Raw genomic sequence first — 72089 nt, 5'->3', positions numbered from 1 at the left:
CCGGAACAGATCAAGAAGGGCCTCCAGTCTCCAGTGTGGAGAGTGGGCTTCATTAGATGTGAAAGAGAGAGGCGACTCAAACGGTTGTGCCAGCATAAACAAGGCCTGTGCAAGCTCAAGCCACATGAAAGTCCCAGCACAGAGGGGAAGATGGGCATGAAGTCCCGCCCCCAGCACCGGAGCTATTAACAACGGAAAGCTAAAGCTGCTAGAAAAGAGAGCTTTTTAAAGGGTGTGGTTGGTCCCTGGCAGGTGAGCCATGATCCAGTGGATGGCCATACACCCAACACAAATGGGACTCCATGGATTTGAAAAGAAAGCAGGGATACAATGTTTCGAAGTTATGAAAGTAAGGGTGTGGGTTTGGGAAAGGGAGTGAATATGAGCAGTATACAATGTATGAAATTCTCAGGGCTGGAGAGATGGCTCAGCAATTAAGAGCGCCACCAGCTGCTCTTCCAGAAGCCTGAGGTTCAATTCCCAGCACCCACATGACAGCTCATAACCTTTGCATGTGCAATTTGATCTGAAATATCACCCAAAGGATAATGCTTTTATAGACTTGGTGGCCAGCCTTTGCTGCTGTTGCAACTTTTAACAAATAAGATCTACTTAAAGAAAGCTAAGTCATTATGGGGGTGTCCTTCTAGAAGAGATATTGGGGTCATGATCCTTCTACCCCTTTCTCCTTTTCTCTCTGTTTTCCTCACCCCATGCTGGTTGCTGTGAAGGAAACAGTCTTCATTTGATGAGTACAAGAAACAAGGGGCATATGACCGTCTATGAGGAGAGATTCAGTCAACTGAAACCAATCAGAGTGGTACATTGCTACACTGAACAACGGTAATACGAATCATAGCACGAAAGGGACATCTTCCCCAAGCCATTGTGGAAAGTGACGTGACCTGCTGTGTGTGGCATTTCTCTTGTCTTCCCATCCGTGCTTTTATGCACTTCAGCACCCAGGTTTTGTTCTCAGAGATGATTTTCCGTCACACAGAATCTGGTTGTCTTAAGGGGCTAACAGTTTGTCAAAGAACTCCTCGTCTGTCTGGCACATCCTATTATTTGCAAAAAAAAAAAAAAAAAAAAAAAAAAAAAGTCGAATGCAATACTGAAAAGAAAACAACCCTGATAAAAGAAGTTTCCACTGGACCTCCTGTGTGTGACAAGGTGACAGTGTGACCTTCAGAAAATAGCAATACCCTCTGGGTGTGATGGCACACGCCTGTAGACACAACACTTGAGAGGCAGACGCAGGCAGAACTCCGTGTGTTTCAGGCCAGCCTGGGTTACATACCGACTTCCAGGCCAGCCAGGGCTACATATTGAGGCACTGTCCCAAACAGACAAACAAAACAACAACAAACAAAACAACAAAACAACACCAGCTTTAGGTGCTGTTAGTAGAAACAGAAGTTGGTTGTAGGAAACCGGTAGTTATTTTGAACTAGTTGATCATGTATAGTCATGACTCTATAAATATAACCAGAGGAAAAGCATTTAAAATGGAAAAAGTCAGCCAGAATAAGAAGGAAAAGTTAATATAGTAGTAAATGATTAATTTTTTATTGATTTTTAAAATAAGAATTTATCATACATGAGTATTATCTCACAAACCACAGATGTTTGCTTTACATTGTGTAAGTAGAAAAGAATGAGCAGGGTGGTGGTGATCCACGCCTCTAATCCCAGCACTCAGGAGGCAGAGACAAGTGGATCTCTGAATTCAAGGCCAGCCTGGTCTACAAAGTAAGTTCCAGGGTAGCCAGGGCTACACAGAGAAACCCTCTCAAAAAACCAAACAAATACCAACAAAAACAAATGAGAGAAAGGGGGGAGGGAGGGGAGAAAGGATAGAGGGAGGGGAGAAAGAAGGGAGGGGGAGGAGAGGAGGGAGGGGAGAAAGGAGGGAGGGAGGGGGGGAGGGAGAGGAGGGAGGGAGGGGGGAGGAGAGGAGGGAGGGGGAGGAGAGGAGGGAGGGGAGAAAGGAGGGAGGGAGGAAGGGGGGAGGAGAGGAGGGAGGGGAGAAGGGAGGGAGGGGGAGGAGAGGAGGGAGGGGGGAAAGGAGGGAGGGGGAGAAAGGAGGGAGGGAGGGGGAGGAGAGGAGGGAGGGGGGAAAGGAGGGAGGGGGAGGAGAGGAGGGAGGGGGGAAGGGAGGGAGGGGGAGGAGAGGAGGGAGGGGGGAAAGGAGGGAGGGGAGAAAGGAGGGAGGGGGAGAAAGGAGGGAGGGGAGAAAGGAGGGAGGGGGAGAAAGGAGGGAGGGGGGAAGGGAGGGAGGGGAGAAAGGAGGGAGGGGAGAAAGGAGAGGAGGGAGGGGGAGGAGAGGAGGGAGGGGAGAAAGGAGGGAGGGGGAGGGGGGAGGAGAGGACGTGGAGAAAGACACGGACTGGACTAAACTGTCCAGAAGCACAGGCGTTCCACTAGGAAACAAGGCCAAACCAAACTTAGAAGAGCTAGAAGGAAGACAGAGAGTCTGTCTGGAGCCATTCAGGGCCTGAGTCACCTGTAGTGACCAGAGTAAAAAGCCTCCTAGCCAAGCCACTCATTCCCCAACCACAGAGCTCCTCTGGAAGGCCCACCCAACTGGACACTTTCAGAGGCACTGGGAGCCTCTGAGGGAATGAATGCCCAGCAGAAGGACGGAGGCTGCCACTCACTGAACTCACCAAAAATATAACTCCAGGGAGATTAGAGAATGAAATTAAGAGGGAGAGAAAACCGGGCAGGGAAGATGCCTCAGTTGGTAAAGTGCCTGCTGTATGAGCCAGATACTACAGCGTGGGTGTTGGGCATGTCTGCAACCCCAGGACTAATGCAGCAGAGACAGGCTGATCTCTGGAGCAGTCAGCCTAATCCATAGATGAACTTCGGTTTCCCGAGAGACCCTGTCTCAAAAAATAGGCATGGAGGAAGACACCTGAGATCCAGCATCAACTTATAGTCTCCATACATGAATACATGTGCACACATACAACATTCACACATGTGCATGCCCAAATGAACACATGCACTCATCTCTCTCTCTCTCTCTCTCTCACACACACACACACACACACACACAATTTTAGCACCTGCCACTTCCTGCCCTCAGACCTACATCAAGTAGTCCTTCAATGGACTCTGGGATGGGTTCCAGGCTCACACTCCATCCCCAAGGGTCACAAGTTCCTCCTGTGAGATGACATCTTCTCATAAAACCTCCCATAGTACCTTGCATACTGCAAATCACCTCTTCTACTTATTTCTCTATTTTATTGTATGAATGTTTGTTCACATATATGTCTGTGTATCATGTACATCCTGCAACTAGACTCCTGGATGGTTGTGAACTACTGTGTGGGTGTTAGGAATTGAACCAGCATCCTCTGGCAAGAATAAGTGCTCATAACCAGCACTAACCCATGGTTTCCGCATGCCTGTTTACTTCTGATACAGTGTAAGCACAATGTAAATAGTGGTTAGACTGTGCTGCGTAGGAGCAAACAATGACAGTCTCCTAAGACGTCTGTACATGTGTGATGCAGATACAGCCATCCTAGGCCTACCTATCTAGTTGCACAGAGAACAAAGCCCAAACCAGGCGTGCTGAGAGAGACTGGGGGTCTGGAGACTGCAGCAGGTAAGACTCTGCTCTCCTGGATGCACAACGGTGCTTGGTGTATTCCTTTTTAGAACTTTCTGGAAAACGCTTTTAGCTTTTTTGTTTGTTTGTTTTGTTTTTATTTTTTCTTTTTTAAATTAGAAACAATCTTAAAGATAATCAATCCCAGTTCCCTCTCCCACCCATCCTCCCAGGCCCCCCACCTACACCCCTGGAAAATGCTTTTCTAATCTTGGGGGGGGGGGCATGAGGTTGTTTTGTGGTTCTGGCTTTTGTTTGTTTTATAAGAGCATTTCACTTTGTAACCAAAGCTGGTCTCAAACCTGTTGTGCAGCCCAGGCTAGCTTCAAATGCATGGCTTCCTGTGTTTGAGCCTTCAGAGTGTAGGAATTACAGGCGTGCCTCCCTAGACCTACTAAGTTTCTGGAGTTTTGTTTTACAAATTTCACTCCGCATTGTTTGAATCCAAGGATGCAGAACCATGGACACAAAATAGGAAGGGCTAATCCCCTTTGTACTCACATACCTGTGTATGTACTCACCTACCTATCCATGTATGAGCTTGTCTCCTCACTAGCTTGTCAGCTAGACCAGCATGTGTGTTCAAGTCCCAGCTCCCACCCTAGGCAGCACACAGAGCCCTGGGGGAAAGAAGGGTGGATGGATACATGAATGAGAAATTACAGAAAGATTTTAGTCATGAGCATTTATAGTCATGTTTACACTTTGGTAAGGCGTTTACACTTTGGTAAGGCGCTTACACTTTGGTAAGGCGTTTACACTTTGGTAAGGCGCTTACACTTTGGTAAGGCGTTTACACTTTGGTAAGGCGCTTACACTTTGGTAAGGCACTTACACTTTGGTAAGGCACTTACACTTTGGTAAGGCCTCTGCCAAGAAAACTGAGACAGAAGCCAGCAGTGAGACCCCAGGGCCTCGATAAAAAGAGCTAGATTCCAGAGATACTTATGGCCAGGGCAGATCAAGGGTATTAACCGACTAACCGGTTAGAGTTTGAAATAGAGAGTAAATTCAAATTAACCCAGCAAGTAAATTCAAATTAACCCAGCAAGTAAATTCAAATTAACCCAGCAAGTGTTCAGTAGGCAAGGCATCATGGGACAAAAGGAAGAAAGCATGGACCAGATCATACCCCAAGACATCATGGAAGAAAGGGATGAAGGCATGGACCAGGTCACACCCCAAGACATCATGGGAGAAAGGGAAGAAACCATAGACCAGGTCACATCCACAACATCATGGGAGAAAGGGCTGAAGGCATGGACCAGGTCACACCCCAAGACATCATGGGAGAAAGGGATGAAACCATAGGGCAGACCGTACCCCAAGGTTGTTATGGTGGAATGAGTAGAGGCTGAAGGAAATTTTGGTGTCTGGAAGAGCAGGGGAGAAAAACACCTGATTCTGTCAGTGTGTGAAATTGGAGAAGGCATCACAGAGGGAATTTAAGCTGGGTTTTGAAAATTGGGTGCAATGTCAAAGGCAGAGAGTGGTGTGTGATGTTAGGTTTTCTATTTGGTTGTTTTTTGTTTTTTTTTTTTTTTCATTGCAGGGGTGCCCTTTGCTTTTTATTTTGTTTTTTGAGACAATGTAGCCCTGTTTGGCCCTGAACTCACAAAGATCAGACTGACCCCTGAGTGTTGGTATTAAAGGCATGCACCACCACTCCTGGCATAATAGATTTTTACATCCTCTCCAACCATTTTCAATGAATTTAAAAATAACAGATTTATTTCAGTTTTAACTATGTGTACATCTGTGTGTGGGTGGAGGCCAGAGGCCCGGAAGTTCTCCTCAACCAGGAGTTACAGTTGTGAGTATCCCAGTCCAGACACTGGGACCAAACTCGGGTCCTCGCCAATGGCCGTGAGGGCTCTTCTCTCCCAACCACCTTACACATTTAAAACTTTTTATTTTATTATTTATTCATGCACACTTTGTGTGCCTGAGTGGATGTATGTACATTGCACGCATGCAGGTGCCTGGAGAGTCAAGAGGAAGGTGTCAGAGCCTCTGGAACTGGAATTACAGGTACTTGTGAGCCTTCCTACACAGGTTCTGGGAACCAAACCGGGTCCTTTGCAAAAGCCGTGAGTGGGTGCCATCTCTTTACACAGTTGTTGATGGAATTGCTGATGGTTTGAAAAATAGGCTTGGATTCATTTATTCATTTGTTTTATTTTTGAGCCAGAACCTTTGGTACACCAGGCTGACCTTGAAACTTGCCAGGTAGCCAGAGGCTGGCCTTGAACTCCTAAGCTTCATGCCTCCACTTCCCAAGGGCTGGGTCTGCAGGTATGCGCCACCACACCAGTCAGAAATAATTCTTTTTGTACTCCATGAAATGAAATAAAATTCTACAGGGAGGAGAAAGGAAGGGTAATAGCACTCATCCCTCAGCTGAATATTTCGGGTCCCAGAGGATACGCCGCACCAACAAGATTCTATGAAAAAATAAGAAGAAATCAGTTCCTCGTTCAGAGGTGTCATAAGCGGAATCCTCCAGGCTAAGCTGTGCTGACTCCCAGGCTTCACCCTGGGGGAGCAGAGTTGTTTACCGGGCGTTTACCAGGCAGTTAGGAAAGAGCCTTGATAAGCAAGGTTCCAACATGAGGGCTGACACTCTCGTTGCTTTGCTGAGCTTGCCTACAATTTTAAGAAAACTGTCATACTAAGCCATGCTTGGCTGCACTGTGGTTATTAATACAAATTCTTACCTGTCAATTAGTTAACAGGCTAGTGAAAAGAACCCGGCTTAAGAGATTGTTGCTAATGAATATAATACTTTGTGCTCTGGCAAAACATATGCTTGGGTTATATAATTAGAAGACGGCCCCCTTCCTTTCTCCCCACGGGTAGGACATGTGCAGCTGAATAAAGGGGCTATTATACCTGCGGAGGGTCAAAGTCTGTGGGGTCTGTGGCTTATGGTGTTATGACAGATTACAAAATCACTCCGTTGTGTTAGTCGATCTGTTTCCAAGCACCTAGCAGGGAGCTCGCTGGGCAGCATAAGCTGATGGGACAGGAGCCCCATTGGCAGGGGCTGTTGGCATCAGGCAGCTCACATCCGACAGGGCTTTTCTGCCTGACTTCTGTCTCTCCTCTGGCCACAGCCGGGAGCGGTGGTTCCGTCCTGTGACCCCAGTTTCTGACAGGTAGAAACGGGAAGATTGCTTCAGTCTGGGCTACATAGTCAGACCCTGTACAAACAAGCAAACAAACAAATCGGAAACCCTTGTGGTCCCATCAATGCGCTACTAAAACAGAAAAGAAATTTTTAAAAAGTTGCAGTTCCGTGCAGACGAATCCTCATCTGTCTCTTTTTTTCATCCCCTTTGGGGACAGATTTCTTATAAAACACATTTAGGAAGACAGGAGATGCCTATCCCCCCCCCCCCAAAAAAAAAAAACAAAAAAAAAACAAAAAAAAAAAACCTTTTATGTCGAAGTCGGTAGTCATCATCGGAAACCAGGGAGGTGGGAAGTCGCGTGACTGATCGGAGAGTCAGCTTCATTTCCCCAATGCTCTTTGGGGTAGTCCTCTCTTCCGGTCTGCTTTCCTAACAACACCTGCCATTGGCAGAGGCTCCATTTGGGAAGGGAGGGGGTGGTTGTCCACATGCCTGCAGCCTCTCTAGCTCGTTCGTTAGCCTCCCCGAACAGCCATGGGTTATGAAGAGGAAACCCACTGGGGAATGGGACGATTAAACCATGCTCATTAAATGTAATGAGTAAGAATAAAACCACATTTTCCAAGAGCTGCAGAAATATATAGGAGAAAATGTGAGAAACCCCTATCCACAGGGACTTGGAGAGAGAGGCTGTCCCCAGGAGGAAGCCCAAGTATTTACAAAGTTACTCTTCTTGGAAAACACAGCCATTTCCCATCTATGACTTTGTAAGGACCCTTTAGGGGCTTAAAGCACCTATGGTAAGGCAAGAAATGAAAGGAGCCTGGGAAGACCTGGCACAGACAGACCAGTCCCTGAGCCGACATTATCTTTTCCTGTGTCTTCTTTGTATTCTCATAGCGTTTTAATAGCCCCATCAGACAACTTGCCTTTGAACTCTACTCTTCTGATTAAGAAATGTTAGCATGCCTGAAGATGCTGTCTACATGATGGTCTCCAAGGCGAACAGAGAAGAGGCAGATTAACCGTGGGCAGAAAACGAAGAAGCTGGAAGGTGTGAACTCTGTTACCACACACACCTGGACCTTATTTGTTGCTTTCCCCAACTAGCTGTGCAGTTTCAGACAAGATACTGAACTATCCTAAGTCTTGGTTTCTTCAGTGCAAAACTGAGTAATATAATTAGGATGGAAAACCAAAACCATCCGAAAGACCATTCACCGGAAGAAGGTTGGTAGCTGCCAGGGAAATGCTTGCCTCACAAACATGAGGACCTGATCTGATTCCTAGAACCCACACAGCAAGCCAGGTGTGGGGGTGTCCCGCCCCATGGGGTCAATCCTCAGGGACCCTGAAGGAGACAGGGAGAATGAGGGGACAGGAGACTCGAGAGATGGAGACAAGACAGTATTCTGGTCAAGTCTCCTTTAATGAATATAACCACAGGGTTCAAGCAGTGAAGAAATGAGGGAATGGGCCAAAGGGAGGATGTGAGGGAGGCAGAATGTCCTTCCAAGCGGATGCAGGTGTTCTGCTATAAGGTAAGTTGCTGTATGATAAGCCTGCAGCTGGGACTCTTTCAGGGTCAGGTTGCATCATGTGCTTAATAGAACAGTCATAGGAGAATGGAAAATTACCATTATGTTGGTATGTAAGAGAGTAGTAGGAAAGATGGCTCTTAAGATGCTAACTTTGCTCTGGGGTTCCCCACATTGGGGGGGGGGTGCTCCTGGAATTCTGGAAGGCTCCTGGCACACATCGGGAGATCTGTAAGAGGTAGCTTTTATCACTGGACTCAGCCACAAGAGTGGTGGCTTCTGTGTTTTAACATCCCTGGCACACACCACGAATGGCCTTTAAAGCTCAGAGCTGCTTGGGCATTCTCTCATTGAGAGACCCAGGGTAGTGCAACACAGAGCCCTAAGGATGTCGACTAACAGGACTTCATTCCTGGTAGACAATTCTGACTCCAGTTGACACTGTAATGACACAGCCCGCTGTTATGTGAACAACAATCCACAAGCATATAGTTTATTTTATTTGTTAATTCAGCAAATAGTTATCAAGCATCTATCACATGCCCGGTGGTATCTAAGCTGCCAAGGATATATATATACATGGTGGACAAGTGTTATTTTTTTCTTCAATTTTTTAAAATTAAAATATAATTATATCATCTTTCTTCTTTCCTCCAACCCCTTCCATATCCTCCCCAACCCTTTTCCTCTCAAATTCACGGCCTATTTTTCTTTAGTCATTGTACACACACACACACATACACACACACACACACACACACACACACTGCTCAGTTCATTTAGTGTTACTTGAATGTATATGATTTCAGGGATGACCAAATGACATTGGACAACCAATTAGGGGCTCATCCCTAGAGAAGACTATTTCTCCAACTGTCAACATTCCTTAGTGGCCTGTGGCAGCTCTTTGTTTAGGGGTGGGCCGTCATGAGTGTCCCCCTTCAGAGGGGGCATGTCTATCGGTGCTGTTCTTGATCAAGTCTTATTTAGGCAGCCGTACTGTTGAGGTTATCGCAAGTGAAGGTTCATCATTTCTAGAAGACATAATTGCGCAGATTTCCTGTTCCTCGAGATTCTACAGTCTTTCTGTCCCTTCTTCTGTGATGTCCCAATCCCCGCTGTATATCCCCTGTGTCCGGCCACTCCCCTCTCTGCACCCACCCCATGGTCCCTTTTTACTTTCCCGGGCCCTGTGGTTACTCCAGGGACAGACAAAGTCTTGTAGGAAGAAACAGGCAAAGAGAGATACAACCAGTTACCCAAATGAATAGTAGTTATTTCACATGGGTGCAGCAAGGGAACGAGAGAGTAATGGGGTCTGAGTATGGGTGACAGCTGTGCTGTTTCCTCAACCCTATTTCAGTTTTTGAGACAAAACACAACACCAGATGCCACGGCTCAGCATGTCAACTCTCTTGCCTCTCAAGCTTGACAAACTGAGTTGAGTCTCCGGAGCCCATGGAGGGAGGGAACACACGCTCTCACAACACACACTCCACACACAGCAATAGTAAATAATCTTAAAACAGGCTCACCTCATGCTGTGTGATCCAAGCTCTTTCCAGTCTTCTCCTCTGCACCTGAGCTGGGATGCTCCCCTTGTGGGAATGGCTCCTTGCCCTGAGGGAACTCTTGGGGGAGGGGGAGGTTCTACCTGAAGAAGGATGGTGTCACCTATACTCAGACCCCATTACTCTCTTAACCCTTTTGCATTAAAAGTTTTACCAACAAAACAAATTAAGCCATGGTGGTGTATGCCTTTAATCTTAGCATTCAAGAGCTAGAAGCAGGTGGATCTCCGTGAGTTCAAGCCCAGCCTGGTCTATATAGCAAGTTCTAGGTCAACCATGGCTATGTAGAAAAACCTTGTTTAAAAAAATAAGAACAGAAAAGAAAGAAAGAAAGGAAGGAAGAAAGGAAGAAAGAAAGAAAAAAGACATTTCAACAACAGATGGTTGCCCTGGAGACACTTTGGAAACTGAAACTTAGAAGAGTTGCTTGGCTATGAACCAAGTCTGTTGTTCACACAGGTTTGGATTCACTTCAGGACAAGTTATCTTTAAACATACATCTGGAATTATCATCAGTGTCTAGAAGTCAGACCTACGGAAAGAATTCACATCATCCTGTTCCAGCAGAGACTTAGAAAAGTAGTGTTGAGCAGGCACATGAGCAGCAATTCCAGCAGTTGGCAATAGGTGGTGGTATAGGGGCTGAGCATGCTCATGGGAAGACCGAATGGGTCAATGAAGAAGCTTTGAAGGATGCTGGTGGTAGATAAACGCTAGGCTAGAAGACGGAGAAGTCCATACATGTTAGAGGTGAAACCTGACAGGTAGCCTGCATAAGACACAGGCATGGTGTGGAAAACAGCCTCCTGGTCATTGATATCTGTTGAATGAGGTGCAAACTGGGAATTCAGTTTGGCTCATGCTGTGAGTTCTATCTCCTCCTGGGGAATATGCACTTTAAAAAGAAAAACTGTCAAGAATCAACAAGGGTAAAATTAGAGTCATGGATGGGCAGATCTTTAGCCCTCACTCTGGATGAGGTTAATTGGGGATTAGGAAATATTTGGGGAGAAGATCTTTGCAGTAGCTGCCTCTCCCTCCTCCTCTCTGTTTATAGCCTTTCTCACCTCCTGATGGTTGCTGTTCTGGAGCAGAGGACTGTCCGGTATTTTATTTATTTACTCTTTTGGCTTGGGGAGGGGGGGTGCCGCCACCCAGCTCCCAAGTAAATACAACAGAGATGTATTATTACTTATGAATGCCTGGCCTCCGCTTGGCTTATTTCTAGCCAGCTTTTCTTAAATTATCCCGTCTACCTTTGCCTTTGGGCTTTCATCTTTCTCTGTTCTGCACACCTTTCTTTCCTTCTTACTCCATGGCTTACTGTGTAGCTGGCTGGCTGCCCCCGATATCCGCCTCCTTTTCTCTCTCTTCAACCCCTCTCCCAGATTTCTCTTCCTATTTATTCTCTCTGCCTGCCAGCCCCGCCCACCCTTGCTCCTGCCTTGCTGTTGGCCAGTCAGCTCCTGATTAGACCAATCAGGTGTTTTAGACAGGCAGAGTAACAAAGCTTCACAGAGTTAAACAAATCCAGCATAAAAGAATACAATATATCTTTGCATCCTTAAACAAATATTCCACAGCATAAATAAATGTAACACATCTTCAACTGGAATTCTACAGCAGAGGACCTGAGGTTTTGTGCAGGATTTTCCCTCTGTGGTTTCTGATTACGTCTTGACTCAAAAGGCTGGGTAAACCTGCCTCTCCCTGCAGCCCTGCTAGCCCATTCCCTGAGCACTGGGCACCGTTACAGTCTCAAGCTGCCAGACTCTTCCTTGAGAGAGGTTAGTTAGTTTGTGGCAGTACCAGAGCGGGGAAGAAGGGAACTGGGCAGAATTGGATGGTCACAAGAGGAAGAGAGACTTTGTCGGCCTGACATGTCTTGTGAGCTCTCCGACTTGGAAACATTACCTTTCAAGTAGTCCAGGCCCAGGATCAGCTCTCAAAGCCCAGTGAGGAGCAGTGTGAAAAGCTGCCCACACTCAGTTCAAAAGAAGCCATACCAAGCTGTTCATAACAAACCCAACTTCTCTCCAGAGGAACACTTCCATTCACCCGGCCTCTGGAAAGTTGGGAGCTCTACCAGCCTACGGAGATTTCTCCATTTGCCACCTTTTTACAGCAATTGTACTATGTGGCCACCAAGGAAACTAGGGTATATTATCTGCAGGATTGGCTAACCTGGAGTGAAACTTTTACACTTTTGTAGTCAACCTGGTTTTTCATGGAATATTGAAATCCTTTATATACATATGTACACACACACACACACACACACACACACACCAGCCAAAGAAAAATAACCACTCTATTTAAAGGAATATGGAATTCAATAAAATGTAATTGCCTACATGTGATTAAGTTCCATGCTGATCAGTTGTAACTGGTTATCGATTTTTAGCCTGGGTCCTACCTGAGTGCTTATCTGGGTTCCTGTGCTGTCATTATCACTAGATCAAAGATCTGTGAGGTCACCGGTCAGGGCACACTGCTGCAGCCCCAAGGCCGGCACACTGCCTGTCTTATCTTAGGGGACAAATGATATTTCTTCAGTAAGCAAATGAGAGGACATTATCCAGCACCAGGGCTTTGGCATGATCTCAACTGGGTAGGATTATTTCTGGCGTGGCTGAAAGAGATGGATTTTAAGGGATAAATTAAAATCAAACAGCAAGAGGAAGAGAACACCACAGGAGTATCAAATGTGTTGTTTTAGTTCTCTCCCCTGCAGGGATTTCTGTAAAGCCAAAATCAGAGAAAAGGAGAAAGTTCAGGAGGGGGAGGGAGGTCGTGAACTTCTCGAGAACTTGTGGAATGTACAGGAGAGACAAGTGGAGGGCTAAAAGAGGGGAGAGAGGGTCTTGCCATCTCTCTAGCCCCATGATGTACAGGGAGGCTGCCTAGCTTAAAGGTTTGGCTGTGGTGCTTGGCCTCTCTGAAGCCAGATTCCTTCCTGGGGTAACTTAAAAATGTCAAAGCAACCCCAAACTACAAGTCTTAACAGTGAAGCTCACCACCGTTCAGAGAACTCAGGTACAGAGAACTCACGTTCCCTGAACTGTGCTTTTAATTTTTCCGTTAATGATTTTCATCGGAAATTAGCAGGGTTTGGGGGAAGGAAAAAAATGGAAGTGTCAGCAGGCTCCCTTTCTCTCAAAGGCTATGCCTATTTTCCCTACATGTGTATGAGTGTTTATGCTGGTGCCCACGGAGGCCAGAAGAGGACATCAGATCCCCTGGGCCTGGAAGGAGGTACAGTAATTGCTCTTAACCACTGAGGTCTCTCTCAAATCCAGGAGGGCTTTTTTTTTTTTTTTTTTTTTTTTTTTTAACACAAAGTCTCACTTTGTAGCCTGGGCTGTCCTGGGACTAGCAGAGATCTGCCTGCCCTTGCCTGCTCAGTGCTGAGACTAACAGCATGCCCTGCCTCCTAGAGAACCTTTAAATTTTTAAAATTACATTTATTTATGTATGTGTGCATGTGTATATGTCTGTGCATGTGTATTATGTGTGTACATGTGTATGTTCATACATGTCTGTGAGTGTGTGTAATCATGTATGTGTGTGCATGCCTGTGTGTGTATGTGCATGTCTGTATTTGTATGTGTGTGTGTGTGCATGTCTGTGTATGTGTGTGCATGTCTGTGAGTATGTCTGTGTGTGCGCATGTGTGTGACTGTGTGTGTATGTGTGTGTGTACAGTGTGTGTGTGTGAGTGAATGTGTGTGTGTGTGTGTGTGTGTGTGTGTGTGTGTGTGTGTGAATGGAGGTCAACAGCTTTCAGGAATCAGTTTTCTCCTTCTACCACAAGAGTTCCAGGGATCAGGAACTTTCTGTACAGCATAACAAAACCCAAAATGAACATTTAACACTTTACAAATAAGATATTTTTTTTTTTTTTTGCTTTTGGCTATCTATTGAAGAGCTAGAACTTTTCTATTCTTTCTGTTTGGTTGTTTGGTTGAGTGGGTTTTGTTTGTTGAGACAAGGGCTCATTATGTAGCACAAGCTGACCTTGAACTCATCATGTAGCTGAGACAGGCTTTTTTGATCCTTCTGCCTCAGCTTCCAAAATGGTAAGATTACAATTTATCCAACATACCCAGTATTTTTAAATTAATTACAAATGCACACACACAGATACACACACCACACATACCCACACCACACATACATACAAACACACACACATACACACTACACACACTCACACACACATATGCACACACCACGCACACTACACATACAAACACACACACACACAGTACATACTTTCCTTTACTGACCATTAGAAAAATACACCAAATTGATTTCTAAAGGAGTATAAAGTTAGAAAAATAGCCTTACTAAACTAGAACCTGTGTGTGTGTGTATGTGTGTGTATACATACACACACATATATAAATAATGTTTAGCCACACAGGTTTGAGACATGGCTCAGTGGTTAAGAACACTTGTTGCACTTGCAGAGAACCTGGGCTCAGTTCCTAGCACCGACATCAGATGGTTCACAACAACCTGTCTGGCTCTAGAGGAGAAAAACCAGTGACCACAAATTACAGCCAAAGCAAAGCAAGCTTTATTCTGTACAGAGCAGAGCTGGACCAGCACTGTCTCCACCTGAGGTAGGGTTTAGAGATCAGCCCTGAGCCAATTTCTCAAGCCTCTTTTAGAGGATAAAACCTGGAGTATTTGTTACGGAATATTCTATGGTTACAGGAGTGAGGCACAGCCCAATTTCAAAAAAACAAAAACTGAATTTTACAGTAAGCAGAAACCTAACTGAACTAGACTATCTAAATGACTGTTGATTACAAAATGAACTTGGGCTCGTTTCTCATTCCCCCCCTGACTTATATGTCCCTGTCAAATCCTTGATAGGGAATTTAGATTTCTAGTTGCCGAAGGGGCTGATAGTGCATCTTGTCCACTGACCCAGCTAAAGAGACAGGAGCCAATCATATTAGCGGGACTGGTTCACATCAGCTTCCAGCAAGTCCAAGGCTTGAAGCTGGGGCTACATGGTGCAGGTTGCCTTAGGAGTCCTCAGCTGATTCCTGGATGGCATCTGTCAGCCAAGTAGCAATGTGCCAGGACAGATACAGACCAGGGACAGAGGTTAAAAGTTATGGAACTTAACAAGCCAAGGCTTACATGAATGTTAAGTTACAAGAGGGAGCAGTGAACTGCTTGAGTAGACTGAGCCTTTGAGTCACAGAAACATTAACACTTTCTCTTTGTTCAAAGGGCTGGATATTGTAGCACGAATAATAAAAACCCAGAGACAGATACTGGGGTTCAAGCTGTAGATCAGAGAAGCAAAGCAGCCAGATACTAGAGAGTTCTGACCTCTACCAATGCTTACACTAAAAGGGGGATCTACTGGACCTCAGACTACATCTCCAGACTGCACTGCTCTCCACCAAGCCTCAGAATCCTAGACTGCTCCTGAGACCACTGAGCTCCTTATATTCTCTCTAGTGCTGGGATTAAAGGTGTGTATCACCACTGCCCAGCCTCTATGGCTTGTGGATGGCTTTGCATTCTGATCCTTCAGGAAAGCTTTATTAAATCATTAACAGGATATATATATATATGTGTGTGTGTGTGTGTGTGTACATATATGTGTGTGTGCATAATTATGTATATAACAATATTGCAATATATTATATTGTGTTAACATATTAATTAACATATTACAATACATTATATGTATTTTATATACATTACATCTATGTGTGTATGCATATACATAGGACGGAGATGTTTTCAGCATGATGAGAAGCATTTTTAAGTATAAGGACTCCATTGATTAATATGTTAAAACTTTGAATTTTGAAGTCTTGACATCATGTATTATTTTTAAGTTCTATTTTTTAATTCAATAATTTATAATGAAATACAAGTGGCTGATTACTAAGAGCAGTCATAAATGGCTGATTACTGGGATTAGTCACTGCAAAGCAAGTTCCTCTAAGTAAAGGACTAGAAAAGAGTTCCATGGAAACCTGCTTTTGTGAGTTTATCTTTCTTCCCTGGAGACTTAATAACTCCAGGAAAAGCAAGGCCTGGTTTTCATATGTGAAATGCATTGACCAGGTGGCTACTGCTAAACTGGTGAGGCTACCATTAACTATCAACATCATCAGAGATCTGAGAAGGATAAATCATAGCAGGATGCATGAGCCAAATGGCCTCTGTACCAATTAATATGACAGAGAGTTACCAGCTACCTGGATGATTCCCCTAGGCTTCTGTGGTGGATTCCATGACTTCACTGGGGAGGGTTCAGAGGTCAGGGGTCATACAGAACAGCATTGCATCTTTAGTTGCTACACAGAGCAGCATTAGCTTTCAGCTATCAGACCCAGAAGTTCTGAGAGATGTTCCTGTGGATGAAGAGCTTAGGAAAACGGACCTATTTCGACAAAGCAGAGTAGAGCAGTCCACTGGACAGTGTCCGTGGGGCGGGTGGCGCAGTTCTTTGCCCAATGGTTATTAGCATGACCACAATCCAAATGGAGTTGCCTCTGCACTTGCTGTCTTGTTTGGAGAACTTGGGGTTGCTTCTAGGTAGCATTTCTGTCTTCCATGGGAAGTCTTTTCGTTAAATATTTTAAATGCATATTCAGCAGATCTCTGAAGAGTTTGGGGGCCATTGTCTATTAAGTATACTTGATTTTAAATACATTCTATTTGTTTGTAGTTACTTGCTTTAGGTTGACCTTGAAAACACACACATAGAAGGCTAAACAAATTATCCCTATAAATAAATTACATTTGTATTTAGCATTTTACAAGTATAGTTTTGTACATATTAAAGAATTTGATCCTGTATAAGGTGACTATTAACTTGCATCTCTTTATCATCTTTAACAGTTTTATAACAAATTAGTAGCCTTTATAAGATTAGGATTTGTATTTTTTTATCCCTGTTAAAAACTACAATTTTTGAATTGAAGCTCTTTTATAATCAAAATGTAACTTTAAATCATAAGTATAATCCATAGGCCAAGCATTGATGGTACACTCAGGGGGCAGACCTAAGCAGTCTGTCGAAGGGTCTCTCCTTACCTAAAGTCTAGTCTGGCTAGCAGAGACTGGCTTAACTGAACAAGTTATTTAACCATCGTATATCCTCCTGCAGGTCACTGAAGTCCCTCCCTGTACCAGCACTGACAGCTGCAAAGGCCAAGGCCGTCCTAGGAGACTGCTGGAGAGGCAGCTTGAGGATTATATAACAGTGAGACTGCAGGAAAAACCACTATACACACTATCAAGAGCAGTGGTTTTCGACCTTCCTAATGCCGTGACCCTTGAATACAGCTCCTTACGTTGTGGTGACCTCCGACCATAAGATTATTTTATTGCTACTTCATGACTGCAATTTAGCTACGATGGCCTTAGGCGACCTCTGTGAAAGGGTCCTTCCATCCGCAAAGGGTCACGACCCACAGGTTGAGAACCTCTGATCTAGCCAGCCATTCCTGTTCCTGTCTCAGACCTACACGGTGCGGTCCCTCTCAACCCTTCCCTGATGCAAAGCTGGAAAAAATGGTGGGTGCTGCGACCCGAACCCAGGTCCTCTGCAAAGAGAGCCACTGCTCTTACCTCCAAAACACCTCTCTAACCTAAAATCGTATTACTTTGGTTCCATGTGCATGAGTATTTGCCTGCACGTATGTATGTTCATCACGTGTGTGCAGGAGCCCCCAAAGGCCAGAAAGGGGTATCCGATTCCATGGAATTGGAGTCACACAGGATTATAAGCCCCTTTGTGGGTGCTGAGAACTGAAAACCCAGCTCCTCTGCAAGAGCAGTCAGTGTCTTAACCTCTGAGCCCTCTCTTCAGCCCTAGTTGGCTTTATTTCTGCCAAAATGCCAAAGCTTGCCAGTTCTTTTTTTCTTAAGTAATTTGTTTAGCTTTATTTCATGTGCATTGGTATGAAGGTTTCAGATCCCCTGGAACTGCAGTTACAGACAGTTGTGAGCTGTCATGCTGGTGCTGGGAATCGAACCCCAGGCCTCTGGAAGAGCAGCCAGTGCTCTTAAGTGCCAAGCCATCTCTCCAGCCCCCAAAACTTGCCAGTTCTTAGTCTTGACAACCCAGACTCCCGCACAGAGTAGGTAGTTAGTGAATTTATATCGAAAGAGTAAATCAACAAGTGCATGGTGAACACATCTGTCCATGTGTGGTCCTGGATGCTATGAGCCACAGGATGGAACATGCTCCTTAGTAGACAGTGTCCCTGGGACAGGAACACCATCTACACGGCTGAAACAGTTTTCCCACTATGGACCCTCCCAGGAAGAGTTGTGATGGATCGTACAGAGACATTTCCTCAGACAAGGCACACAGGTCCATGCATTATTTGTGTGGGATTTCTGAGAGTTTGTAGTTGAACTCGTGTGGGATACTAATGTCACATAAATAGGTAAATAACCGATCTTAAGGTAAGGGAGAGGGAAGTCTGAATTATAATCAGAATTCAAAGAAGGGAGATCAGTGGGGCTGGACCAGTCCAGAAAACTACACTGGAGAAGAAGAACTTGACCTTGGCAGAGAGGACAGGTGTGTGTGTGTGTGTGTGTGTGTGTGTGTGTGTGTGTGTGTGTGCGCGCGCGCGCGCATGCGCGCATGCGCTTGGGATGATTTTCTGAGCCCTGCTTCATCTGGGTCATCCCAGTGCTATTGTCCAGATATATTCCCAAGTTCTCTTTCCATTTTCTTCCCCTCAGCTGCAAGGTGGGGCGGGGGATGGGGGCAAATCTTTCATCAGCATTAGCGAGGAGAAGGGCCCACAAAGGGGAGCACAATGTAAGAGTCGCTGGGGTCACTGGGCTCTGTTCTGGGGTGGTTAGCGCTGCTAGGCTGCACAGGAGATGGCAGTTTGCTGCTTCAGGTGTCCCTTGGGGGAATCAGCTGAGGAGCGCTAATCCTGAGTGAAACCCTCTTGATTACAAAGGAAGGAGGGACAAGGCCGTATCATTTAACCGCTGAAACGCCCAGTGAAACACAAAGCAGCATTAGTGTTCTCTGCCTGCAGTGCCGAGGTTTAAGCAGTTAATCTCATTTTCGCTGAATGGCATGTTCATTACAGCAAATAAGTAGGTAATGTGTGGCATTACTAAAGAAGAAAGATGAATCAAGCCAGCTCTGGGCATCGTGTCCATATCTTTCTAATCGTCTGCTATAACTTGGTATTTTTCACCAGGTGGATCTAATCAACACTCGCTTAGCAGAGATAAGGTGAGGGGACTCTGAGAAGTATTGCACCTGATTGAGGACGCTAGTTTTACGTGCAACAGCACACGGTACCTGGCAGTCTCTGAAGCCTGCAATTTTTGGTGCAGAAGGGAAAAGCTCCCTAATGCAAGGTAGCATATCCTGCTTTCTATTGCAAAGCTACATTACTGCTGTTTATGCGTTTCATGGCAGCTGAAGGCCTTATTCAAGAACCCTAAACATCAGCTGTTCTCATCCTGTGGGTCTCCCCCTTTGGGGTTGAATATCAGAGATCCCACATATCAAATATTTACATTGCGATTCATAACAGTAGCAAAGTTACAGTTAGGAGGCAGCAGTGAAATAATTTTATGGCTGAGGGTCACCACAACATGATGACCTGCGTTAGAGGGTCACAGCATTAGACAAGTTTGATGGGAGACGTCATTCTGTAAATATGTTTCTCTTATTAATGAATAAAGCCCTGTTGGCCCATAGGAGAGCAAGATAGGCAGGACTAGGAGACAAGGAAGATCTGGGGACAGGTAATAAGAGATTCAACATGGAGGACGGAGAGAGCAGAACTCCGGACCCTCTCTCCGGTAAGTCAAGACCACATGAAAATAGTTAGATTAATAGAAATGGATTAATATTTAAGACAGAGCTAGCCAATAAGAAATGCTAGTAACAGGCCAACAGCTTTATATCTAAAACAGTGTCTCTGTGTGTTATTTGGGGCTGGTGGGACCAGGCTGGTGGTAACCAGGCAGGTGGGAACCATTGTTACACGAACCTGCTATACACAGACATTTCGCAGCATAATACATTTGAGCAATGATACATTGTCATCTTCCTTCAAAGAACCGCTACACTGATTCCAAATCCATTTACCCGACTCATGGCACAACAGACAAGGGAGGTAAAGTCCCCAAAGTGGAGAGTGTTATTGTGTAGCCGGGAGATAACCTAATCACAAAGATAAACACTCTGGGGAGCAGTGTATCAAGAGCCAAAGCCCAGCAGGCAGGAGAGAGGCAGGCAGATGGAGAGATGGCACCATGAGACCCCATTGCAAACAAGAAAAAGAAAGAAAAAGCCCAGCTGTGTGGGGCAATTTGTGCAGAGTGTAACTCAAGGGAAACCACCGGCAGGTGCTTCTGGGGCATTGCTGAGCACTGTTGGGTGCTTACATAGTATTTGTATATTTAATCTTGCTTAATAATAATCTCCATCATTACCTCTCATTTCTTTTCTTTAAGACAGATTCTCACTATGTAGTCCTGGAGCTCACTTTGTAGACCAGGCTAGCCTTGAACTCTCAGAGATTCTCCTGACACTGCCTCCCAAGAGCTGGGATTAAAGGCCCGTGACACCATGCTAGTATTATCTCCCATTTCACAGATGTGGAAACTAAGGCTCAGAGAACTAAGTTGTTTGGCTAAATAAAGAGGAAAGTGGGAGTTTAAAGTTAGGTGTGATTTAAAAGTTTTTGTTTTAATTTCCCCCCCAATATGGCAATTTGCATCCTTTAGAAATATAAGGGAAAGTAGGGTGTTTGTGGCGCACGCCTTTAATCCCAGCACTCGGCTGAGGCAGATGGATCTTTGGGAGTTTGAGGCCAACCTGGTCTACAGAGTGAGTTCCAGGACAGGCTCCAAAACAATACAGAGAAACCCTGCCTCGAAAAAACAAAACAAAATAAACAAAAAGAAATATAAGGGAAGGAGTGGGGAGGTAGAGAGATGGCTCAGCAGTTAAGAGCACTGACTGATTACCCAGAGGACCTGAGTTTGGCTCCTGGCACCCACACTGAGCAGCTCCAGGGGTCTATTGACTTTTATCTCCTTAGGCACCTGTACTCATCTGCACATATCCACGTGCAAGCACACACACACACACACACACACACACACACACACACAATTAAAAATAAAAAAATAAAAGTAAGTTCTTAAAATTTTTAAGTAGATTATTTTATGTTTGGCCCGTATGTATTTATGTGCACCATATGTATACTTGGAGCCAGCTGAGGTCAGAAGGGCATCAAATCCTTTAGAACCAGAGTTACAGGTGGCTATGAGCCACCATGTGGATGCTGGGAACTGAACCACAGTCCTCTCTGCAAGAGCAACACGCACTCTTAACCACCGAGCCCCGCCTCCAGCTCTAAATTAATTAATTCATTCATCTATTCTTTCCTTCTTCCCCCTCCTTCCTTTCTAATATGAAGGGGACCTGGGGAGATGGCTCAGTGGCTAAGACATCTGGCTCTAAGGTAAAAAACACAGAAGTTCACGTGCTCAGCACACGTGGAAGGGACAGTCTTGGTTCCCCATGCTCCAGTAGATGGTCCTACATCCATGCGCACCCTGGCAGCTCCACACGGACTCACTGGGTTCTGGGGAGGAAAAGTGAGTAAAGGACACTGGGAGGGGAAAGTGTGGGAGGGTGCAGAAGAGGTAACAGGGGGTGGATTTGATCAAAACAGATAGATGCATTTATGAAAGTCTCAATTTAAAGATGTCTGTTAGGGCCAGCGAGATGGCCACCACACCTGATGCCCTGACTTCAATGTCCAGACCCCACATGGTGGGGGAAGACCTACAAGTTGTCTTCTAGCCTACATGCATGCCGTGGTACCTGCCCCCACCCCCGGAAAAAACAGACTTTTTAAAAAGTACATTAAAAAAATAAAAATAATTAAAGTACAGCACTTCCAAGAAACATGAGAGAAAACTGGCTATAAAAAGGGTGACATTTACCAACTAAATTCTCAGGGTATTCACCGACTTAGAGCTGTACCCCAGGGCTAGAGTGGGGCTTTAGTTATGGAGAACTTGCTTGGCACACCCAAGGCCTCAAGCTCAACCTTCATTTGCCACTACATGGAGTTTAGAAAATGCTACATACCTCTCGAATCCAGCACCAAAAAATTCCAAGGTATCCTTTATTTGCAGTAAAATTATTAATTAGACAAGTAACAAAACTCAAAACTAGAAAAGCTAAGGAATGATGTTACATCTCAAGTTGTTTGAAGGAATTAACCGGATTATAGTTGGTTGTAGTGGTGTGTGCCTTTAATCCCAGCACTCGGGAGGCAGAGTCAGACAGATCTCTGTGAGGTCAAGGCCACCCTGTCTATAGAGTGAGTTCCAGGACAGTCAGGGCTACACAGAGAGACCCTGTCTCAATAACAACAACAACAACAATAATAATTCAATTACAGCACTTCAATTTCTTCATTATTTCCTTTATTGTAATGCATAAGATAAAAGGTCTTCTTGTGCATACACGCCTCGTGGGTCTCAGGATTCAGAACTATGTACACCTTCCACATGACCATAAGATGAAGCTCTTCTGCACTTCCATACAGCACTTAACATATGTTTTTCAAATCTATTTCTGATACAACTTGCAGAGAGCAGAGACCTCAGGAGAGAACGGCAAAGGCTGCGCGCTCATTAGCTTTTTTATCCAAAAGCAACGGTTTGCGCACACACACACACAGTGTTGAAAGGCGCTCAAGGAGTCGCTGCTCAATTCGAATATGTCCCTTTGCTAACTCTGCACACGAAAACCTGTTTTATCGGCATTGATGAAGATTGCTTTCATTGGCCCTCAACCACGGGCTTCAAATGCAGACCGTGCCCTTAGTGACAGACCAGGGAAAATGACAGCCCACACAGCACATCGACCAGAAGAAAAGCTGGTCCGAGTGTCGCCTGATCGTCACACCTCCAAGGGTGAGCCTGCTCTCACACTGCATATGTGGTAAAGATACAAAAACACAAACACTCCTGTCTCCTTCCAGAGCGTATTGCTGTCTGTGAAGGGAAGGGAACCACACTTTGAGTAGTCAGCCAGAGGAGCCTCCATATTTACAACCTTTAAAAGAAATCCTGCTCCTACCGAGAAACAGAGAATTGACGAACAAAACCATCAACTCCTACATCCTGAGGAATACATAGAACCGAATGATCCTGAGACAAATCACTGTTTTAAAGTTGCTGGAAGTATCTCAACGTAGATTTGTTTTCTGACAGGGAAATGTGTAATTTCATTTCGGCCATATCGATTCCGTCATTTACATAACTGAAGTGCTCCCTGTGGGAGACGGTCATCCAGCTCCCCGCCAATATAAACTATGCAGGGCCTTTCTCAGTGACCACCGGCCCTCATCCCTGTCCTCTCCTGTGGTCCTTTCATCTCTCCCAACCCTGCAAACACTGCAAGATGAAATTTTCGTTAAAATCCAAACACAGTGTGACACACCTGTGCTACATTTCATTTAAAGAATAAGTTACAAGTCGCCAAATAACTTAATGAAATTCACAATGCAAATCCATGGCATAAAATGAAGCCATTGTATCCTGAAGCTAATGAAGCAGTCCAGTGACTTTTAAATTACTTATGAAATAAAGGCAAAAATAAGATGTAAAATAATATCTATAAAAGTCAAGTAAGAAAACCAGTTACCATAAATCTTTTAACAAAGATAAATGTACAGTGTAGCTCACCATTCCTGAAAATTGTTAAGGAGGTTTATCATTAGTGGCTTCAAGAATGACTTCAGGGAAACTAGAGAGTACAGTATCTTAACGTATGATATATTAAATATTTATATATATACATAAATGATAATACTGGCAAGGGGAAGTCTTTAAGTTAATTCTTGGGCCTGCTACCATTTGGCAAGTATATTTCCATCTCCAAGTTGGCTATCAGTGACTAATGTGTAAATGGCAATCTTCAGCTGCTTGTGTTTTGTGTACTTGTGTCAACGAGGAGATATCAGAAGTGTCAAGTAGTCGTATGCCAGCAAAAACAGAGTCCTCGCTTGTCACCCTAACACATATACCTTAAAATATGTAACAGTGCCATGTCTAAAAATTAGAAATACAGAAATCTTTAAAAATGGGTGGGCAGGAAAAGTGAATTTGAAGATTGTCATTCAGATAAATTACAGATCTGCAGCCCGGACGTTTCACGAGAAGATGGTCTGTCAGATCTTGGCTCATCTTCTTCCTGACCCTGCGGTGGGCCAGCTGCTCTCTCACGAGACCGGGAGGTCGAGCCCCATGTTGCAGGTTTCAGGTGGAATTCTCTTGAATGTTGGCGAAACTGGTACTTGACTTGAGACGTTTGGCTGGGGAGACACAAGTACCTACTTTCAACTCAGATGCTCTCACGGTCTTATCCAGCACCTGCACGCAAAACACTGTGTTTGTCTGCTCATTGGCTGAATCTGACCTGATCCAGTTTCCTTAGGATTAAACCTGATGTGATTTTTTTTTTCTTTCTTTATGAACAGCAAAAAAAATTAAGCTAAGTAGAAATTACCCAATGGCTCTGTTTAAAAAAAAAAAAAAAAAAAAGCGGTACGGAATAAAACAGGCATTTACACCTCCAACACTGCAATCATAAAGAAAACCACAAGAAAAGTCGGAGCTACACATCTCACTCCAAGCACCCTCAAAAGACAGAGGCGTCTATAGCTTCTGCAGCACGTTTCATGAAGCCTGAGGGATTTCTCCTAAGATCTAGTAGGACAAGACGACACCCGCTTACTGAATACCATACACTGACGGAATCAGTGCGGACCGTGGCACAAGGAAAGGAAGGAAGAGTGTGTGTACATAAAGGAGGAACATTTCCTCTATTTTGGGCGGTGGTGGCGCACGCCTTCAACCCCAGCACTCGGGAGGCAGAGGCAGGCGGATCTCTGTGAGTTCCAGGCCAGCCTGGTCTACAGAGCAAGTTCCAGGACAGGCTCCAAAGCTACACAGAGAAACCAGAAAGAAAAAGAAACCTGAGTTGTGTGTCACAAATACACCCACAAATATACACACTGTTAAGAAATTGTGTGCCAAGCAGCCTGACTACGAGGCTCAAGGGACTAAGCCACCAGTTTAAACCAGCCATGGCTGCCTGGCTAGGCAGGGTTGTTGTGAACAGCTGAGCGCAAACCTTTCTCATGCTGTAGAAGAGGAAACCCAAACCCGCAGTGCCACATTTGGGGTGCCGCATGCTGAGAGCCGAGGTTTGCGGCCAAGAGCAGGGCTGCTCCCGTGCCCTGTGTAAGCCCTGCACCTAAGTCTCACGGTCAAAGACAGGGACAATAGCCCTGGCATGGCTTCCTGGACCAGTGGGCCGCTTTTAAGTGTGCTAAGCCTGGGCTGGATTTGGAAAGGGAATGTGTAGCTCAGGTTTTTGTTTTGGCTTGGTCTCTACTTACTTCACTAATCACTTCTCACTAATTATCAAATTACTTAATAAAGTGGCAAGGAATAAAGTAAGACCAGGAAACCCAGAGTGCCTGAAGCTTGCTGGCCTCTCTAGTCTAGTTGGTAAGTCCTCACCTCTTCTAAACTCCTACCCAAAGGACCACCTGTCAGTGCATTCCAATGCCCCTAACTCTGTGATGCGGTCACACTCTGCACAGCTGTGATGACTGGGTGGGGGCCATCACACTGAGGGGATGATCAGGTGAGGGCCGTCACGCTCTGAGGTAATGGTGGGTGAGGGCCATCATGATGAGGCACGCAGTGTGAGAGCTGAATTCCATTACAGTGCATTGTGATTAACAGCCTGTAACTGTTTATCGAACAGCAGCACAGTGAAAAGTAAATGAGCCAGGCATCATGGGACAGACCCGCAAGCCCAGCATTTGGGAAGCTGAGGCAGGGGGACTGCCATGAGTTCAAAGTCAGCCTGTGTGCACCCCCTCTCTCCCTCCCTGCCTCACCCCCTCCCTCCCTCAATCTGCTCTGATTCAGTTTCCCTCACTGTGTTTTCTCTACTCTCTATCCCCTGCTGTTCTTGTTCTGATGAACCTTACTACGATCCAGTCAAGGGAGACAAACCTGCCTGGCAGAACAAGCAAATGAACGTTAAGTAACCTAAATTATTCACCTAACACTAGCTTCTTGACTGAGCGTCACCTAGGGCTAGCAAGACGGCTTGGCAGGTAAGGGCGCTTGCCACGCTGTTTCTAAAACAGATCTCTATTTTTTCCTACTTTATGATGCTGAATGCTGTGTACAGGGTCTTGTGCATAAATTAGTGCTGCAACACTGCACTCTGAACTCCTTAACCTAAGTCTTCCAAGTGATAGGCTGTTAACTAAATAGGTGAATGTAGGAGGGAACTTACGTAGGATGAGTTTGCGTTTCTTTTGCTCCGAATGAAGAAAGCTACTAAGGTAGAAGACAACGGGCAGAAAGAGGATGAACACAGAAACAGCGACTACAGACACCGTGTCACTGCAGGTGACTGAGCAGTTGAAGGTTCGACTCCAAAGCTTTCGAGTAATGTTCATCTGGAAAAATGTATATTATATTATTATCTGATATTACACTTATCTGTGATATGTATTTATGTATCCAGACAGCTTTTAAAGCAGCCTTAAAAATCTACTGAGAACACTTTCTTCTGCCAGGGAAAGAAGCTGACTTTACAATTAGTCACTGTATAAAACTTATTCCCAAACAAAAACATCATACTCTAAACACATAATAACCAAGTTATGCTAGAATGCCAACCATTTTATCTCCCAGAGGATGTGTAGTTATAAAGATAGAGCTAAGATTCTGTTTCCTTGTGTAAAGTTTATTTATTGCTGGGGGCCTGCTATTAACCAAGTACAATGTCCTATGACGGAGATATATGGACCCAAAGCCCCATTGGGGGTTTTACTTCCTGAGTACCACTGTTTCGGTTCAGCTCTCTCTAGGATGGTTTGATATTCACACTCGTTCTTAACAAGTAAGCTTAGCCATCTTGATCTTGAGTTCTCTACTTTGAGTCAATGATTTATTTAAAAACAAAACAAAGCAAATTCTCAAGCATCATGTTGCCTGGGGGCATGACTGCCACCTAGTGGTGCTCTGTGAAAAGACAAGCTATACTGGATTCCCCAACATTCACTCTATCTACACACAGTTTCAGAAGCAGCATGAAACACCATCCTGGGCACGGTGGCGCGTGCCAGTAATCCCAGTACTAAGGAGATGAGGCAGGAGGATCACTTCAAGTTCAACGCTGGCCTGGGCTTCACAATGAGACTTCCTTTTAAAAACAAAAGTGTGCACACACACACACACACACACACACACACACACACACACTATCCTGCTCATTGTCCTGTCTACTAAACAATGAATTAAGAAACACCAGGATGGGCTGGAGAGATAGCTCAGAGGTTAAGAGCCCTGGCTGCTCTTCCAGAGAACCTGAGTTCAATTCCCAGCACCCACACGGTGGCTCACAGCCATCTGTAATGAGATCTGGCGCCCTCTTCTGGCCTTCATGGACACGTGCAGACAGAATGCTGTATTCATTATAAATAAATCTTTTTTAAAAAAAGAAAAAAGGAACCCTAGGTCAAACTGGGCAGGGGTGGTGCCCACCTTTAATCCCAGCACTCAGAAGGCAGAGACATGCAGATCTCTGTGAGCTTGAGGTCAGCCTGGTCTACAGAAGCGAATTCTAGGATAGCCAGAACTGTTACACCCAAAAAACTTTGATTCTAAAAACAAAAACAAAAAGGAAAGAGACATTTGGTCCTAGCCCTCAGGGGTCATATTTCAGTGTGGGGACAGAGCATGAGAAATGTTTTCGGATAATCACATATGAAAAGAAATTAATACAAGGCCAGACGGTGGTGTCGAACACCTTTAATCCCAGCACTCAGAGTGCAGAGTCAGGCAGATCTTGGTGAGTTTGAGGCCAGCCTGGTCAACAGAGCGAGTTCCAGGACAGGCTCCAAAGCTACACAGAGAAACGCTATCTCAAAAAATGAAAAAAAAAAAAAAAAAACAACAACAACAAAAACAAAAACTAAGTAAATGAGATCTTCTAAAACCAGTGCAGTAAAACCTAAAACCTCTGTAATCAGCACCAGCTGTACAAGGAACGGAAACGTAAAACCACGCCCACTTTCTACTTTAAGATCAAAGTGTGCCAAATTAACGCATCCATGAGGGGCCTGGCTGATGTCTGACTGACACTGACTGGCTGATGCTGCTCTGACACTGATGGACGGAACCCATCACTTTGTAAGTACTGTAGTTCCTTCTGGTCGAAGGCGCCATGCACATGTTCCAGCGCACCCCCAAAGGAATGATCACACCACACACACACACACACACCACACACACACACAGCCACTGAAACTGTGAACCACGCCAGCGCCAGCAGTGAGCTCTTACCGCGTCCTCCACATCGATGCATAGGTGCGTTCCGGGCTCAGCCTTATTCTCAAGCCCATTCCTTTTCTGCATTTCAGTATACACGGTGCTCAGGTTTCTGTAAGCGTCGATACAGTTTCTGCACACTTCAGAGTAATTTTTTGGTGGGGGGAGACTGTGTGTGCGCCCCTAAAAGGACAAGGGCAGATGTCAGGCACACAGTACATGTTGCTCACGCTATCTCTGCATGCCGATCATCTGACACCCTCTCCCTCCTAGCCCGGGTGACAAAGGACTGGACTGAACCCAGAAATAAACCCACATAGCCACGGCCACCGGACAGACGCGACGACAGCAGCGCGCCCTCTTTAACAAATGGTTCAGGGAAATTGGACCTCCAATTGTCAAGGCTGAAACTCGCCCTCGCCCTGACAAAAATCGACTAAAAAAAAAAAAAAAAAAAAAAAAAAAAAAAATGGACCAAAGACCTTAACTTAAGACCTGAACCTTTGAAACTAATAGAGGGAAATGTGCAGAAAACATAAAGATGTAAGACTAGGCAATGAATCCAGCTGATGGCTGGGAGGTAGGGGTGAGGGGGTAAGGGAGCTTGCTGTTAAGCCTGAAGACCCAAGTACAGTCCTTGGAACCCATACGCAAACCATCCTCCGACCTTCACATGAACCCCCAAGTAAATATATGAAAACAATTCTTGGGCGGATGGGAGGGAGGGAGGGAGGGAGGGAGGAGGGAGGCAGGGAGAGAGGGAGGAAGGGAGGGAGGGAGGGAGGTGGGGTAGTGGTGGTGCCCACCTATAATCCCAGCACTCAGGAGGAACTCTGAGAGTTCTAGGCTAGCCTGGTCTACAGAGTAAGTTCCAGGATAGCCAAGGCTACACAGTGAAACCCTGTCTTAAAAAAAAAAAAAAAAAAAAAAAAAACAAAACAAACAAAAAGAACAGAAAACAAAACAAAACAAAAACCAACCAACTAAACAAAAAAGTCTAATAAGCATGAAGTCACAAATCAACTTTGGGGGTCTGCAAAGCCCTGCCCTGCAAAGGTGCGAGTTTGGAGAGGGAAGAGGAGACGTGCAGGATGGAAGAGACTGGCAGCTGTTCCCCTGACATCTCTGTAGGCAGACGGTGCAAGAGACACATACAGAACTGGAGTCCCTGAACTCTACAGGAACTAATAGTCCAGCCAACAGATGGACAGATGGACTGACATACCTCAAAAGAAATGCAAGTGGCTTTAAATGCATGAAAATATGACCTTGGGGCAAATGCAAATCAAAGCCACTACTCCACGCAATCACATTGGGATCATCAGGAGAACACACACACACACACACCCCTTCGATGCGGCCACCTGCCCGCTTTCCTGGTCACTCGGAAAAGCCTGACTGCCCTTCTCCTATCTCTTCTCTAACATGCTTGGGAGTCCCCAGCATCTTGGGCTCCCTCACTGTTGCTCAAAGCCTCCCTCCCTCCCTACCATGTGGCTGCTGGTCCTCCCTGAGTCTGCCCTCCATCACAGTTTAAATGTCATAGCTTTCTTTCCTGTTCTCACAAAGATCTGTCTGCCTCTGCCTCCACACCCCAGCTGGAATGAATTGTGTGTGTGTGTGTGTGTGTGTGTGTGTGTGTGTGTGAAAGAGAGAGACAGAGAGAGAGAGAGAGAGAGAGAGAGAGAGAGAGAGAGAGGTTTGAAGTAAGGGAAATAATCTGGAGGAGGCAGAGGACTACAGTATGAATGTTTCTAGCCTGGTAGGGTCCCGCCGCCTTTGAGCCCCAAATAACACACACAAAGGCTTATATCAATTACTAAACTGTTGGCTGGTGGCTTGGGTTCCTATTGGCCAGCTCCCTTTTAATTATTAACCCATTTCTATTCATCTGTTTTTCCACGTGGTCTTGGCTTACCGGAGAATACCCAGACCAACTGTTACTCCTTTGGCGGCCTACATGGCAACTGTGCTCTGCCTACCTTTCCCAGAATTCTCCTCGTCTCCTAGACCCGCCTGCTCCCTGCCTCTGTTGGCCACAGTGTTTTATTCATTAACCAATAAGAGAAACACATACACAGAGGACCATCAGAGGACCAACAGGAGGTGGAAGAGAGACAGGGAAGGTCATGGGACATGTGAGCACCATCAAAGCACAGCTTATATACATGTAAGAAAATAATAATGTCATAATATTAATGCATACAATTAATAACATTAATATAACAAGGGAAAGAAGAAATGCATAAAAGTCATTGTCAACGTCAGGAGAAAATAGTGATGATGATGATCTGTGTTGAGGATGCTAGACCATCTGGGTGATGAGCCTTGAGGATTTGAGGCACAGGGCAAGGGTTTCTAGAACTTTCTAGAAGAGATGCCCGGTCTGTGGGCACAAGACAAAGGTATCTAGCACTTTCTAGGTGTCTCTTACTCTTGAAAACCACTACACGGCCTCTGATGAATGCTAAGGGAAGGTCTAAGTGGGCTCTGGGAACTGAACCCAGGTCCTCTGCAAGCGTAGCCAGTGCTCTTAGTTACTGAGCTATCTCTCCCGCCCCTGTTTTCTTTTAAGATTTATTATTATTATTTTGTTTTGTTTGTTTTTCAAGACAGGGTGTCTCTGTGGAACAGCCAAGTCTGTCCTGGAACTCGATTTGCAGACCAGGATCCACCTGCCTCTGCTTCCCGAGTGCTGGGATTAACGGGCGTGTGCCACCACACCTAGCTTTTTCAGCCATCTCTCCAACCCTTTACTTCCTTTCCTTTTTCTTCCTTTCTTTTCTTTTTTAAGACAGTCTCACTGTGTAGCCCCGGCTGGCCTGGAACTGGCTTTGTGGACTGGCAGCCTTGAACTCTCAGAGGTTCACCTGCCTGCCAGCCAACCGCTGGACAGACGCCACCACACTTGGTCCTGAGCTAAGTATTAGTATTTCCAAGTGGAAAAATCTAATTCCTTTATGAGTCCAAATAAATAAGGAAATGTAATGCTGTAAAAAGTTAGAATTAAATATTAAGTTTATATGGCTTACCTGAAGGTTGTGCTCAAAGCAGGCCAAAGTCTTGTTAAATAGGCTGAGGAAATACTCCGTGTTATCTGACAAACCCTCACTGTTGTTTGTCAAGCAATCTGTAAAGACAACGACACAGACAAAGCCCCGGTATAGTAAGAGGTCAAGGTAACGTTGCATGTGGTCACTCATCACTCAGTGACTGTTTCAGCTTCGCTCTGCGGTTACTCCTCATATAAACCAGCATGAACACTTCCACACAACCCAAGTTTCCGGATACATAAGGCTTTTGGCCCTTTTAGTTTCCAAACGTGTTCTTTTTTTTTTTTTAAACTTTTCATGAAGGTCTTAAAACAGTTGCACATTCTCTTCTTACAAAAACAAATGAGGAACTTTTCACCTTGCATTAACTCTGCCTGGATCCTGTCTTTTTGCCTTGGTGTCAATCAAACTCAGTGGCTCTTTCCTCTTCTAAGCTCACAGAGCCACTGACTGTCCCTAGCAGGAGAACCTTTTTCATTTATTCTTCTGAGTCAACCATGCGCTGGGGGCTGGGAGAACAGGCTGATGGGAGTTCTGTCTAAAAGCCTGGTAGAAGCTTCCTAAAGTCTGGGGGGAAACCAAAAACACAGAACTGTTTCGTGTGTGTTTGCAAACCCTGTATCTGCGGCGTTTGCCCACAGCCAGCTGCCCTTGCTTAGCATGACCTTGGGTTCTTCTATTCCCTCCACTTCCTGTGAAGAGGCAAGCTGTTAATGCTTTTCCTTACATTTATTTGTTTGCTTGTTTTGTACATGCCACAGGGCCAGAAGACAGCTCCCAGGACGTGGGTCCTAGAGAGCAAATGCAGGCTGTGAGGTGGGTCAAGCAGCCTTACCCACGGGCTCGGTGGCCTGGCTTCACATCCCAGAACCGGGAGCGGGCCATTTCCGTCTCTCTTCCTTCAATCTCGACTCTCTACCCTCCACATGCCCACAAACACTGCCGTCTGCTTTCTATACTCCAACTCCGCTTCTAAAACACCACTGAAAACATTCCTAACTTATAATGACATGACTTGACTCAAATACATTACTTCCTGATTTCAGAGTCATGAAACAACCCTTGTAGGTGCCCAGTAATTAGTCCAAAGGGGTTTTTCAAACATCTATTCCCTAGTGCCTGGCACACTTCCTGCCTTCTTAATTTTAACACACAGTTTTATTTTGCATTCGCTGGACTTAGAGAGTCAGGGTCATCCAGAGGGAGTGAAGACACCCCCCAGGGAGCTATGGCTGTGACATGGGGAGAAGGGACAGCGTGAAGAGAATTGAGTGGACAGGCACCAGGCCAAGCCACAGAGGACGGCTCACACGCAACAACCGTCGCATCCCAAAAGCTCACGCCGCTGAATAGTATGTCGTTCGTGTGTTTATGCCTATGACACGGAAACCCATTTCATTACTGTAGTGAGTCTATGAGGCAAGAACTATTATCTCCGTTTCTTAAATAAGCAGAAGGGAAAAGCCTGGCCACACAAGCCTGGCCATTGGAGTTGGATTCCTGGATGTCATGGTGGACACAAGAACTGAGCCCTGAGAGTTGCCCTGTGACCTCCGAGGGTGCCCCACGACCTCCAGGGGTGCCCTGTGGTACACACACAGCTCAAAACAATGAACAAACTGTAGAAACTGGGCCGGAGAGATGGCCCAGCAGTTGAGGCCATTTGCGGCCCTTGCAGAGGACCTGGGTTTGGTTCCCAGCACCTACATGGAGATTACCATTGTGACTCCTTCCAGAGGATCCAATACCCTCTTCTGGTGTCCTCTGGCATCAGGTACATGCATGTGGTATACAGTCATACATGCAGACAAAGCACTTGTACACATGAAATTTTTTTAAATCCCTAAAAAAATATTTCCTTTTAAATTTTGAGGCAGGGTCTTAAACTATGTAGCATTTGCTGGCCTGGAACTCATCATGTAATCCAGGCTTGTCTACAAATTTATAGACGTCCACCTGCTTCTGCCTCCTAAGTGCTGGGATTAAAAATGTGTGTCACCACGCCTAGCAAATAGTTAAAATTTGAAAATAAAAAGTAAAAATAGGGAACAGTTTAGAGAAATGAAGGAGCCTGTCCAAGGACACAAAACTGATACATAGAAGGCTGGATTTTACAATCAGTCTGGCCGTTGAGCCATCACTCTCAGACAATGCAAGGTAACACATTTGCATGCATGTGAGCACACACACACACACACACACACACACACACACACACTGTTGCAGCAGTGAACATGCACAGGCCCTCTTGGTGAGCCTGTCCTAGATGTGTGGCCTCTCTGAACCCCTGAATCTACAGTCTCTGAAGTTTATCTTCTCAAGAATATAAGTCTAGCTCTAGTCGGTCATCAATCCCTTTACCAGTGAGCACACTAAGCCAGAGGAAGGTACACTCCAAGACTTACTTACAAGTCAGTGAGGTGCGGAAATGTCAGAAGACCTTCCACAAGCCTGTATTTCCTTAAGCTCAGCAGTCTTCTCTACTAATTAAGCACTCATTACTCCGTGTGTCAGCATCCACAATGCTTGAATGATAAATCTTTGTTGTTAATGTGTAGACCGGGCTATCCTTGGAACTCAGAAATCTACTTGCCTCCTGAGTGCTGGGATTAAAGGTATGGGCCACCAGGCCTGGCTTACTAAAATCTTATTAAAGGAACAACACAAGCTCTGTTATCATGCTATTTTATTAACATGATGCAGCCCCGGCTCCTTTTAGGGCCCAGGTAGAATAGACACAAATAAGAAAGAGCACAATTACAGTCAGAGCATTCAAATATTAGGCTAAAGGTCTTCAGCTTGGGGGCTAGTGTCTCACAGGAGCTCTGGAAGCACAGTTTCACCCAGAGCGAGTGGATGCCCAGTGTCACAATGAGTCCTGTCCTGCCCGGCATGCACAGCCAGGGATGGCAGGAGTGTGTCCCTGTGCAACGTGGGAGCACAGAGCATGCAATTTCTTCCAGGCGAGACACACAAATAAGTCATTTCTTTAGGGCTGGAGAGATGGCCCAGAGGTTAAGAGCCCTGGCTGCGCTCCCAGAGATCCCGAGTTCAATTCCCAGCAACCACATGGCAGCTCACAACCATCTGTAATGAGATCTGACATGCCTGCTGTCTTCTGGCCTTCAAGGGATACATGTAGGCAGAACACTGTATATGTAACAAATAAGTCTTCAAAAAACAATTTCTTTAGAAAATGATTCATAACGACGACCTCCCTGAGGAGCAAGAGAGCTTAATCTCTTCTGTTTTACTGCCTTTTCTTTTCACTTATAATAATTGGAAAATTAAATGAAAAGCTAATATGCACTGATGATCTGATTAAGCGCTGCGCAGGCACCGTGTGGGTGTCCAGTGTCTGTGGGCAGTAGTATTACACAGCAGTTCACTTACACAGGGGTTAAACGTGTCTTCGTTATTAGGAGATTCCTGACTTTCTGATTCAAAACCAAGGAACTGGCGTAACCCCCCTTTATCTGCTGGGGAGAAGGGGGGGGCAGACGGCCATACACAGTGAGGGGCTACATGGCTCAGGAATTAGGAAGCTAGAGAAGGTAGTGACGGCAAGGCTCTCCGTGGGCACTGAGTGAAGTGGCCATCGTGTTCCTGCCTCATCTCAGATAATCAATGGAGCCTCATCAAGGGTCAGATTAGCACAGCTTCCTCCTGCACGAGGACACGGACATCAGCTCAAGAGGCCTTCTTCGGGGCACTGAGGATTCCAGTCAAGACCTCACACAGAAACCGGCTAAATTACTACAACAGAATTCTGTAGCTTGTCTCCCACCCCCAGGGCTCAGGACTGGCCCCCTACATGGCTGGCAAAGCACTCGGCCACTGAGCTGTCTGCCCCTAGTCCCCAGCACTTTGGGGGCAGGGTCTGCGCGCCAACCTTTTGCCTCCCTGCCTTGGCTACCTGAGTGCTGGGGTTGTAGGTGTGCACTACCAAGACCACTCATTACAACTGCGAGCTCGCTTCAAGTTCTCTAATAGTTTGAAGCTGTTTTCCAGATTTATTTACGAGTATGAGTGTTTTGCCTTATTATGTGCACGTGTGTGTGTCTGGTGCCCAAGGACATTAGAAGGTGGTCTAGTCCAGGGGACCTGATAACTTCTTCAGTCCTCCTAGAGTACCTGGCACAACATGTGGGATATGCACATATATGCACTCAAAAACTCACATACATGAAATAAAAATGACTTTTAAAAGTCCCATTTGAGACCAGTTCTAGTGTTCTGTGCATGTGTACATACATGCGCAGGCGTGCACTTGTCAAGGTCACAAGGCGTCTATCTGCCTTCTTTCTTCAGACAGTCTCTCTCACTGACCCCAAGCTCATGGGCTGGGTATCCTGGCTGGCGCCTGAGCCCCTAGGGGCGTGATGCCTCTGCCTCCCAGTGCTTTGAGTGCACAGGCCATAAGACAGGGCCTGGCCTTTTCACACGGTGGGTGCTGGAGACTTGAATCCAGCAAGCGCTTTACCCACTGAGCCAGCTCCCCAGCCACCAGACACCTACATACACTTTGTCTGTCTGTCCGCTGATTTTTTTTTTTTTTTTTTTTTTTGAGACAGGGTTTTTCTGTGTAGCTTTGGAGTCTGTCCTGGCACTCGCTCTGTAGACCAGGCTGGCCTTGAACTCACAGAGATCAGCCTGCCTCTGCCTCCCAAGTGCTGTGATTGAAAGCCCAGCCAAATATCATAATTATTATGTTAAACATTTTATATAGGTTCTACTATTCCAAATATTATAATTATTATGTTAAACATTTTATATAGGTTCTACTATTTTCTCCATTAAAGATGAAGAAACTAGAGTTCCTAAGACTGAGTTAACTGTCCCAAACCTGACAGTGAGCAAATGCCTGCCGGCCAGTCTGACCTCAGAACTCGGTGATCTCCTGACTACCAGGACTCACACAGGTAGCAATGGCTAATACACCATGACACCAGGGACAGCTTCCCTCAAACTTGGTGGTAGATAGACATACTGCCCAGTTTCAGCCATCCTAAAGTTCACCCGCATCAAATCTGACATTCCTTACCGCACCGCGGACACGGCGCACGCACTCACTCACTCGCACAGTTCGCTTCCTGCCATGTGGTGTTGAAAAACTCTGAGACCGTCACAACTATTTGCATTCTGTCCGCCATCAGGAGACTTCTGGCACAGCTTGGGCTCTCTGAGGAATTCTGCAACAACAACAACAAAAGAAAAACGGGAAGAGATAATCTGAGTATTTAGACTTTCCAACAACCCCGAAAGCCATGAAACAATTAGAACATCTATCACAAGCCATTTAAGGTTTTTCTCTGATATAACCTGGTAATAACAACAGCAATAGTAAAAATGGCAGGAAGGCACGTTTCTGCCTAACATTTGTTGTTGCCAGGTTCGCGTGGGAAGGGAGACACTCTGCTTAACTGCTGAGCTGTCTTTTCCGGCCCATTTCACTTCTTGAATATTGCTTCTGAGTCAAGTTCAACTTCTTAATTTCACAACCTCTTCCTTTGTAAGCACGGGGAAATTACAGAACGTGATAAACAGGGTGTAGCAACAGTTATCTCTGGATGATGGAGCACATCAAGTTTTATCTTCACTTTTGCTTTCTTTCTTCAACTGTCAAAACTCTTTCTACAGTAAATGTGCTATTTATATAGCATTTTAAATCTGTGAGTAAGTGTTCACAAATAGAAAAACATGTCTTCCAGGGACGATTTATCGTGAAAGAAGCTTGTGCTACGCAAATAATAAACCCAGATCCTAACGCCTTGGACCTCAACTATTTCCTACATCAGCTAAGTACTGGGTCCCGGCCCTTTCCTCATTTCAAAGCAACTTAACTCCTACTGTTTGCAGGCTTTACAAGAATGCTGGGGCTCCGAGGATATGGGAGTGTCAGAGAAAGCTGTTACACTGTGCTTTAGGAATCTTCGGGCAAACTCACAGACAGGGACTGACACCGCGGGATGAAAGAGACTGAGTTAGGAGCACCGGGAACTGAACTGACAAACATGGGCACAATAAGACCATCGCTGCCATTCATTTGGGGAAGCTAACCCTCCCTCTATATGTCACTAAAGGGATGCACCTAAGAGAGCATTTACTTTTATTTGCTATCTTTATTTTTTAACATTTATTCATTAAATGTGGCGTGTGTGTGTGTGTGTGTGTGTGTGTGTGTGTGTGTGTGTGTGTGTGCAGTTGCCTGTGCACAGGCAGATGCCTGTAGAGGCCAGAGGCCATCAGGTGTCCTGCTCCACCTGCCTCTGCCTTACTCCCTTTAGACAGGGTCTCTTGCTAACCCTGGAACTAGGTTCAGGCTAGTGGACAACAGCTGGCAGGCATCTTTATCCCCCTCTCCCGCCCTGTGTCCCCCGGGTTACAGCTGCATGCAGTCACGCCTGCCTTTTCAAATGGGTGCGGAGGAATCAAATTATCACCTTTACGTTTGTACAGCAAGCACTCTTACCCACTCAGCCATCTGGTCAACCCTTCTTCACTCTTTCGTTATTTGTGTCGTTCTGGGGACCACACACGTGCTTGGCCAGCACTCAAACCCTGAGCTACCTTTTCAACCTTGCAATTTTCTCTTTCTTTTTTCCTCCTGAGATAGACAAAAGAAAGAAAAGAAGTACTTTCTCAGGGCTGGAGAGAGGCTTAGCAATTGAGAACACTGGCTGCTCTTTCAGAGGGCTTGGGTTCGATTTCCAGCACCCACGTGGTGGCTCACAGCCTTCTGTCACTCCAGTTCTAAATGATCCGGTGCCTTCTGCTCTCCATAGGTACCAGGCACTTGCAAGCAGTGCACAGACACACACACACATAAAAGTGTTATAAAAATTTTAGAAAAATGATCTGTTCAACTATGTTCATTGCAGCAGCATTTGTAATAGCCAGAACCTGGAAGCAACCTAGATGCCCCTCAACTGAAGACTGGATAAAGAAAATGTGGTACATTTACACAATGGAATACTACTCGTTGGGGGAAAAAAAAACCCAAAAAACAATGGAATCTTGAACTTGGCAGGCAAATGGATGGAACTGGAAGAAACCATCCTGAGTGAGGTAACCAGCCACAAAAAGACAAACATATTATGTACTCACTCATATATGGATTTTAGACATAGAGCAAAGGCTCACCAGCCTACAATCCACACTGCCAGAGAAGCTAGGAAACAAGGAGGACCCTAAGAGAGACATAATGGTCCCCTACAGAAGGGGAAAGGAACTAAATCTCCTGAGCAAATTGGGAGGGGGGAGGGTTTTAGGAGAAAGAGAAGGGGAGAAGAGGAGGGGGGAGGAGGACATGATGGAGCAGGAAGATTGAGTCAGGGGAAGAATAAAGGAGACCAAGAAAAGAGATACCTTAATAGAAGGAGTCGTTATAGGTTTAATGAGAAATCTGGCACTAGGGAAATATTCAGAGATCTACAAGGATGACCCCAGCTAACAATCTGAGCAATAGTGGAGAGGCTGCCTTTAATGCCCTTCCCCGATAATGAGATTGATGACTACCTTACATGCCATTCTAGAGCCTTCATTCAGTAGTTAACAGAAGCAGAAGCAGATACCCACAGCTAAGCACTGAGCCAAACTCCTGGAATCTAGTTGCAGAGAGGGAGGAGTGATGAGCAAAGGGGCCAAGACCAGGCTGGAGAAATCTACAGAAACAGCTGACCTGAGCAAGGGGGGAGCTCATGCACCCCAGACTGATAGCTGAGAAACCAGCATTGGACCAATCCCAGACCCCCTGAACACGGGTCTCAGTTAAAAGGCCTGGGCAGTCTGAGGAAGCTCAGATAGTGGAAACAGGATGTATCCCTGGTGCACAAAAAGACTTCAGGAGGGATACTCCCTTAGCCTAGAGACATGGGAGAGGGCCTAGGCCCTACCCCAAATGCCTTGACAGATTCTGATGACCCCTCATGGAAGGCCTCACCCTCCCTGGGGAGTGGATTGTGGGATGGAATGGGCGGGGGCCTGTGGGGTGTAGGAAGATGGGAGAGAGAAGGAACTGGGATCAATATGTAAAATAAGAAAAAAAATTAAATTAAAAAAAAAAAAGAAAGAAAAAGAATTTCGCTTTTTCTTTTTTTCCTTGACTGTAGAAAGTTCTTGAAGACTTTTGGAAAGACTGATTCAAAAGGCAGTGTGGGGAACACACTTACAGGTAATGACGTCTAGAGGGGGGATGTGGCAGGAAGACCCGTAGTGTGAGTGTGAGGAAGAGATGGAGGCAAGAGTAGGGATGGAAAGGAAGTTAACGAGGAGACGAGTGACAATGTAGCTCTCGGTGTCCTACGGCTTTATCCCACTCACTCCTCACAACCCTCAGACAGGCAGTGCCATCCTTCTGCACCAGAAGCTTCTTCCACTGTGTGGCCTCATGTAGGGCACTCAACCTCTCTGAGGCTCAGTTTCTGAAAAGCATGGCCTCTCCCTGTGTATACCTAGGTTTTCCATCTGGAAATCAATTCCTGTAGTTAAGAAACTTCACGTGTCTTAACATACAGCACAATGGCAAAACATGCTAGTCCTTGGTTTATACTTGAAAATATTAGTACCCTGATGTTCCATAACCATTTAGCAGAAGCCTAGATGTCAGGAATGCAAGCATCCACTTTCATCATGTGGATGAAGTCATCAACACAAACACACACACACACACATACAGACACACACACGCACACACACAGACACACACACAGAGAGAGAGAGAGGGGGAGAGAGAGAGAGGGAGAGAGAGAGAGAAACAGGATCACCAGTTCTACAGAAATAAAACCTTCCAACACAATCATACTGATATACTGGTTTCAGACTCTAAAACCCGTGGCCTCCCCCGCTAAGCCCACAGCCCCTAGCTCCCGCCCGATGCAGACTTGGGTCACAGGCCACCTCACTGACCTGCTCAATTCTTCCTAGCCTTCAATACAACAAACTCGCCCATCACAGATCCTCACACTTGCTGTTTCTAAACATACATTTCCTGATAGGACACAGGGTTCAACTCCCAATCCACTCCCCAGAAACCCATTAAGTCCTGGAGTACCCTGCAGAAAGCAGACCCCTGAGCTAGTCAACCCCACATCAGTGGCACAGCCAGCCACCAGGTGAACTGGAGAGGACCTGCACACTGGGGAAGTTTTCACACTAGGGGGAAGAGACCCGGGTTCCCACATTGCTGGTTATACCTGGGGGGCAGGAGGGTGAAGGAAGCTTCCACACCCATTGTGGAAACCTTCAGCTGGGCACTGTGGAGTTCCTTCATACATCATGACTCTAATTACTAGAGCTCAGGATCATTTGAATTTTTTTTCAAACCTCCTAACTCCGCAGAACCTACATACATGAGGAAAACGTCTGCAGTCTCACCCACGGTAGCATCATGATTCAGGGGCACTGTGCTAACAATAGGCCTTGTTATTTAAGACAAAAAAAAGGCAACTGGAAATTATGAAATTTGCAGGAAAATTGATGAAACTGGAAAATCTTAAGTGAGGTAACCTAGGTGCAGTAAGGCAAACACCACAGATTCTCTCCCGTATACACAGCCTAGCTTTTAATGTTAATACTTGTGTATTAGTGTGGGGTTTGTGTTGAGCGGGGGCCAGGAAATCAGAGGAGGGGCCACAAGAAGAGTTACAAAAAGAAGCTGAAGGGAGGCGGCAGGAAATGGCCACCTGTGACACAGGAGTGGAAGAAGGCTCACTGAGGGCGCATGGGGGGTGTAAATAGGGGGAGGGCGCAGGCAGGACATCGACTGCCCGGTGGACTAACCGTAGGAGTGACGCCAGCCTGTTACCTTGTACGCTAATTTAAAAAGTAAACCAGGGGTTGGGCTCAGTTAGTAGACAGCTTGCCAAGCATGGACAGAGCATGGGTTTGAGCCCCTGTACTGCATAAAACAGGTTCACAGTGGCCCACACCTGTAATCTCAGCACCTGGCAGGTGAAAGCAGAGGTTCAAGAGTTCAAGGCCGGTTTGGGGGATGTGAATTTTCATCACAAATAAATTAAAACAGAATGAAAAGGGAGCCTAAAGACAACTTACTCAGAGACAAATCAAAACCAGATATAATTCGGCAAAGGGCAGGGGCATTGAAGGCAGAGGCAGAGACGAGCCTGGGAAACACATCCTCTAAGCCTATTTAAACTGTCCTGGAAGCTGACTCTTTCCACAAAGACTGGCTCTGGAATTAACTTGGTGCAAATGAACCCACTTACAAAAATAACAGGCTTTGTGAATGTGAAGGAATATTAGGCTGGTTTAAAACAAGATGAAGCTATAGACAAATTTCTATCCAGTCAAATCAATTTCGACTTATAAAGCAACCAAAACCACAGGTTCATTAGACTGCTGGGCCCCTGGGTACAAAAAGAACTTTTCCATCTCCCAACTTCCGTGTCATTCCTGTTTTTCCTTTACCAGGCAACCCCGTGACTCTCCTTGGGCTGACAGTCTAACCCTTTCCTAGCGTTTACAGAACTCAGAGGAAAACTGTGGCTACCCCCTCCCACCCCCTTTTTTCCCCTTTATGATGTCCTTCACATCACCTTCCAAGTGACCAGAAAAGCTCTCCAAGTACCAAGAAGAGAAGGTAGGCCAATCACGTCCTAAAATTTCAGCCTCCACTGCCCCTGAGCTATTACCATGTGCCTCCCTTTATCTGTGGCTCCCTTCATCTCCACTTTAAGGATGAGGAAAACAAGCAGAGAGCGCCACTAACTTGCTCAGAGCACAAGCTAATAAACAAGCTAATAAACTCCTCCCTCACCAGCAGGTTCCAGATTGTCTTAGTAAGATGAATTCCCGTACCGCCACATGAAGCAACTGGGTTTTTTTTTTTTTTTTGGGTAGTATTTTATATCGAAGGAAAATAATCATGGCCACACTGCCAGAAATTGGCGGCCCTTAGTTATGTCCACTGCAATGCTCAAGCTTCTAATGACTAACAATTTCGAAAGGGCCTTTTCCTGGGACTAAGAACTGGGATGGGGAAGCAGAGACCCCCCCCCAAAAAAAGCCACTCATATCTACTGCAAATCGGTCCCAAGAAGATGCCCGCTTACAGCATGGAGGGAGGCAGCATTCTAAACCCCAGGCCAGGCCCCTGACGCCTGCTCCTGATACCCCAACTCTACAGACAGTCCAACCCCTTTTTCTTACTTTCCCAGACCCACGCCACAGGTGCCTGGGCTGCTCCTCTACCCACCCCGACGTTCCGGCTGATGTTGTCCATCTTGCTGGCGACCTGTTGGAAAAGCGGGTAGCAGGTCTGGCAGAGGCGCACGGGCCGAGCGCTGCGCACCAGACACCCGGTCAGCTCGGCGCTGCTATTGGCGAAGTCCATCAGCATCTCCTGGCATTCGGGCTCCAGATCCGGCAGGTCAGGGGGTAGCAGCGACAGCGGCCCCAGACCTCCGCCCTGCAGCAGAGACAGGGTCAAGTCCTGCACCTCCAGCAGCTGCTGCTCCGACAGGAGGTCCGCAAAGCCCGGGTGCCGACTGCTGCTGAACGGGAGCTCGCCCAGGGCGTACCTCCACCGCAGCAGCTGCAGCAACAGCAGCGCCCGCAGCCACCGCGACGGCCACGCGCTGCGCCGCTCCAGCACCGCGTCCCGAGCCATCCCCGGGCCGGCGGGCACCAGATCGCTCACCGGGATCTTCGGACAGCGGCCGCTTCCGGCTTCGGCCGGCGCAGGCCCCGAGTGGGGTCACGAGGTGCGTGCGTCACGGCCCCGCCCACCTGCCGCCAGAGGCGCGCGGGAGCGAGCTTGCTCAGCCGGGCCAGCAGCTGGGCTGCGGGGCCTCCCTGGCATCTCAGGCCTCTCTCCATCACGCTCCCGGCCCTGCGGTTCCCTGAGTTCTTTCCAGAAGCCTGCGTGGTTTGTTCCAGTCGCTGGACCGCGCGACCTCCTCCAGGGAAGTGTGTTTGGACAGGTGTTTATCTGCTGTCGGTTTGTGTGTGTTTCCTTCATCCTCTCTGGAGAGTGGATAGAATCTTTTGGCAGTTAATTGGTTTTTGAGCTTGTGGCTTGCAGGCTTTAATTTTTTTTTTTTTTTTTAATTGTCAACTGTCTACCCGTACAGAACTTCCTGCAGTGATGGCTACAGTCCACGACGTAGAAGGGCAGCCACTACAATTATAGAACTGATGTTTCTATTTCACTTACCGTAAATGTAAACATCTGCCTGGTGGCAACTGTGCACAACGTTTATCTGCGTAGAACTCACCAAGTTTGCCTGGAACTGAAGAGCTTCCGGAATGCCTCACTTTGTAGTGTGTCAAGCCCTGGGAAATCCTGGGCAAGCCCTTCAACCTAAGACCCTCTTTCATTTGATTTCACGCTCAGGGAGAGCTTATGGACCGCTCTAGCAAATACAGTGACAGCAGTGCAGGCTGCAAAAAGAATCTTCGCTCATGAGCTAAAAGACACTTTTTAAAGACAAGATCTCACTTAAACAACCCTTGCTGGCCTGTAACCCACTGTGTAGACCTACTGTCCTCAGACTCAGAGATCCACCTGCCTCTTCCTCACCAGTGCTAAATTAAAATCGTGCACCACCACCATGCTGGTCTGGGAAACCATTTCCTAACACGTGTCTGACGAACGACTTTGGTGAGATGTCCTTCGCAGCTGTCTGTCACCCAGCTTTCCAGGTTGAGATTATTGCTTTGTAAGTGCAGAGCCATTGCACTAGCCCTGTGGTAACTTAGTGTCTGAAGGGTTTTGGACTTTTTACCCAATCTGCTTGGTTAATGCTTTGTGTTCCTAAGTTTGGTTATGATTGCTAAATTTTGTTTCCTGTTTCTGTAGCCAGTGAACTGAATAGTAGGACAGATGTTTTGTGAAACAATAAATGAGCTTCCAAATTAAAAAAAGATGAGGTGTGTTCGTTTCCTCCAATACTATTACATAACTTTTATGTTTTTCATGCATATTAATTACTTTTCTGTGATAAAACATCATGACCAAGGCACCTTGTCGAAGAAAGTTTACTTATGTTTACGGTTCCAGGTGGCTGGAATCTATGATGTTGGACAAAGGCACAGCTGTAGCACAGGGAAACTGGAGACCCACATGTCAAACTACAGACACAGAATGAGAGGAAGCTTAGAAATCTCAAAGCTTGCCCCTGCAGCTGCCCAGGCCCCGCCCCAGCCCTGGCTCCTGCCCCTGACCACGCCCCTGACCACGCCCAGGCCCCCATGTGACACACTTCCTCCTGCAAGGCCAGAACTCCAAAATTTAGTCTGATTGTCAGATTTTTTTCTCTGAAAAATGACACAGAAAATTATTATTAATTATGAAAGCTCGGCCTGACCTTAGTCTGGTTCCTAACTAGTTCTTATAACTTAACCCATATCTTTAGCTCTATGTTCTCTTGTGTGGCTTGGTTACCTTTACTCTGTTCTGTCCATGCAGCTTCTGTTCCCTCCATCTGGCAACTTTTTAGATCTCCACCTTTCTTCCCAGCTTCTTCTCTGCCCCCAAAATCCTGCCTAACTATTCAGCTTTTTATTAGACCAATCAGAAAGCGTCTATTCCATAACTCCTAAACCTACCCAAACAATGGCACCAACTAAGGCTACTGGACAACACAACGCTCAGGCCACATGCAGGATTGCCTTGCTGGGTGCTGAGTGACTCACACCTTTCATCCCCGCACTGGGGAGGCAGAGGCAGGAGGGTCTCTGAGTTCAAGGCCAACCTGTTCTGTTCTGGGATAGCCATTACTACACAGAAAAACCCTGTCTCAAAAAACCAAAAATAAAAATAAAAAATAAAAAATAAAAGAATGTGAGTCTAGTTTCCTTTTTATTTTAATTTTATGATGTGCATGGGTATATTTATTGCCTGCAGATATGTCTGTGCAATATGTGCATGACTCGTGACCACAGAAGCCAGGAGAGGGTATCAGATCTCTGGAATTGGAGTTACAGATGGATGTGAGCTGCCGGGTGTGTGTGTGTTTGTGTGTTTGTGTGTGTGTGTGTGTGTGTGTGTGGTTGCTGGGAATCAAACCCAGGTCCTATGCAAGAGCAGCCAATATTTTTAATCACTGAGCCATCTCTCTATCCCCAGGAGTCTAGTTTCCTACCATCAAAAAAGAATTACAGGTAGGAAAAGAGAAATGAACTGTGTATTGTTTAACTATAGGAAACAGTGCAAACTTGAGGCTTAAAATACATAGAAGTAAGTATGTGTACTGGCTACAGAAGTAAGTATGTGTACTGGCTACAGAACTAAGTATGTATGTGCACTGGCTACAGAAGTAAGTATGTGTACTGGCTAGTTTTTATGTCAACTTAACATGAGCTAGACTTATCTGAAAAGAGAACACCACACTTGAGAAAATGTCTCCATAAGATTGGCCTGTAGACAAGCCTTTTGGCAGTTTCTTAATAACTGATCAGTGCAGGAGGGCCCAGCCCATATTTGGGCAGAGCCACCCCTGGGCGGGTAGTCCTGGATAATACAGAGAAGGAAGCTGGGCAAACTACAGGAAGCAAGCTTCTGTGACTTCTGCTTTAGTTCCTGTTCCCAGGTTCCACGCTTGAGTTCCTGCCCTGACTCCCCTCAGTGACAGATCATCACCTGGAGGTGTAAGATGAAACAAAGTCTTTCGGCCCAAGTTGCTTTTGGTCCTGGTGTTTTAGCACAGCAATAGAAACCCTACCTAACACATAGACTCGAACACACCCTACCTAATATATATTGAATTCTTTTTCTTTTTTGGAGAGAGAGAGTCTCACGTAGCTCAGGCTGGTCTCCAAAACATTAGGAAGCAAACTTGCCTTGTAGCATAGGATGCCCTTGAAGTTCTGATCCTCTTGCCTACCTGATGAAAATACCAGCACGCAACAGCTCACATAGTATTTGTGGTACAGGGCCTGGTGCATGCTGGGCAAACACTCTGTCTGAGATATAGACCCAGCCATAGTGTGTGTGTGTGTGTGTGTGTGTGTGTGTGTGTGTGTGTGTGTGTCTGTTTGTTCCATATACATGATACCGTGTTCCCCTATTGCAGTAAATAAGGATCAGGATAAACAAATAGGCCGAATAGATGTTTATTCAGGGAGAAATAACTTACAACCTAGACAGATGAACACCAGGAAATTCAACCCGATCCTCTCCTGTCCGAGTCACGCCAGAAAGAGAGAGCCTTTCCTGGCCCCCTCCGACCTCCTTCCACAGGTCACTTCCGCCCATGGCTCCACCCCCCAATGGGCGTGGTCAGTTCCACAGAAGGAGACAAAGTGAATATCCCACTACATTCCCCTTTCTGGGTAAGGTATATAAGAGTAGTGAAAAATAAACTCGTGGCATTTCAGTATTGACTGATCTGCCCTTCTACCTTTATTCTGTGTCTCTGTCTTTTTTTATCATCTATAGCTAGCCTTTCCCTCACCCACACACCCCTACTATGGACTTGGGTCTCCCCCATAAAGACAGCTCCCGACAATTAGACATTAACTGTGCTTGTGTAAAAAACAAAACAAAACAAAAACAGTGTTTTGCTTGTAGAAAATACAATGAGAAGTATTTCAGTACAAGGTGACATTCAGTCACAAACTGACCTTCAGATGACCCCAGGAAAACCAAATAAACAAAAACCCAAACTTTTTCTGTGCTTGCCACTTTCCATAGGACTGAAACTGAAGTATAGGAATATATATTTAAAATATTAGGATAGATACTAGGCATGGTGGTGCACACCTTTAACCCCAGCACTCAGAGGCAGAGGCAGGCTGCAGAGATGACTCAGCAGTTAAGAGCACTGACTGCTCTACCCAGGTTTGATAACCCAGCTGATGGCTCATAGCTGTCTGTTAACTCCAGTTCCTGGAATCTAACACTGGCCTCTGGTCTCCTTGGGCACAGCATGCATACCCACGGCATACAGACATACTCACATGCATATAAAAATAAATAAACCCAAAATAAGGTAATTTAATAAAAATGAAAAGATAAGAGTTTCTTGATTTGTCAGCTACTAGCAGGCCCAGAACATTGGTGAATCCTATAAAGCCTGACAGAATTCTCTATGCATATGCATATGCATATGCATATATATATATATATATATATATATATATATATATATATATATGCCCCCAGGTTGTTCTCTGGAATCCACATGTGTGCCTACCCATGTACACAAAATTTTTAAAAAAAATTATTTTAAGAGAACAACAAATATGTATCAAATGATTAAATCAAGTTTACAAGATCTGATTCTGTGGTGTTTGAGGAGTATTGAAATGAAATAACTGTAGTTTAGGGATGAGTCAGAAATCTCTCCAAGGAGGTCTTACAGGATGAGCTTTACATCCTGATCCACAAGGGGGAGAGGGAAGACTGGGCCTGGCATGGGTTTTTGAAACTTCAAAGCTGACTCAACCCACCCCACCCTACCCCCTGCCCTCCTCCGGTGACACATCTCCTCCAACAAGGCCACACCTCCTAAGTCTTCTTATGGAATGAACGGGAATTCCCTCTTCTTTGACCCATAATATGAGCCAATGAACCAACAGACTTGGATAACTGGGCAGATGATAGCGCCAAGGATAGGACTAGCGACACAGAAAAGGTACAGCATTTGGAATGACAGAAGCAGTGAATCCAGCTGAAGTTGTCAGCTCCAGATGGTTCTGGTTGGGACACCAGAGAGTATTTAGATTGCAGATGTGATGCCTGCCGGTGATTCTGAGTTGGGTGTTGCACAGCTGGTTTTTTTGTCAGCTTGGCACGAACTAGCGGCATGTGAGAAGAGTGGACGAGCAGTTGAGAAAGTGCCTTGCTAAGATCGGCCCGTGGGCAAGCCTGTGGGGCATTTTCTTGGTTGATGGTTGAGGGGTCAGGTGCACTGTAGGTCTTGTGAGATGGCTCAGCAGGTAAGGCACTTGTGCGTCCTGGTTTGGCTTCTATTTCTGTGATGAAGCACCATGGCCAAGAGCAACTTTGTGGGAGAAGAGGGTTATGTGTCTTACCTCATCACAATAGATGGCGAGGAAAGGCAGGGCAGGAACTGAAGTAGAGGCCATGGAGAGACTGCCTGCTGGCTGCTTCCCATGGTTTGCTCAGACTTTGTCATACAAAGGACCACCTGCCCTGCCCACAGTGGGCTGCCCCCCCCCATCAACCATCAACCAAGAATATGCCCTACAGATAGGCAGCCTACAGCCCAATCTGATGAAGGCAAATCATCAGCTGAAGTTGCTCTCTCCTTGGGTGACTTCATTTTGCATCAAGATGGCAAAAACTAACCACCACACCTTACAAACATGCAGACCAGAGTTCAGCGTCTCAAGACCCATGTCAAAGTTGGGTGGGCTGCTAGCAATCTACCCGTGGAAACAGAAAATAGCTAGCAGCTAGCCAAACTAGCTGAGACTGATAGCTTCAGGCTCAGGCAGAGACACTGCTTCAGAACATAAAGAGGAACACCATCAAGAAAGATGCCTCATGGGTCTGGAGAGGCTCAGAGGTTAAGAGCCCTGGCTGCTCTTCCAGAGGAACTGAGTTAAATTCCCAGCAACCACATGGTTGGCTTACAAGCATCTGTAATGAGATCTGGTGCCTTCTTCTGGCCTGCAGGCAGAACACTGTATACATAATAAATAAATAAACCTTAGAAAGGGAAGAAAGGCACCTCATATCAATATGCACCCACACATGCATGCATACCATACACACATCAAGAAACTATTGATGACGATTAGAAATGACTATATTCCTAATTACATACTCTATAAATGAATGTATGAGTGAGATCACAGAGAAGTCTTGAATAGAAACCTAGTACCAAAAGAAAACAAAAGTACAGATGCTCCCCAAATTCAGGTCCTTTATGCCTCTTGCCTACAATTTATACTATCAAGGAAGGCTAGCAAAGGGAAAAATGCAAGAAATTCACTATGTTAAGCAGGCTCCTTTTTACTACAGAAAATGCCCCAAAACACATCAACTTATACAAAGAAACGTTTTCATTTGAACTCATGACTTTGGAGGTGTCAGTGGTGGTTAACTGGCCCTGTGAGTTGGGCTTATGTGAGGCAGGACATGATGCTGAGGAGCCTACAGTAGAGCAAAACCATGAACCTGTAGGAATAAAGGGGACCAGGGTCACACACACCCCTCCTGGGATATACCCATACACTGAGAAGTTCCCCCACCTTCCAATAGTGTGATGATGAATATTAGGCCTTTAACATGTGAGACTTTGGGACACTGTTTGAAAGAATAAGTCTGGGCTAGACAGAGGACCTGAGTTCACTTGCCTGTGGCTCCATCTCCAGGGAGTACAACACCTCTAGCCTCTATGGTCACACACACACACACACACACACACACACACACACACACACTCACACACACGCAAACACTACAAAAAATTTAGTCAATAAGACAAAATGGCAGCCTACAGAATGGAAAAAGATCTTCACCAACTTCCAAATCTGACAGAGGGCTGATCTGCAAAATATACAAAGAGCTCAAGAAAATAGACACTGAAATACCAAATAATCCAATTTTAAAAATGGGGTACAGATCTAAACAGAGAATTTTCAACAGAAGAAACTCAAATGGCCAAAAGGCATCTAATAAAGTGTTCAACATCCTTAGCCATCAGGGAAATGGAAATCAAAAAGATTCTGAGATACCTTCTTACACCCATCAGAATGGCTAAAACCAAAAACACTAATGACAGCTTATGCTGGAGAGGATGTGGAGAAAGGGGAACACTCCTCCACTGCTGGTGGGAGTGCAAACTTGTACAGCCACTTTGGAAATCAGTATGGCGGTTTCTCAGAAATTTGGGAATCAATCTACCTCAAGACCCAGCAATACCACTCTTAGGCATATACCCAAAGAATGCACAATCATACCACAAGGACATTTGCTCAACTATGTTCATTATTTGTAATAGCCAGAACCTGGAAACAACCTAGATGCCCATCTACCAAAGAATAGATGTGCCCAGGAAGTTAAGATCTCCTGAGTAAACTGAGAGGGAGGGTAAAGGGTATATGGGTCGTGAGGTGGCATGATTCAGGCTCCAAAGGGTTTGGGTAGTCTGGCTTATTGTAGCCCATGTGGTCTCTCTCTTAAGCTGGCTCTTCTCATGCCTGCTTCATTTCTTGGCAGCATCCCTTCCTTCCTGGTGTCTCTATGATAGCTTCACTTCCGAAGAATCATCCACCATCCTCTCAGGAACCCTGCAGGGCTTCCCAACCTGCCATACACCTTAGCTGTCCAGGGATTCCTTTGAGTTGCACTGGGAGCCTCAGTGACTGTGTGAGTGTACCCTGCATATCTGCAAAAGCACTGGGTGGGCAACACCGAGATCTGGCGTTCTGCAGGCTGCACCTGCGTGCCTTGCCAACTACACATAGCCAAACAAGTTCTAGATGGGCAGGCCTTTCTGTGGCTCTGTCAAAAGACTGCTCCTCAGAAAGTCTGAAACAAATTTGCATTTCTACATCTCTGGGCCTGCCTTGAGTGGGGTTCTTGCCAACGCCGGGGATGGCCTCGGGGCCTTTTTTCTTTTTTACCAGTGAAATGTACTTAGCTTCTTTTTTAACAATGTGAATCTCTTTAGCAACTGCATTCCCCTTGGCAGCATCTCTAAACATACTCACTTGCAAGCCTAACTGCAAATCTACATTTTTCTACTCTGCTCCTTTGTAACCCTGATTCTCACTATAAATTTGGCTGGAAGAAGCTGGTAATACCGGTTCTGCTGCCTTGGTGCAGCGTCATCCTGAATTTTCCAGATGAACTAATTCATCGCCTTTAAGCTCAACCTTCTACAAGGTCTCGGGTTATGGATGAAATATGTCCAAATCCTTTGCTGCTGTATTAAAGATGCTATAAACCAGAGCTGCGGGTGTGGGAAAGGAGCAGACACAAAATTACCCTTTAGAAATGAGCTTCATTAGGAGGAAGCTGTGAGCACAGGAGGGGGCACCATGGGGTCTTGAGGTGGGGAAGCATTAGAAGAGACAATGTATCACTTCAGAAACAATGTATCTCTTCAGATACATTGTATCCCTTTCAAAAAACAGTGAGGAGCTCCATATAGGAAGGGAGCTCAGAGTAAAAGGGTAAGAGAGAGAGCCACCACAGGGGACATAAGAGGGGACCTGAATGAGATGGAGCCTTCAGAAAACCCCCAGAGGAGGGTACTCTGGCTTTTCTAAATATGGGGGTGCTGGTGGGAAATTCCACACTGTGATTTAGTCTAAGTGGTCGCTTCTCTGTTCCAATTTTCTACATCTGTTACTGTGACATACTCAAGGTAAACCACCTTATACAGAGAAAAGCCTTATTCTGACTGATCACTTGGGAAGTTTCCATCTCCCCGGAGTCCAGGTTGCTTTAGGGGCTGTGGCTGCAGCTCATCCTGGCCTGGATCGCACAGCCAAGTTTCTTTTTTCTCAGTGCCCATGTTTGGGATCACACTAGATTGTATGGTGTGAACTTCCCCCTAGCTCCCCCAAATCCAGAAAAGCCAGAATATCCTTTTGGAGTGTTTCCTGAAAGCACCATCTCCTTCAGGTCCCCTGTCACATCCTCCATGCTCTCTCTCTCTCTCTCTCTCTCTCTCTCTCTCTCTCTCTCCTGATCAGGACTTAGCTCTCAGCTACTGATCTAGTGCCTTGTGCGCTGCCATGCTCCCCCTCCATGACGATAATGGACTAAGCCTCTGACTCTGTTGGCAAACCTCCGATTAAATGTCCCTTGGCTATGTGTCTCTTCACAGCAGTGGAACACGGAGACAGACTTGGTACCGGGAGAAGAGTATCGCTGTGGCAGGCCTGACCATGCACACTGCTTGCTGGCAGAACATGGACTTGGGACTTAGGTCTAGAAAAGCTGTTGAATGCTTTAATGTGGAGCCTGCCCTGCTGGGTTTGGACTTGCTTTGGTCCAGAATTCCTCTCTGTGCTCCCTTTCTTCCCCTTTGGAATGTGCGGTGAGCATAGTATTAAAAGAAAAAAAAAGTGCTTTTTATACATGTAAAAATAACTTAATCAGGAACCCCACTACACCCAAGACTGCACCTGGTGACCAGAACCCAGTGACATCACTTGCCCAAGATAACCAGACTCGTGACTAGAACTCTGCAACACCCACTGGGCAGTGTATAAGCAGAAACCAAGAGAGCAATGCTCTGCTCTGCTCGTCTGTAATTCTGTTGGAGATGCTATCAAGACACCACCTTGATCTTCCCCAGGCAAGGAGAGTCTCCCTGGGATCCTGACCATCGAATCAGAGACTACTGTGAGAGACTGGGCCTGACCTTCAGCTAAGGTATGTCACCCAGCCTTGGGAAATGGGCTTGGGACCATAGTTAGGAATTTAGAGTGTGAACCTTGTGTGATGACCCTCAGCATGATAAAATATAACTTCTGTGACACCAACTATGCATAACTGCTTTCTTGCTTGTAATACAATGGTAGTATATTCTGTACCATTGTATTTATAAGTCGGTCATCTGCTCTTTGATTTCGATTTTCCAGGGGGCTGCATTATGGCCTCTGAAAACACCATGTACTTCCTCAGGAGCAGCTACCCCTGTGGAAAGGTAGGAGATCCAACTCTAAGCATGGTGGGTCACTCCATCTGCTATGAGAAAGAATGGCTTGGAAGATATGTTTTAAGTTCCATGGGGGCCAAGTGTGGTGGTATATATACACCTTAGGCCCCAGGCTTCTGGGGGTAGAGGAGGCCGATCGATGAGTCTGGGGCCAGTCTATTTGCATAGGGAGGGTCCAGGCCATCCAGGGTTACTCTGCCATGAAAAATAAAACACATAAGGGTCTGGTGAAATGGCTCAGCCATTAAGAGCCTCAGCTGTTCTCCCAGAGGATCAGGGTGTAAGGACTCAGGCACTATGCTGGCCTGCCCCTGTCACCTGGCACAATACACTCAGGCAGCACTCTGATTAGCTCAGAGTTCCATGCTTGCGCAGTCTGCACTCAAGTACAAAGGACCCCTTTAAAAGAAAGACCCCCCCCCTTCTGCCTTATGCTCTCTTTCCTTCTGCCTGGCATGTTTGTCCCTCTGCCTCCATCACCCTCCCTTGCCAAGGGATCCGCCAAGGTCTCCCTTGCAGTTTATCGTAACACAGGGTTTGATTTCCCAGCACCAACATGGCAGTTTGCAACCATCTCTAACTTCCATTTTAGAGGATTTGATGCCCCTTCTGGCCTCCACAGGTACCAAGCATGCCTGCAGTTCACATACATGCAGGAAAAATACCCATACACATAAAATAATAAAATAAAATGAAAAGGAGAAATTTCCACTAGAGGAAAGTAGTTTGAAAGGAAAAAAATATATATCTCTTATAATTTTAAGTGGGCATATGTCTGTTGTGGGTCTCCAACCCTTCCTTTTCTGGAGTTGTTCTGTACCTGCAATCATGTATATGAGGAAATGTAACTTCGCCTTTTAGCATACAGGTCTCTGCCATGGAATCCATTCACAGATCTTTCAGAAAATTCACAGCCGTATACTGGGACCTTATGGAACACTGGGTTGTATCCTAGAGAAAGTTTGTCTGTAAAAAACTGTTAAAACCTACTAACCTACATATATATTTGCTTGCTGATTTCTCCCTTTCTCTCTGCTGCCTGCTCTGGTTCCTTCATTTGGATCTGCTTTTACTTGGATATTAAACTTTATAATAAAGAGTACTCAGCTTTCTCAGATATGTGATCTCGTCACCGTTTGAATAGTTTTGGTTGGACGTGTGTCCACAAAGACAAGACAGCATGTATCAGCTTCCCTTGCAGCTATGAATGAAAACTACATATTTTTTTTAAGTCAGACTTTTTCCCATTAAATTTATTTTTTAGTATGTGTGTATGTGTGTGCATACATGTGTACGTGCAGAAGTCGGAAGACAGCTCTGTGGAATCAGTTCTAACTCTTTATCTTTTGCTCTCTTTTCTTTTTTCTTCTTTTATTTTATTTATTTATTTATTTATTTTGTCTTTTGAGACAGACTTTTTCTGTGTATCCCTGGCTGTGCTAGAACTCCCTTTGTAGACCATGATGGCCTCAAACTAGAGAGCACCCTGCCTCCTGAGTGCTAGGAGTAAAGTGTGTGCCGCGACCCCCACCCTGCTACTCCCTTTTCTAAGGATTTCATTAATTTTGTTCTCCACTGCTTCTATTCAGGTTCTTATTTCCGCTGCCATATTTTAATTTTCTGCTTTGTGAATGCTGCATCTTTTTTTTTTTATAGCTGCCTCCTTCTTTAGTCTGTTTTCTCCAGGTTGTGTAACTTTGTAAAGATGTGTTCATGTTGCAGAAAACTACTTTAACTATGTAAAGATGTGTTGCGTTTGTTTATGTTACATTTGTTTAGCTGGGCAAAGATATGTTACATTTGCTTATGCTGTATTGGTTTAATTATAAAGATGTGTTGCATTTGTTTTACTTTGCTTGCTTAAGGCACCTGATTCGTCTGATGGTGTGTGTGTCTGTGTGTGTGTGTGTGTGTGTGTGTGTGTGTGTGTGTTTATGGCTGACATTGGTATTGGTTATATGGCTGGTATTGGTTAACCAGCTGGTGTGCTCTTCCCTGGAGCAGGCTGTTTCTCCCTGCCCTTAGTAGCCTCTAGTTCTTTGTGTGGGTTTGAGGCCACCTGAGATCCACCCTGTTGGGGGGGGTGTTGTCTCTCAGAGGGACCTGGGGTGTGCTTCTTAGGTTAAGGCTGTCTGGCCAGCAAGTTCCAGAAATATCTGTCTGTCTCTGCCTCCCTGGCACTAGGATTACAAGCAAGGTCTGGCTGGTTTCATTTGTTTGTTTCTTTGTTTAATGTTGTTCGGGTTCTCGTGTATAGCAAGCCCTTTACGGACTAAGCCATCTTCCCAGCCCTCTTGTTTGTTTTTACTTTATACCTCTCCTTAAGTGTCTGGTGGATATTGTTCGTCTGCTTGTATTTAAAAGAGGGGTGCTGTGGAACTCAGTGGAAATGCTCTGTTATAGATGGGCACAACCAAAGCAATGGTCTGAAATCATCAATATTGTATTGTGTTATACTGTTTGGATTAAACTTAGGGCATCAGTCATGCTAGACACGCTCTCTAGCCTGAGCTACATCCCCAGCTCTGAAAACATGGATATTTTAAATGTTTTTCTCTTGGACAGGTCACACTTTTCAGAGAATCATCTGCCAATATTCTATCCAGCTGCCTGTAATCTCAGATCCTGGCCGTGGAGAAAGGCTGGCAGCTCAACTTTAAGACAGTAGACTTTTCTCTAAGCTGTGGGGAGGGGACACCGGGGTTGGGAATCTCAGTGGTAGAATACCCGACTAGTGTGCATGGGGCCCTAGGTTCAGTGCCCAGCACTGGGGTGCACACACAGAAACAGTATGCTGACACAAAGAAGGTTTAACACGTCAAATGCTGCACAAAAGATCAGGGCTTCTGGGTCACATAGCACAAGCTACAAGGCAAAGCACTCACATGCAAAATAAAATGAATACATCTCTTTTTTCTTTTCTTAAAGAATCTACAATTAGGGGGGCTGGAGAGATGGCTCAGTAGTTAAGAGCACCAACTGCTCCAGAGGACCCAGGTTCAATTCCCAGCACCCTCATGGCAGTTCAACTGTCTGTAACTCCAGGGGATCTGACACCCTGACACCAATGCACATAAAATAAAGTTAAATACATTATAACTATTACCAAAAGAAAAAAAGACTTAAGCAGAAAGCAGGAGCTGGCCCTGCCAGCCTGTTGGCGGGAGAGCAGGCAGACGCGGGTCAGCTGCCATCCAGGCCCAGATCCAGCACTACTTTGAGTCGGTTCACCCCAACACCTACTTCATCTATGAGCTGCTGGAGCCTGTGAAGGAGCTGGACCTGCAGAACCAGAGCTGCAGGAACACCATGACTCTAGGCAACAGCAGGCAATCCAAGAGGAGTCTCAGAGGTAATCCAGTATTAATGTCCGTGGTCTGTGCTGTTGCCAAGGACCATGTTTGGACCAGTGGTCCTGCTGCAGCCAGGGGCTGTGTTGACATCTGAGGCCCATGTTACCACTGAGGGCCATGCTGATGTCTGTGGGCCGTGACTCTGCCATGTTGACGTGAGTGATCTATGTAGTCACCCGTGTTGATGTCCACGGTCCGTGGAAGAGTTGACATGTACTGATGCTAGAGACCATGCGGATGTCCGTGATCTGTGTTGCCAGGAAACATGTCAAAACCCAAGATCTGTGCTCCTGCTGCCTGTAAAGGACAAGGAAGCTGACTGTGCAGAGCTATGAATGCCTGCAGAGGCACAGTTGACCAAGAGAGAAGGGGGAGAAGGGGGTTCCTGTGACAATTCCTCCCCCAACCCCTCCCCTCCAAAAGGAAGTCGTCCAAGATGACTCTTTGAAACTGTGATGGAGATACTAAACTGTACTCCCCACAACTGATGCAGGGGTGCAGGTGGGGAAGGACTCGGCTTTCTTTAAGGGGCCACACAGTGAGTAGATGGGCAACACAAATTGGACTTGCTTTTGGGGGGGCAGTGGTCACAGGGCTGGGGACAGACATGGGAGGATTGTGAAGTGAGTGTGATTGGGGTGCATGGTGTGCGTTTCCCAAATAATCAGTGAAAATATCACTGGGGGGGAGGGGCAGGGACTTCAAGGATGAAGGCAAGGCCATGTCTCACGACAGCTCTCAGGCTCTGTCTCTCTCTGTCTCCCCCCCTCCCCCCATACTCTATTAACAGTTCAGGTTTTCCTCAGGCGGCATGGTAGAAAATATGCTACATATACTTTATATTCTTTTAAATCACTGTTGGTGATTTCTTCCCAAAACCTTTCCTTCCCTGCTAGATGGTCCAAAGGTTTATCCAGTATGAAGGTTTGGTCACAGTACATAAACATGGCTTCTTGGAGACCACTCTGTGTGGGTTGGGAGAAAGAAGTGTTCAGAGAGAAAGCTGGGTCCACTACAAACCTTCCTTCCTCCTGATGGGAATGCTGTTGAGCAGTGACCTTCTAGCAATCATGCCGGGTTAAAGAAGGGGATGCTGCTATTAAGGCCTATTTAGTAAAAGGAGAAATTTTGAGGCAATTGGACCTTTGTGGATCCCTTCAATTCATACAATATGTATGCATGTATTTTTAAAAACATAACTACTTATTAGGGCCATTCATGCACAAAGAGACTTGATTGTGGCAAACTTCCTCTTGGGTTTTTGTCTAGCTTCAAATGCAAATGTATGTTGACTCTGGATCAACTTTGGAGAGGCTCAGCTCAGTTACTGGCATGCCTGAAGCATCAGGAATATGCAATCGGTGACTCGGTTTCCCTCCTGTAAACCAGGGGGTTCTGGCCTGGGATGCTCAAGCACCTATGGTGTCATAAGGGAGAAACTGAAGACTCATAAGCTATTTATGAAATGCCGTAAATGCCAAAGGAAATACAAAGCTCACCTGGCCAAAGCTGTGCTGGCTACCTCAGACATCATGTGTGTGCATTAGGAGTCAGGGCAGCGAGTCTGCATTGCAGCTGACCTCAGTGCTCATGCCTCTGACTAAATAAATTCTTGGTATATAAATGCTACCTGCCTTGGTTCATTTTCTTTCCTTTTTTGTCTGTTCATTTGCCTTTTTTTTTTTTTTTTTTTTTTTTTTTTTTCCTGTTTTTGTTTTGAGACAAGGTCTCATATAGCTAAGGCTGTCCTGAAATTCCTGATTCTCTTGACTCGAGTGCTGGGATTACATGTCTGGCTAAAAAATCACAGTGTGTTACAAGGTCCATATAGCCTGCCTGCCTGGAACTCACTCGTAGACCAGGCTGGCCTCCAATTGATGGTGATCCTACTGTTGTATAACAGTTTCTTCTGAGAGTGAAACATCCAGTCCTGCAGGGAAACTCTTTAAAAGCAAAGGTAAACTACTCCAAATAGTTTCAGGAAGTCCCTCCCTAAAACCGACTAGATTCACCAGGCTCCTCCCTGCAGGTGGAAACCGTAAAAGCTGAGACTCCCTCTCAGCCAAGCAAGATGAAAAGACTCTGAGATGGGACCAACTGCCAGAAGAGGCAGAAACCAGCCGAGCTGCCTGCAGGCTGTGCAGTGAGCTCCAGGACCCCAGATTTTGTGAGCTGTCACCATGCTGGGGTGGGCTTTGGTGATGCAGCTGTCTTTAAGTCATTTCTGCTCTTACAAGTAACCCCAATAAAACTCACTCACCAAGGTGGGCTATCTGGACTTTGGTCTGTCATGGACTCCCTGTCTGGGGTGAGCACATGCTCAAACATGTCACCCCCAACACATGCTCTTTCTCTCTCTCTGTCTGTCTGTCTCTCTCCTCTCTCTCTCTCTCTCTCTCTCTCTCTCGTTTGTGTGTTCTTTTATTTTATTATTTTATGTGTATGAATGTTTTACCTTCGTGTTGGTTTGTGCAAAACTTACCTGGTGCTCTCTGAGGCCAGAAGAAAGTGTAAAATTCCCTAGTAGTACTGGAGTTACAAGCGATTGTGAGCCACTATGTGGGTACTAGGGGTAGAACCCGGAGCCTCTGCAGCAGCAACACAAGCCAACTCTCCAGCCCACACACAAATCTTTAAAGAAGTTTCTGTCTTTGAAGCAGTCGCCCAGGGCGACTGTGGGTGGTCCACTTGGTAGGATTTATAGTCCCAGTGAAGACACACCACTGGGCAGGGTTTTCTGCATAGGGAAGACCCAACCTGAGTACAGGTGGTACGGTGGCCTGGAGGGAATGAGAACAAGAGCTGAGCGAAGCTTAGGCTCCCTCTGCTTCCAGACTGACTGCAGGCAGGCGCAGTGGGAGCAGCCGCCTCACATCTCAGCCGCCATGTCTTCCTTACCGTGGCTGACTGTATGCCCTTGGACTGTGAGCCAAAATAGCCACCTTTAGGTTGTTGTTCTCAGTTATTTGAACACAGCAACAAGGAAAGCGCTGGTCATCCTGTAAGCGCCGGCATTTGAGGGTGCTCCTGCAACTCCTGGCATCCACACAAACGCATGTCTCCATCCACCCGGTCGCCAGGCCCCCACCCTGGACCATAATGGGTGACGCTTTCAAAGATACAAACTCAAAGTCCAGGCTCAGAAACCTTCCAGGACCTCGGAAGTTTCAGGTTTAACTGAAATCCACATTAGAGCAAGGCCACCCACAGCCAGACGACGTCAGAAGGTCACTGTCAGCAGCTCACACTCTTGCCACCCCACCCCCCACCCCACCAAGGCTCATGGCTCCACACTAAATTGCCAGGCCAATGTGCCTTTCAGAAAAGCAATTACCCCGATTCAAATGAGATGACCCATAATTGCAAATCACCTGTAAATTTACCGTCTGCCTCAGTCTTGGAAATATAATATCTAAATTTGTGGATGAATTAATGGGGTTAGAGGCAATAATGGAGACCCCTATTCTGGCAAGTGTTAGTTTTTCAAAGCATCGTTGAAATGGAAAATTGCATATTTATTCAAAATCAACCCATATGTGACAAATCACTTCAGTTATGGGCAGCAACTCTTCAGAGAGGAGTGGGGCCTCATGATGAGCCCCTCCCCTCTCCATGACAGGATGTTGAAGTCCCAGATTGTATGCAGTTACAGAGCTCATTTTCAAAGGCCTCCCCTGGCTTTCCTCTAACCCTGTTTCTCCCGACTCCTTCTCCAGCCCAGATGGTAACTTTCATAACTCAGTGTATTAGTAACTATTGCTGCATAGCAAATTACTCCAAACTCAGTGGCCTCCTTATCTTACCAGGGATCCGGAGTCCGTGTGATATACCTGGCTCTCCAAGGCTGGGCCATCCAAGGCTGCTTGCTGTCAAGGTGTGGACTGAAGCCGCCATCAGTCAGTAGCTTCTGAGGTCACTCAGCAATTGTTTTCAGAACCCAGGTCCCTGTGAGTTGTTGCAGACGGCCTGCAGCTGTTTATTCACTCTTTTTGTTTGTTTGTTTGTTTGTTTTGTTTTGTTTTTCAAGACAGGGTTTTGCTTTGGAACCTGTCCTAAAACTAGCTCTTGTAGACCAGGCTGCCCTTGAACTCACAGAGACCCACCTGCCTCTGCCTCCCGAGGACTGGGACTAAAGGCTTGTGCCACCACCGCCCAGCTGCTCCTTCAGTCTTAACTAGAGATCTGCCACATGAAGGTCTTCATAGAGCAGCTACAGTGTTTGTTTAATTCTGTCAGAGCTAGATGACCAGGACCAACAACAGCAAAGTCACAGTATTTATACCTAATCTTGGAAGTAACATCCCATTGCTGCTATTCATTAAAAGCAAGTCATAAGGTAAAGCCGAACTCAGGGTGACCCAGGGACCGGAAGACTGGCAGGAAGGCATGCTGCAAGTCATCTTGGAGTGGTCTAACAGAGTGGGTATCTTCCCAGCTAGTTATTTTATGCTTATATGGAAACATAAGTGTACAAGTTACAAATGAGTAATATACGTAAAATATTGTAAATTTACAATTTCAATTTATAGTAATGATCTAATAGATTATGGTGATGGCTACTCTCAGTTGTCTCCTTGACTAGATCTGGAGTTAATAAAAATCCAAGAGGCTGAGTACACCTGTAAGGGAAGTTTGCTTAAGTCATTTAAAGTGGGAAGTCCCACTTTTAATCCAGCTCTTTTAAGGTGGGAAAATAAACCTTTAATGTGACCACATCTCTGCTGGCAGCCTACATAATGACAAGGAAGAAGGGAGCTCTCTCTCTCTCTCTCTCTCTCTCTCTCTCTCTCTCTCTCTCTCTCTCTCTCTGCCTGCTTGCTGTAGCTCTGTCTAGCAAGTCCATACCTTCACAGGCATCAGAGCCTCTTTCTTCAGGGTTCCAGAGTGTACTGAAGACCAGCTGGACATCCAGCCTTGTGGACTCAACGACTACAGAGTTCTTGAACCTTCTCTTGGTAGACAACCATTGTTGGGGTAGCCGGGCCACAGCCCACAAACGGTTCAAGTAAATCCCGTGTGTGTGTGTGTGTGTGTGTGTGTGTGTGTGTGTGTATTCTCAGCTCTGTTCCTCTAGAGAACTCTGATTAGTACAGTCATACATCTGTTTTTGGCATCTATTCACACAGATCTATCCAGACCAAGGAAGTTTCTTTTAACCTATATTCCATATTCAATCTATGAGCTACTACATTTTACTTAAAAATTGGCTAAAGCTATTAGGGGCATAGTACTGGAGCATGAGCCAAGGGTGCCTGCGTGCTAGGCAAGTGCTCCACCACAGGGCTACATCCCCAGTTCCCCTTCCTTCTCCCCTTTTAAAAAACAGGGTCTCTTTATGATGATTCTGCAATTTACTATATAGACCAGGCTGGCCTCAAACTCACAGAGCCCTGCCCACCTCTGCCTCCTGGGTGCTGGGAGTAAACACGGTCATCATCACATCTGAATTTCACTTGATTTTGTTTTGAGACAGGTCTCACTAAATTGCCCAGGCTGGTCTTGAACTTACTTCCTAGCCCAGGGGGACCATGAAACTGCAGTGTCTTTGCCACCGGGCCTAGCCCACGAATGTCTATTAAAATTCAGAGGTTTCCATGGAGTGGGGAGTTGCTAACCATCTTTGTACCTGTCCCCTTGAGCACTGATACAAACACTTCTATAAACCTAGAAAAAGGTAGAAATCAGTCTTTTAACGATTATACTGCACTCACACTGCTCACTTAAAAGATTTAATTTTCCCAGCTTTCACACCAACACAAAAACACTGATTATCATCTAAGACAGTGGCTCTCAACCTACAGGTACTGACCCCTCGGGGGTCCCATATCAGATATTTACATTACGATTTATAACAGTAGTAAAATTACAGCTACGAAGTAGCAACAAAATAATTTCATGGTTGGGGGTCACCACGGCATGAGGAACTGTATTAAGGGGTCACGGGGTTAGGAAGGCTGAGAACCACTGCTCTAGGCCAAACTTCTTGGCTCATGCACATCAGCCCGACTCCTCCCTCTCCAAACCCTGCCCCCTCAGAAAGACCACCAAAAGTCAAGCCTCCCCCAGGCTTAAGATCCCGCCTACCGGGTATTTAAGCTCCAGTCCCCAGATCTGCCATGTGATTTCTCCTCCTCCCTTTCCCATCTCACTTCTGGCGGGCTGGAGGGGTCACCTGGAGCACTTGGCTCATTAAACCTGGCCTTTTTGATTCCGCTTGATCTGGTTTAATGTGTCAGCAGAGAAATCTACTACCAGGGATACAAAAATACTTATCACTTCTGTCAACTTGACCTAAGCTAGGCTAAGTTATCTGGGAGTAGGAACCTCAACAGATGAAATACCTCCATCAGATTGCCTGTAGGCTAGTCTGAAGGGTATTTTCTTGGTTTATGGTTTATGTCATAGGACCTAGTCCATTGGGACAGCGACACCCCTGGGCAGGTGGTCCTGGGTTGTATAATAAAACAGGCAGAGTAAGCCACAGGGAGCGAGCCAGTAAGCAGCATTCCTCCATGGCTTCTGCTTCAATTTGTGTCATGAGTTCCTGCCTCAACTTCCCTCAATGGGCTGTGACCCAGGATATAAGTAAAAAAAAAAAAAAAACTCCCCATGGCTTTTTGGCTATGGTGTTCATTAAAGCAATAAAAACCAAACTGAGAGACACAAAGACATAAATACTAAGGCAACAGGAATACTATACATATATCAAAAAACATTACTCCATACCTCTTGAACATGTATAATACCATATGTTAACTAAAATTAAAGAGGTAAAGCTGACTAGAACAAAAAGAAGCCAAGAGTAATGTAGGAGGGCGATTAATTTCAGGGTCGAGTGCTAGCTTCTGTAACTGTAACCTTTTCATTTGCTTTTTATTTTAAATGTTAAAATTTTAAGTATTGCGTGGTGATTATACATCCCGTGCAGCCCGGGATGGCCTTGAACTTAAAATCTAGCCAAGGAAGATCTTGAATTTCTGATCCTCCTGCCTCCACCTTCTGAGTCCTGCCTGGGTTTCTAGGAGTGCAGTATCGCACCTTGTTTATGTACTGCTGGGGCCCCAACCCATCATTTTTCAAATGCTAGCAACAACCTTTTGTTGTTGTGCTTTTGCTGTTTAGAATATGGTCTCGTTGTGATGCCCTGGCTGTCCTGGAGCTTAAAAATATAGACCACCATTGCCTTGTAGTGGAGCTCTTGTCTGTTTCCAAAGTGGTAGGACTACAGGTGGATGGATGGGCAGATGGACAGATGGATGGATGGAACACACACAGAGAGGAGAGGGGTCAAGGGAGAGCTGGCTATGGTGTCTCATGCCAGGGATCCCAACACTCTTCAAGATCAACCTGGGCGACCCAGTGAGTTCTAGGCCAGCTGGGACTATATAGTGAGACCCTATATCAAAAAAATAAAATAAAGTCAGGCATGCACACCTTTAGTCCCAGCACTCAGGAGGAAGGGACAAACAGACCTCTGTGAGTTCAAGGCCAGCCTGGTCTAAATATCATGTTCCAGCAGCCCAACCAAGGCTACATAGTTAGATCCTGTGTCAAAAAAAAAAAAAAAAAAAAAAAAAATTAGGGAAGAGAAAAAGAAACCAGGGACATAAACATCACCCTTTGCCCTTCCTTGACTAACCAGAAGTACTCACTCTGGGTCATCAATGACAAGATAACAGATGAGTGTTAGCTCTATGTCCATTTCCCTCTCCTGCCATGTTTGTTTGTACTTGGGCATGAGCGGGGGCCGCAGAGCTACCCCTCTCGTTCTTTTGCTCGTATGTCTACTCCTTAGGCTCCAACCTCTGCCAAAATTGTCCTTACTAAAAGTGAGAATCAAATAAATTCCCGGAGGAGTGGGACTTCCATTCCGAGCCACTGTCTCTTAGTAAGTCAAGTTTTTGCCTTAATCCATCCCTTGGGCTGGATTTGCAGCTCAGTCAGAAGAGTGCTTGCCTAGCACACACACACACACACACACACACACACACACACACACACACACACAGAGGCATCCTCAGCAGTATAGTGAGTTTGAAGAAAGCCTGATCTATTAGAGCCTTCTCAAAGATGGCGGGGAATGTCAGCACCTGTATCGAAGGGAGAGATGCGGAGATGATAAAGGTAGAGGTTTCTTAGAAGAAAGTCATGGAAACTCTCTGGAGCAGTCAAGCAGCCAGTGTGGTCGTCCAACAAAAACCTTCAGGTGTTTTCTGTAGTCACTGAGCCCCTGAACTTCTGATAGAGAGGAGGGAATCAGATATGCCTGACCCAACACTAGCCAGACCACATGGGCTGAGGGAGGACCCTGAGCCTAACAGGGTTGCCATGTTCCCTGAGCGCTCAGTACCTGAAGGCCACTTGCTAGATGCACCCTCCTGTTCTGAGTCTCAGAGAAGGTCCTTTCCCTTCCTCTACCTCCACAGCAATGAAGTTCCGCAGTCCTTAAACTCTTAAACTTCCACTTTCTTCCACCAGGGGTCGCGTTGTTTCTTTTTCAGACGCAAATGCACTCTGGAAGAGATCTTGGCACACAATATCCCTTTCTGGAGGTGTCGAAGATGGTGTGAGGGTCCGAGTTTGGTGAGTGGAGAGGAGATCCACAAAAGGGCAACTGGACCGCTCTGTGTCACCAACAATGCCAAGCCTCCCCATATATGAGACGTTTGGATTGCATCAAGTCAACCTGGTTGGGCATACCAGGAAATCCTGGGGCCTCAAAGCCCCTGGGATTCACAGGGACTTGGGGGGTGGCTCCGGATTCTCAGGGACAGCCTGAGAGTCTGGCCCACTTCGTGGCAGGCTAGGGGAAAGAGAAACTTGGCCTCTCCTAGGTTGATACAAGACCAAGAAGTGAAAAGTGGTAGCTGTGGGACCTGAACACCTCATCCTTGAAGGTTTAAACCATATCCACCTAATGTGGTCACCGTAGCAAGGGTTGTGCACCGGTGCGGATGCAGGCGACCACATGTTCACTGGGGACCAGGCATCCATCTCCAAAGCCTTTCTTCTTCCTGTAGGCTTCTTCGCATTTGAATCTCTCTGGCTACACACCAAGAGAGGCCCCCAAATGTAAAAGTCAAGTTGAATTGAAAGCCTATTATGGTTTGTGCGCTCCCAAAGCCCCCACCCCACCCCCATTAAATTGTGTTTCAAAACAACATGGTGACTTTTGGACAAGATTTTTCTGTTTCCCCCATGCCACAATGGAAACGGGATTATTGCTACTGGGTAAAATGTCTGGTTGTGTCAAATTCAGTCCCGAAGGCTGGCTCGGGCCAGCACTGGGGCTCCGCTTTGTGTTATGTTCACGGAGAAGATATTAATTAAAAGAAATACATGATTAAAAAGTAATGAGTTGAATAAAAATTATCTCAGCTCATTTTCTGATTATGTTAATTGTTAAAAACCCTTCAATCACGCCGTTGCAGTCAATGGGCTTTAATGTGAAATTAGTGGGCTCTTGATAACTTACAGTCCAGAATAATCCTGGCGGTTTAGTCATCATTCCTAATAACAAGGATGTTGCTAAGAACAGAAAATTTTACATGATTTTTTGAAACATTCAGCCCTTCCCCCCATGTGTCATTTGGAAAAAAAAAAAAAAAGGCCTAGCTCTCTCGCGATTTCCAACTCTTCTTCCCTTGGCGCCTCGACCATGGCCTTGGCGAGGATTGGAGTTTGTGTGGCTATCGACTCCCGGGCGCTCAGCCTTCTCCACGCGTCAGCAGGTTGCTGGCCGCGGGTTCCCAGAGCTCCTGGGAACCGGAGCGCGCAGCTTCCCCGCCCGGAGATGCCAAATCGCCAGCCTGCCCCCAGGGCTCAACCAGTTTGGGGGATGGGGGAACACCCAATGAGGAATCCACAACGCCAAGGCGGAGCAGATCGGATGGGGCTGAGCGTGGGGTGATCAGAGCTGGCGGAGGAGCATGTAGGGTGAGCCCCTCTGGCCTACAGCTCGCCCCGCAGGCCGAGTCCCCGGACTTGAGTGACTGCGTGCACACCTCCCCCTACCGCTGCTGGGCTCTGGTTCCCATCGAAACCCGGACAGGTAGGGGGTTCAGCTAGAGAGGAAAAAGTCACTCCCGAGAGCGGCCTAGGCTCCCAGTGCCTGGTGTAGAGTAGCCTCTAATGAAAACTAGTGAGAACGCTCGGTGCTTGATGAGTCCAGACCGCCCGGTGTTTTCAGCTGAACCCCCCCCCCGCCCCTCAAGGAAAGCCCCCAAAAGCTCTCAGACTACCTGAAAGCAAATTCGAAGCGTGTGTTTGTGCGCCGCGGGCGGGGGTGTTAATACGCTGATGGAGCGGGATTCCTGTCTATCCTCTTGGGTGCTATCAAACAGCACAAACAGTTCATTCAGTGGGCAAGGGAGGAGGGCAGACTGTTTCAGGCATTCTGTTTTAGGGGGAAAAATCTGAGAAAAACAGACCAAGATGCTTGCTCAGACTGGGCCTGATGGAGTCCTGAATCTTGAGCCTTGAGAGCCATGAAGTCAAAGCTAGAGGGTTAGGCTCTGGACCTCAGTGCACCTGGTTCCAGATGGCTAGGAACCCCAGAATCCCATTCCAGGCATCCATTTACCTTTTGCAGGCGTAAAGGGATTCACCCCGGTACTTCTTCCAGAACTGGGTAGGGAAACAGGTCTGCCCACCTGACATTGTACATACATATCACACACCCCACACCATCTGCAGATTCCAATAGAGCCTCTACCAGCAGAGAAGAAGGCCATCTCCTCCCAGAAGGAGAGTGCATCTCAAAGTGGCTTTTCCAAAGCTTCAACCCTGGACACTGTTTGGACGAGGGGGAGGGGCTCGTGCTTTTTAATTTGTTTTTCTGTTTCTCTGGATACTTTAAAGGGGCAAGTTTTTATTTGTTTTTAATAAAATATAATCTTTCTTTACCCTTTCAAGCCCAAGGGCTGGGGGACGGGTCTCCGGGACTAACTAGCTGGGACTGGTCCCAAGGCTATTTCTGCTTATTCCACTCTGTATTTGCATCCGTTGGTAGGCTGAGGATCATTTTAATAAATAACAATGAACAGGAATGGCATCTAGAGGGCTTGTCGGCAACATTTAAAAGCCAATAGAGTTTATAATTCTACTCTATCGTTTCTTATTGATTAGAGTAATCAAGATAAAAAGCTAGCCGGGCTGGGAGAACTTCAGCAGCATATCATTAAACATAAGAGTCAGTTAATTCTGGAGCTGGGGTAATGTGGCTGAAATGAAGAGTTCATTTGCATGAGATGCTGAGCCCAGTCACAAGGGGGACAAAAATCACTAATTAGGATTGCAGAGTGTCGCCCTCTCCACAAGCACCCTTTCCAGACCACGGTTCTGTTTATGTAAATCTGGGACAGGACTGAATGTCCTTTGTAGATAACCCTCCACACCTTCCTCCCAGGCCAGGCTACTCCACATGGGCAGAGATCTTTGGGAATCTTTCTATCTTCTACTCAGTGCATCTTAGACCTTCACTCTTGTAGCCACTGGAGGGCATCTTGCCCACCTGCTTTTAGGGGTCATTTGGCAGTATTTGGTGCCTAGGTGAGCAGGCCTCCCCACATAGGTCTTGATGTGGTCTCTGATATGTTCAGTGGAGCTCCTGAACAGGACCAACTCTACTGACCTAGCTAGCTAGCTAAGGGACTTGGGACAAGCTTGCCCCTGTGGGAAACCCATAAGGTTAGCCAAAGTCCCCAAACCCATTCCAGTCAACCCAGACACCCTGGGGAGGGACTTTACAAGTGTACAACTAGTGCTTACAGGAGTGTGTGTGTGTGTGTGTGTGTGTGTGTGTGTGCAGCAATGTGTGCCTGTGTTTGTACACCTGGCTTGCTGATGAGGTCAGCTGTTGTGTAATATATGTTTGGAAATTTGTTACTGTATGAACTTATTTTTTTTTCTGCTTGTGTGACACAAGTGTGAGAATGAGCTGTGCATGAGATGTAATGAATGTAATAAACACATGTAATGCAGTGTAAGAAGCAGCAGAGCTGAGACGTTCCCCAGATGAATAAGCCTACAGGCTTCAGGGATGGCTTTGGGTGCCCAGGGTGATGTGGGAACCTGGGCACTGCCTCCAGAGGCAGGGCAGCAACTTCAGCTGGAGCCACACGTCTCAGACCCCCCCCCCAGGTCCTTTAGGCTTCCCCTCCTTCCCAGGCCATTTACCCAAGACTCTGGCCGTGGTCCTCACACCCCCGCCTGGGAGTTCCTTAGAGCTGCTGCTAGAGCTGCTGCGAGCCCTCCCGGAGACCTTATGGCAGTGCCTGGGCTGGCACCCGCTTGACCTCAGCCACTTGAGAACTAACTTTGTCCTCTGTTTGGCAATGGCAACAGGCATCCAGGCCTGTGTTGATTATTGTAGGTGTCCACATGGAAAGTGGCTGTGTTGGCTCACTCCAGCAGCTCTGGCCCAGGCCGGGCTGGAACCCGCAGACCCACCGTGAGTGCGCAGAGCACATGCTCTGGAGAGGAGACAGTCACCAAAGCCGCAGGCCTGCGCGGGAGGGGCAGGAGGGCTGCCTTTCCTTGGCTTCCACACCACCACCACTCCCAATCCCTCTGCAGATTTTTTTTCCTTCACAGCTGGGGGCTCCCTCACCACCCACCCCTGGGCCTCCCCATACAGAATAAAGTCAGTCTGTATTTAATGGTTATGGAGGATGTGAGGGGGATTTGGCAGAAGCAGAAGAGAGGCCTTTCGCTCTCAAACATCTCTCCTGACGTCGTGTGAGTCTACCAACCCATTACGACCCCATATTCTTGTGCGGGTGTCTGACTCGAATGACAAGCGAGCTGATTTTTTCAGTACATAGCTGGGAAATGTAGTGAGTGATAATAGAGATTTCTCTTTCATTTTTTACGCTTGACTTGGTTATTGTTGCTTTTCTTTTCCCGTGATTCCTTCTGAGGATTAGCTCTGACTTCCCCACTATTGGCGGTCAAAGTGGCCCCGACTCGGGATGACAATTGACGGGGATCAAGGGATTGCCCATTCTGTGCCTGTAAGAACGGATTCGCCAGAGAAACTCATCGAGTGGAGGCGGAGGATAAAGACCGTTCGGGGGTAAATGTATTCATTGAGAAGGGTTCTCCCAAATTGCTTCTGAGTTTTTTTAATGAAAAGTAACGATTGCAGCAATCAGCGGCTTTTTGGCGGATTACAAATCTGGAGGGAGCTGCGGCTCTGCATTGAAAAGTACCCCCGCCTCCGCACGGGGCAGGCGGTTCACAGCGGCCCGAGGGGTGGGGGTCCGGCCGCAAGACAAAGGCGTGGAGGGGGGCGCACGGAGGCGGGGAACTCGGGGCGCTAGGGAGCTCCCCAGAGAAGAGGGCGGCCAGAGTAGGTTTGGCACGGAGCCCCCACCGAGGTAACCCAGGAGCAGAGGCAGGGCAGGGGAGGATGACCAGGGAAGCCCACCACAGCACCACCACCTTTGGGTGATTTCGGGCCTCTAGAGCCCGGAAGGTATTTTGAGGGGCCAGGTCTCGGTGATGGGGGGAGGGGGCAATAGGAAGCGCCACCTAGCCACTGGTCTTTGCACGCTAGCTTGTCCCGGGCATGCCTAATTTTGCACCGTGGGAACACGGACTTCCTGAGGGAGCAGGGGTCTTCTCTTGGTGTGCCGGTCAGAAGGAGGGAAAGCTGATCCCCGCCTCCCCTGGACAGCAGCAACAGATCTTCAGGCAGCCTCAGACCGAGCCAAATGCTTCCAGTTCCTCTGCCACTGCGGAATCCACGAACAGAGCCCGTCCCCTGGCCCTCCCTGAGCTCCACAGCGCAGGAAGTCGCTCAATGGAGCACAAACTAGCCTGCAAGGACAACCTGGTGTTCCCACAGAGCTTCCCTGATTCGGCCTCCTTCTTCAAGTATTAAAAAAAAAGAAAAAGAAAGAAAGAAAGAAAGAAAGAAAGAAAGAAAGAAAGAAAGAAAGAAAGGCATATCTTAGTGGCAAAGGGATGCTTTTCTCCCTCACCCCGACTTTTAAAAACTCTCTGGAGTAGAGAAGCAGAGAGCTTAGAGGCCAGAGGAAGAGAAAAAAGCGGCCCCTTTCCTGGGCCCTCCTCGAGTGCAAGAATAAACCCAGCAAGGCAGGTCCATGGCGTGGAAGGTTTAACTTTTTTTCTTCGCAGCTTGTCAATGCGACCATTGCTTTGATGGGACGCTCCTCAAGGTGACACATTTCTGAACTTCACCCTCTTTTCAGACTAACTCCCTACCTCCTTGTTAGTGGCCAGTTCTGAACTTGTGCAGTGTTTTTGTGCGCGTCAGGGCTCATTCACGGCGCCTTTGTAGGCCCCTTCTCCTTTCAGGCCACAGCGTGTTACACCAATTAAAGGGCGACGTGCTGCAAATGTAATGGCCGCGCTGCGATTGTTCCTGACAGGCAACAAAACACATAGATCCACCCCTTAGATTAGGCCGTTGAAGGGGAGGTTGAGGCCGGTCAGTTTACTGAATAGTTTGTGAACTGTAATTCTGAGGGCTCATGTGAAAAAAATAAAGGCTCTTCCCACCTCGCTAGACTCGCAGAAGCTCTAAGAAAGAAAGGAGCAAGAAGAAAAAGTGGCATCCACGGGGCAGAATGGGGTCACTAGAGGGGGGAAACCGCCTGAGGGGCTTGTTCTGTCACTCGGGCAATCCGAAGAGAGCTTTAGGCTCCCCCCTCCCCCACCCTCTGAAAGCGTCCCTCCTGGCTTTCCTAGATGCTGGCCACTCCAGCCTTCTCCCCTGCAGTGGGTACTTGAAGTCAGGCTAGAAGTGAGGTCAGATTGTTCTGGAATATTCCACAGGGATTTGACCTGGCCCTGGTGGGTCACTGATGCCTCCCAGGCTGCAGCTACAGTGGCAGTGTGTGTGTGTGTGTGTGTGTGTGTGTGTGTGTGTGTGTGTGTGTGTGAGAGAGAGAGAGAGAGAGAGAGAGAGAGGACTACTTACTATGCTCGCTCAGTTCTCCCCTGGCTGGACCCTAGCTTTTGGCTTCCAGTCCTCCCACACCCACCCAGACCCTGAAGAGCCCCCTAACTGCCCACCCTAGCCGCTGCCTGGGCATCTCCCAGGGGTCTCCCCTCTCTGGCTGTGCAACTCTAGGATCACCTGAACTTCAGGGAATGTGTTTCACTTGGAGAAGACGGAGAGAGAATTTGCTGCAGCTTTCTTCACAAATAAGGAAGCCTGGAGAAGCGCTAAGATCCAGGATCCCAAGCACAGCCTCTTGGCTCCAGAGGGTCATGCCATACCAATTTGCTTCTGGGACAGTGTTTGTTTCTTATTTAAACAATTATTTTGTTACATGTACTTATCATTTCATGTGTGTGCACACCTGTAGGTACACTTGTGACTCTGTGTGTGTGTGTGTGTGTGTGTGTGTGTGTGTGAGAGAGAGAGAGAGAGAGAGAGAGAGAGAGAGAGAGGACTTCATATAGTGCTGAGTTCTCTCCTTCCACAATGTGGGTCTCCAGAATCAAACTCAGGGCATCAGGCTGGGCAGCCCTGTCTTTACCCACTGAGACTTCTGGCAGGCTCCTGGGGCAGCCTTTCTGTTCTTCACTGTTGGGGGCAACCCCAGCTCTTGGGGCTTAATATAGGTGCTCCCCAACACTCACCCCTGCACAACCCATAGAGCCACCCCTTGCCTGTCTCCCTCCCCCCCAGTTCCACTCAGGAGAAAGTCCCAGAGGACATTTTTTTTCTTTCAAAATATCATTTTATTTATTTACGAAGTGTATGCACATGCGCCATGGTGCTCAGAGGACGACTTTCTGCCACCATGAA

At 46.4% G+C, this 72089-nt stretch overlaps 1 protein-coding gene across 1 annotated transcript; it reads right to left on the bottom strand.

Annotated features, from left to right (window-relative positions):
* Nucleotides 1-22354: 22354 nt before the first annotated feature.
* On the bottom strand, nt 22355-43017 carry Ostm1 (osteoclastogenesis associated transmembrane protein 1). Its single transcript, XM_051175579.1, has 6 exons — nt 42560-43017; nt 36422-36536; nt 31324-31421; nt 28307-28474; nt 26250-26415; nt 22355-24243 (listed from the first exon to the last, which is right to left on the bottom strand). The coding sequence occupies exons 1-6, from the start codon at nt 42971-42973 to the stop codon at nt 24188-24190; spliced, it is 1017 nt and encodes a 338-aa protein (XP_051031536.1). The 5' UTR covers nt 42974-43017; the 3' UTR covers nt 22355-24187.
* Between the last annotated feature and the right edge of the window lie 29072 nt (nt 43018-72089).

The sequence above is a fragment of the Phodopus roborovskii genome, unplaced genomic scaffold, assembly GCF_943737965.1.
Source record: "Phodopus roborovskii unplaced genomic scaffold, PHOROB, whole genome shotgun sequence".
NCBI classification, from domain to species: domain Eukaryota; kingdom Metazoa; phylum Chordata; class Mammalia; order Rodentia; family Cricetidae; genus Phodopus; species Phodopus roborovskii.
The sequence above is the reverse complement of the archived record's forward strand: the minus strand, read 5'-3'. Positions and strand labels throughout refer to the sequence as shown.

What these genes read in the sequence shown, in the direction of transcription:
- Ostm1 (XM_051175579.1), bottom strand. Translation starts at nt 42,973, where the DNA reads ATGGCTCGGGACGCGGTGCTGGAGCGGCGCAGCGCGTGGCCGTCGCGG. An exon ending in GCTTTGAGCACAACCTTCAG is followed by an intron (nt 28,475 to 31,323) that starts GTAAGCCATATA and finishes TTGTCCTTTTAG; the next exon opens with GGGCGCACACACAGTCTCCC. An exon ending in GCATCGATGTGGAGGACGCG is followed by an intron (nt 26,416 to 28,306) that starts GTAAGAGCTCAC and finishes ACATTTTTCCAG; the next exon opens with ATGAACATTACTCGAAAGCT.